Source organism: Neovison vison, chromosome 5 (assembly GCF_020171115.1).
Source record: "Neovison vison isolate M4711 chromosome 5, ASM_NN_V1, whole genome shotgun sequence".
Lineage (NCBI taxonomy): Eukaryota > Metazoa > Chordata > Mammalia > Carnivora > Mustelidae > Neogale > Neogale vison.
The window spans coordinates 4357511-4427400 of record NC_058095.1 but is presented as its reverse complement, the minus strand read 5'-3'; the positions used below and the strand labels follow the sequence as shown (position 1 = coordinate 4427400).

The 69890-nt window shown below is 50.9% G+C and overlaps 1 protein-coding gene across 2 annotated transcripts; it reads left to right on the top strand.

Annotated features, from left to right (window-relative positions):
* The first annotated feature begins 13402 nt into the window (after positions 1-13402).
* On the top strand, positions 13403-68450 carry SEC14L1 (SEC14 like lipid binding 1). Of its 2 annotated transcripts, none has more exons than XM_044247346.1 (17): positions 13403-13546; positions 14661-14761; positions 15764-15854; positions 48417-48566; positions 48681-48812; positions 50986-51114; positions 52158-52392; positions 53843-53952; positions 55555-55744; positions 57454-57542; positions 58516-58586; positions 59493-59664; positions 59976-60110; positions 62028-62162; positions 64176-64427; positions 65537-65715; positions 65880-68450. In XM_044247346.1, exons 3-17 carry the CDS (start codon positions 15792-15794, stop codon positions 65983-65985), a joined length of 2148 nt encoding a protein of 715 aa, XP_044103281.1. In that variant the 5' UTR covers positions 13403-13546; positions 14661-14761; positions 15764-15791; the 3' UTR covers positions 65986-68450. The 2 variants fall into 2 exon arrangements, with proteins under 2 accessions (XP_044103281.1, XP_044103280.1); XM_044247345.1 differs by having other exon boundaries at positions 14657-14761.
* Positions 68451-69890: the final 1440 nt, after the last annotated feature.

Here is a 69890-nt window from a genome sequence, read left to right as displayed (position 1 = left end):
CGATGAGGCTCACATCAGCGTCTTCACTGGAGAAGCTCTCGACTACGCCTGTGCCCTGCAGGACGGCGGGCAGCGGTGGTCAGGGACGCCAGCTCCCCGGCGCGACGCGGATCAGCCTCTCTTTTGTCCACCTGCGGAATGAAGGAGGGTTTGATGAAATCATTCACGCTGAGGGAGTGCAAAAATCTGCACGTGCGGGTCCTTAAGAACATCACCCATAAGAATGAGGGCCGGGGGGCACCTGGGTGGCTCAGTGGGTTAAGCCGCTGCCTTCGGCTCAGGTCATGATCTCAGGGTCCTGGGATCGAGTCCCGCATCGGGCTCTCTGCTCAGCAGGGAGCCTGCTTCCTCCTCTCTCTCTCTCTGCCTGCCTCTCTGCCTGCTTGTGATCTCTCTCTGTCAAATAAATAAATAAATAAATAATCTTATTTAAAAAAAAGAATCAGGGCCAGTCCGGCTGGTCCTGGAGGGGGGGCCCTTTCCACAGTAACGGTCCGTCCTTGTGCTGAGTGTGTGATCCCTGGATGACATCAGCCAACTGGGCTCATACCGGCCGGGCCCCTCGCCGTGGTGCAAAGGCAGGAGTATCAGACAAATTCACGCCTATACAGACACGCCGATCCCATGCCAGAGAAGAGGCCACCACTTAGAAAAACAGGAACAGTTTCAGGAACGTGACTGTGGGGACTTTTCCCAGGCCTCACTGACCCTCGGGCTCCATTTGCCCCTTACCGACAATATTTTCTTTTATTGCACTGAAAATGATGTTGGCTCATTTGTGACCCTGCCCCAGAGTTCATCAACTGGAGACTGGAATGGACAAACATAGGGAGGAGGAAGCTTTCCTGGACTCCCGGAGGGTCCCCGGCTACGTCTGAAAATGAAACTGACAAAGATAGTCACAGGAGAGAAACACGCACGGTTATTTAATAGTTTTGTGGGATGGGAAGTGAAGGCTTGAAGAAACAGTTAAATCTGAGTTTTATTTTTTTTAAAGATTTTATTTATTTATTTGACAGACAGAGATCACAAGTAGGCAGAGAGGCAGGCAGAGAGAGAGAGAGAGAGGAGGAAGCAGGCTCCCTGCTGAGAGAAAGCCTGATGCAGGGCTCGATCTCAGGACCCCGGAATCATGACCTGAGCCGAAGGCCACCTGAGCCACCCAGGTGCCCTGAGTAGTTTTATTTTTTTAAGATTTGATTTTTAAGACATCTCCACCCCCAACGTGGGGCTCGAACTCAGGACCCTGAGATCGGGAGTTGCACACTCCGATGACCAAGCCAGCTGGGTGCCCCAAACCTGAGCATTTTTGTGCGGGGTTTGATGCTGAGTGGACAGTCGTGGAGGGATGGGACAGGTCAAAGAATCTGAGGTAGGGGTGGTGATCTGGGGTAAGCTCAGCAAGGCCTGTTGGTTGGCATTTCTCCTGGCATCCCCCCGTCATCACAGTGAAGGATGCTCTGTGGCCCCGGGTGTAGGGAGGGCACCTCTCGTGGCAGGATTTTAGGACCTGAGTCAGGGGAGAAGCAGGGGAAGGTTGGGACGGACTTTCTGCTTCAGCTGTCTTCTCAAGTCCCTTCAGTATGCACTATTTAACGTGCCAAGGTGCCATTATTGGGGGTAGTATGTCCCGAACCCCGTCCTGAGCTGTTTTTAAAAGTGTGAATGTGAAGGACCCATCAAAACCTGTGCCGCTAGGCATGGCCTGATCGATCCATCTCCTGGCTTTGCCTCTCCTGTGGCCGAGCTCAGCAGGGGTCTAACTGGGTCACGTGCAAAGCCATTTCCAACAGACCAGGACACAGGTGCATGATCCCAAGCACGTGTCCTTCATCTACTCCCCACCATACTGAGAGGCTGCCCCAAGGGTTTTGAACCTTGTCTCCATGCCTTGATTGTACTCAGATTTCCAGATTGTAGGTATCCCCTTTCCAGTGTAGACACATAAACCCCGCTGGGGCTCAGAGGTGTGATTTCGATTCCACTAATTGCGTGCTCCTGCAGGAGACTTGGGTTTAGAACTGACTTATGTGGAGACAGGGGACAGGGCATCGTTTTGTTGGCATGGATCGTTGGCAGGGCCAGCCCGGTTCTGGAGGCGGGAGCCAAGGCAGCAACATCCTCACTTGGCAGCTTCCCGATCCTGGGGAGGTGATGCTGGGGGCTAGTTCTTCAGTGTGATCCAGGGAGTCGGTTGTTCCCGGAAGCCAGCCCAGGGCCTGCATCTCTGGCCATCTCAACAGTTCTGTGAGCTCTCTGCCCCTCCAGAAATCCCTTCGGCTTGAGCCAGCTGCAGCAGACTCTGTTGTCTGCAGCTAAGAACCCCTGGCCCATACAGATGGAGCAAGGACAGCAGAGGGTAGGGGAAAGCATGTTCAGCATATGGTAGAAGTGTCGAGAAAAAGATATAGGACATTGGCAAATATTTTGAATAATGGTTCTACCTTGTGCATTATCTCCAACCCTCACAAAAACTCTGTTAGGCATAATTGTTCCCGTTTTCCAGATGAGCACGTAGTCTTAGAATGGTGTAGGGACCCTGCTCAAGGCCACACAGCCTTCAACGGTGACTCATGAATTTGAACCCAGATTCTTTTGCTCAAAACCCAGGATCTCTCCACTCTACTACTCTGCTCAGTCCGGCCCTAGGTGCAGAAGGGAGTGGAAGCTCCCATCCCGTTCTCTTTTCTCCTCTTAACTTCTCCTTCTCCCGCCCCCATCTGAGGCACTCTACAGTTTATGTATGTGCGGGCCTTCATCAGTCAGGAGCAGAGTACCCTTCAGAAAACACACTGCAAAGGGTCTACCACTGCGGTGGTGGCAGGATGAGGGGGCAGAGGGTTCCCAGCAGCTTTTCTTCCTTTCTGCATAAGGCAATTGCACTGTTGGTATTTTTTATCGGAAGCAAGTGGATTCCTTACGTAATTAGACATCAGAATTAACACTGCCGAAGAGTGATGGAGAAGCACCAGGACATAAACTGTGGTCATTACGGTGTGGTGGGATTATAGGTGGTTTTTTTTTTTTTTTTTTAAGATTTTATTTATTTATTTGAGAGAGAGATAGTGAGAGAGAGCATGAGTGAGGAGAAGGTCAGAGAGAGAAGCAGACTCCCCATGGAGCTGGGAGCCTGATGTGGGACTCGATCCCGGGACTCCAGGATCACGCCCTGAGCCGAAGGCAGTCGTCCAACCAACTGAGCCACCCAGGCGTCCCTATAGGTGGTTTTTAATTTTAAATGTGTTTGTGCATTTAAACATGTTTTGAAAATGAGAATGGGCTCAGGTTGCTTTTAGCCACAAGGACCAGAAAACTCTTCGTCCAGCTGGATGGCCCAGTGCCAATGCTGATGTGTTTGTAGGACCTGATGTCTAGCACACAAGGGAGGGCCCCCGCACATGACCAGGGCTTGTCACCAAAGACTCCCTCTGCTTCTTCCTCCTCTCCTCCCTGTGGTCCCAGCATCCTCCCCAGCACATGCTGGCTCCCCTCGGGCACACAGCACCCGTGGAGCCAGCCCTGGACACAACAGTGTCCACACACAGAAATAGGGGACTTCTGTTTGGGCATCTCCTTTGTCACAGTGCAGGGACCTTTCCAGAACCTCCTGGCAGACTGTCCTGTGGGTCTCGTTGGTCAGGACTGGGTGACATGCTCACTCCTAAATCAGTCCCTGGCAGAAGGGATGCCTTCGCTGGGGCAGCACCCAGTTTCCCCTGGAAGCCTGAGAATGTGGACAAGGGCAAAAGCCTGAACAAAGTGGGCTTTAGGAGTGAAGACTTGGGGACATGGGTGCCGTGTGGAGAGTCTCCGAGGGCAGATATTATTTGATTATTTAAAACACTACATTAACTTTTATTTTATTATTTTTTTAAGATTTTATTTATTTGACAGAGAGAGATCACAAGCAGGCAGAGAGGCAGGTAGAGAAAGAGGAGGAAGCAGGCGCTCTGCTGAGCAGAGAGCCCAATGTGGGACTCGATCCCAGGACCTGAGATCAGGGCCTGAGCCGAAGGCAGAGGCTTAACCCACTGAGCCACCCAGGCGCCCACATTAACTTTTAAAAAATTTAAAATTACCCTTGTGGGGCGCCTGGGTGGCTCAGTGAGTTAAGCCTCTGATCTCAGGGTCCTGGGATCGAGTCCCACATCGGGCTCTCTGCTCAGCAGGGGGCCTGCTTCCCCCTCTCTCTGCCTGCTTCTCTGCCTGCTTGTGATCTCTCTCTGTCAAATAAATAAAATAAAATCTTTAAAAAATAATAAATATTAAAAAATAATAATAAAAAATAAAATAAAATAAAATAACCCTGTGTGGTTGGACCCGCTATGGAGAGCTTTGGTATCAACTGTGTTGCTGGGTCCACTGTGTTTAGGAAACCTGGCTGCTCCTAACAGGAGATAATCATGGCCTCAGCAGCAACAAAAAGCCCGTGCTGGGTCTGCTCCAGGGAATTGTTTGATCTCTGGGAACACCAGGCACTGAACGGGACCTACCTGGCAGTTGTGGGGCCCGAAATTCTGTAGGTACAACTTTCACTTGGGTCACGTGAGTCAGACCACTGATGGGGGCTCCCAGGCTTGGCTAAGAAGGTCCCAGTCTCAGGGTGTCAAGGCTCAACTTTAAGTTTTGTCCTTGACCGTGAAGAGTGCCAAGCTTTCAGCAGACATTACCTGACGCAGCCTCCTTCAATGTTGAAGGCTTGGCCAAGGTGAGTGAACGGGCCTTGGAAGGGCTCCAGGTCCCAGCGCTGCAAATCTGAGGATCGAGGTAGCAGAAACCACTTGGAGGCCCCTCGGGTTTTCCTGAGTTCATAAACTTCCTCAGGGTTGTGTTTTTGTTTTTGTTTTTGTTTTCAGCGGGGGCTGACTCAGCTGCTGGGAAGTCCTTGTTTCCTTTCAACTTGCCGAGTTGCTCAACTGTTGAAAGCAAGAGATGCAGAAGTTAAGCCAATGGTTTCAACGTCTTCTGTCAGAGAAGAAGCTTTACTTCTGCATTAAGATTAGAATTGTCCTTGCAGTCTTTGCTGCTAGAATGTAAAAAGAAGTGGATTTATTTTTTTTTTAAGTTTAAAAAAAGTTTTGTTTTTTTTTTTCCTGAGTAATCTCTATACCTATAATGAGGCTCAAACTCACAACCCTGAGATCAAGAGTTATACACTCTCCCGACTGAGCCATCTGGGAGCCCCACTTTTTCTTTAAATCCACTTATTCTTAGGATGCCCGGCTGACTCAGTCGGGAGAGGATACAACTCTTGATCCCAGGGTTATGAGTTCAAGCCTCACACTAGATAGAGATGACGAAAAAAAGGGAGGGGGAATGAAAGGAAAAGAAAGAAATTTCCCCATTTTTGGGGGCCGAGTTAAGTTTAACTTCACTCAGCATTCTTTTTTTTTTTTTTTTTTAAAGATCTTGTTTTTATTTATTTGACAGACAGAGATCACAAGCAGGCAGAGAGGCAGGCAGAGAGAGAGGAGGAAGCAGGCTCCCTGAGCAGGGAGCCCGATGCGGGACTCGATCTCAGGACCCTGGGATCATGACCCGAGCCGAAGGCGGAGGCTTTAACCCACCATGCCACCCAGGTGCCCCTTCACTCAGCATTCTAAAGCTTGAACGAAATCCCTTGCTTGCAAAGTTGGGAAGTTTCCCTTCCCTCCACTATGTCGTGTGTTAGGCACTCAAGGAGCTCCACGATTGTAAATTTCAGAACAGACGGTTGGAAGAATCAATGGACATTAAAAAGTCGTACAGGGTCTTGCCACTTGTTATTTAAAGAATTTATAAGTCAAGATAGTTCGAACTGCTACTGAGGGCCCATATGGAAAGACCTGAGGGCCAGAGACGTTCTTGGTTTGCTTGCTAGGCGGAATGTCCGAGAATGTCCACGCCCCCGCACTGGTCAGGTGTTTTCGAGTCCAGCGTTCCACAGCCTGATGTGCTGACGGCTGATGGACTTCTCACGTGGCACACCTGGGCAGACAAATCTCGAAGGTGGGGACCTGGAGGAAAGAACAAAGTGCAAAGAAACTGAGGGCGGCAGAGAGAAGTTAAGGCAGTGGGAACACCCCCATGAGCCTTGGAGTCAGGGCTGGGTTTAGGGTCTTCGCCCTGGAACTTACTTCTCCTGGGTGTACCTCGGTGTCCCCATCTGTAAAATGGGCTCTTTTGAGGATTGATGAGGAGGTATGCTGGCCCAGTATAGTTGGTCGGCGGCCGAGGAGCTGTATTTAGATGTTGCATGGGAGGAGACACACGATTGGCTGGCTCCGAAGTTCTCAGTTCTCTGCAGGGATTGAATAACCTGGCCTCCTTGTGCCTCGGTTTCCCTGAGTATGGAATAAACTCAGGTTGCCAACATCACAGGGATTCCTAGAAGACTCTCCTGAGCAGCCAAGAGGCTGGTCCCCAGAGAAGTCCTTTGCACACCTGCCTGTGACAGGTGCATGTGCCAAACCTTTGAACAAGGTCAGCCCGGACACAGAGGCCAGCCTTGGTTACCAAGGACAGTGACGTCCTCAGGCTGCAGGGGCTTCCTGAGCCTGGTGGTTAAAAAGTCGGCTCTCCCTGCTGAGTCAAGTTCAAAAGTGTAACTTGTGTCCCTGGGGGTATGGAGGAAGGTTGCACGGGGTCTTGGTTTTGCGTCAGCAGAACACTCCCCCCCCGCCCAGTGTCCCGGGGGCAGCTTCGGGTCGTGCCTTGAAAGGGCACCATACCTGACAGAGGCCACCATGTGAGGCAGGGTTGGGAGGCGAGGTCCCTTTTAGGAAAGGTTATGCATTCACACGTTAGTGTTTTGGAGTGGGGTGGGCTCTCTCTGAACTAGGCGGGTGGCCGGGGCTCTCGTGCCCTGCTAAGCAAGACAACTGTGTCTGCCTATGTTCCCGGACACCTTCAAGCGCTATGCAGGTTGCAGTGACAGAAGGTGGTTCACCAAGAAAGGGGTAAGTCTGCTTCGAGCTGTTCACATGAGGACTGGTCTTTTGATCAGCACTCTCTGTTTTACTCTTCTGTTTGGGGGACATTTCAGATGGGGAAGGACTAATCTAAATAAACAGAGGATGATGCTAGTAACCAACCGAAGGGGTAGGCAGGGTAAAAATAATCTTTGGTTACAGAATGTTCCGGAGGCAGAGCTGTGAGATGCCTGGCTACGGGAAGCATGTACACAGAGGCTAACTATTTACAAAGTGTTTTCACGAACACTGTCTTATCTGAGCCTTACAACCCTGGGAGATGCATTTTCTGACATCAAATCCCATGAACATCCAATCTAAAAAAAAAATTTTTTTTTTTTCTCCTTTGGAAGAGAAAGATCTCAAAAGGTGCTCTGGGCTACAGAGATGGTCCAGTCAGGCACTGCCAAGGTGGGAAGGGCTGAGAGATGGGTTTTTCAGCGTGGTGTGAAATGAGCAGATGTGTGGCTCTCGGCAGGAGGTCACAGAACATTCTGGAGGCAGAGCTGCGGGATGTCTGGCTGAGTGTTGCACTCCCAGTAAGGAATCAAACAGAAACGCACACCCCTTTCCCCCAGACTATGGCCAAAAGCCTTTGGGGTGTCAGGAGATTTCGGGGTCCGAGGTGGCTATCTTTCATCCATGTCAAAGAAAAAGTGGGAGAGATCTGGGCCCTCTCTGTCTCTTCTCTGTGAGGTCCACTCTCTGCCCACAGGACTGACAGTGGAGCAGGCCTTTCTCTTCCCTCTGTAGCCTCGGGGAAAATGCACTGTGGGTCTCATTTAGGATGCTCTGCTTCTGTCCCTAACTCGGTGTCATCTTGCTGTGTGACCTTCGGCCTGTCCCTTGCTGGCACTCTGTTGCACCTGCCAGGCCAACCCCCCCTCCATCTTGTACAACCAGCAAGGAGCAGCCTGGGAGCGATCGCTGACTGGCTAAGTCCCGATCTGGCCTGCCAGAGAAGTGCCACGCAGCTGCGTCGGGGTCGCAGAAGCGAGGACTCTATTTTGCAAAACAAACAAACTACAAAGAAGTATGATTGGGTTGGCTATTTGTGGGTCTCTGAGCTGGAAGCCGCAAGGCCTCAGGTCACATCCTCTGCCGCCCTAAATCTCATCAGATGAGCGCCAAGCTTCGCCACAGGGTAGCAATTCTCTCGCTCGGCTGCTTCCCCAGGCTCGGTGTCCTAGCTCGGTGACACAGAGGACAGAACGGGGTGGGGAGCACACCACCCCCAAGGATGCTTCCGCTCAGTCAATGGGACAGAGAGGAGTGTTTAATGCACTGAGAATGCAGATCTAATGTAAGGCTCGTGACTTCAGCCCATCCAGTATTTAATAGGGTTCTGGAAAATGGCAGGTACCATGACAAGGAGAAGAAAATGAGTGGATACAGTCCCAGGACCCAAGCAACTCACAATCTGATGAGATCCGATTCTTTTCCAGTCTCATTGAAGGCGGTATGCCTTAAGTGGAAGTGCCAAGTTCACAGGCATTATGGAAAAAGAACAGGTGACAGGAAAGGCTTCAGGGAGGGCTGCAGAACTTACCAGCTACATCGTCCCTGTTTCCAGGTCTGCCCCATGCAGCAGGCTGAGCACCTGGAAGGCAAATCTGCTTTTATATACTGTGTCTTCCCACACTCCTGTGCTTAATGTGGTGTCGGAATAAATTACAGAGCTGAATCAATGTTTGCCGAGTTAACAAAGGGATGAATAAATGAACAGACAGAGAGGAGATGGAAAGAAAACTCATTCTGGACAAAGGAAAGCTGGGGACAGGGTTTATAGACGATCTCAGATGGCAGCGTTTGATGCTTCATTTATTTCTGTCATCAGGGTGGTTTTAGAGCCAAAGTGTGAGTTTTGTGTTTGTGTTGTTTGGAAACGGAACTCTGCCAGCAGCACTAAGAGGGCCCTGGAAGAAGGAAGGCTTTTTTGGCAGCGAAACCAATTAAGGAAAGGGGAACGTTCCCTCTCCAGATTGAAATGAGGTATTTCAGAAATGTGTAAGGTCAGATGATAACTTTTGCAGTTCTGGCTTCTCGGCCTGAAGTTTTCCCAGGTTGCGAATGATGCAATGGTATTAGCTCAAGGCCGCGGGAAGACTGCCAGAGCTCCATCAGGAAATTGTGCCTGTAGGGTGAGCTACATTGTCCATACTTTTCCAGGCTGGAAACTTGGCCAGATGGCCCATGTCAGGAGAATCTGTCATGTTTCACGAGGCTGTCTTTTACCATCAAATGAGAAGGTGAACTCTTCCAGACGTAGAGGAGAGCCGACATGTCCCTGGGACAGATCGACCGACATTTAAGGGGCAAATGCCAGGGTGGGGCGAGCCACTGGGCCTCTCACACAGCCTTGATGTTTAATTGACCCTGACTCTTAGTTACATTCAAAGAGATCTTTCAGACCTTATTTCCCGTTGCTGTGTTTGTGGTGAGGAAGAGGTTGGGCTCTGCAGGCTGAAATTTGAGCTAGGACTGTCACCTGCCTCCCAGTGTCTCTCCTGCCATGACCCTCCCCTTAACCTACCCCCAATCCTCTCAGTGTCACCAACTTCCCAGGCTTTCCTTGGGCTGACTCCTGAGAGTGCACTAAGAGCAATGGAGAAGATGTGGCCGTAGGGAGCAGGGATAGTGTCCCCAACTCTGGTTAATCCTGTTGGCTCAGTGTCAGTGCCCAGGCAGATGTGAACAGGCCAGTGATACCATGTCCTGACCACATCAGCCAGGGGCGGCCCCGCGGTAACTCAGCGGAGAAACCAAAGGAACCAGAGGGTCACTCTGTGGATGCGAGAACTTGGGAATCTTCGGTCTCCATCCCAGGGCACCCGTCAAGGCTTCCAGCCACCAAATGAGAGGTGACAAGGGATAGGCGAGGATTTACTAATAAAAATGCCCATTGGGGCGCCTGGGTGGCTCAGTGGGTTAAGCCGCTGCCTTCGGCTCAGGTCATGATCTCAGGGTCCTGGGATCGAGTCCCACATCGGGCTCTCTGCTCAGTGGGGAGCCTGCTTCCTCCTCTCTCTCTCTCTGCCTGCCTCTCTGCCTACTTGTGATATCTCTCTCTGTCAAATAAATAAATAAAATCTTTAAAAAAAAAAAAAAATGCCCATTGACCTGGGGCCTCACTCAGGGTGTCTTAGAACACTCTCGTAGGACGACTTTCAAGAGAGCCTGAGGAAGAGAGCAGGGGTGCCGCTGCAGACAGGGGAGGCCACATCGTGTCACCCCCACTAGTGTCGTGCCAGCCCATCAGTCCTGCCCTTTGCTCTGTGTTCGCACACACACTGCATCGACGAAGTGTCTTTTGAGGAAGGGTGTCTGGTCCTCTTTGCCCTCTCCTCTTACCTGCTGGCTGGGGGCAGAGCTGACGTTGAGATAAGGGCAGGGCAGCAAGACAGAAGGGACCCATGGTCCTGATGATGAGGAATGAAACCATGGGACTCCACAGAGCTTAACTCAGGATGCCTGTGTCAACACGGACTGACTATTTATCTAGAGAATTCTTGCCTGGGCAGGTAAGTAACCAATAAAGAGCTTCACCATTTGCTTCAGGATACTCATGAAAAACAAGATCTTCTAACAAAAGGTGGCTCATCTTGGCAAAGGACCCCCTCTCAGGAGGATAGTTTGCTCAGGCTTGTTTATCAGACAACTGTTCCCTTATCGAGACTAGAATCTTTGAGACCTTCTGCTGGTTGTGTCCACCAGGCCTTAACAACTACATCACAAAATGGCCCGGTCCTTCTGAGGCCTCAGCTTTGAGAGGCCTGCCTTGAACAGTTAAGCCAAGACCCTTACACCCTGAAATGTACCCCTGACCTCCCCTAGCTGGTGGACCAAGAGTGTCTCCGGGCTGACTCTGGTCCAGTGGAGCTCTCCCCTGCTGTTGTTGCTTCAGTCACTTTTGCCTTGGGTTGGTTCATCAACCCGTTATGCTGATGGTCCTTTGGGGGAGCTGGCCATTGATATTGGTGATGGAGGCACCATAGCAGACTTGGGCTGAGTTCACAGGTGGGGGACATACGCTTCTATTTTGTCATGACACTTTTACTTTGGGGGTTCTGGTCACCGACCGCCGACCCTGGTCCCCTCACTTCTCTGCTTGCTCTTCCACACCGTACTCATCGTTATGCCTCACACAGGATTTGCCATACAGTAAGAGCTCCGCGTGCATGTGCTAACAAGACGGGGACTAGTTCTTTTCACTGAACTCTGTAGTATGTCCCTCAGTAGACTTACGGGTTTCGGACACTTGTGCAGTAAGACTGATTTAAAAACAAACATACCATAATTTATACATCTAAACAAGGGTTGTTTCCTTCAAATTAGATTCCTTGGGGGCGCCTGGGTGGCTAAGTGGGTTAAGCCTCTGCCTTCGGCTCAGGTCATGATCCCAGGGTCTTGGGATCGAGCCCCACATCAGGCTCTCTGCCCAGCAGGGAGTCTGCTTCTCCCTCTCTATCTGTCTGCCTCTCTGCCTACTTCTGCCTACTTGTGATTTCTCTCTCTGTCAAATAAATAAATAAATAAATAATCTTAAAAAAAACGAACTTTGTTCAAATTCGATTCCTTGGGAGTCTGTTCTTGTAGGATTGATACTACTCTTTCTTGAGACATCTTCAAATACCTCTTTTGTAATTATGTCTTGATTTGCCAGCCTCAGGGGTGACAGGCCATCTTTTTTGTGTGTGAAAACTGTTTTGTTATTGGTGATTACAAACATATACAGATGTGGACACAATCACACAATGATCAATTACCAACTTAGGACCAGTCTTATTTCATCTAAGCCTTTACTCCCTCTTCTCCCCACCTGGCTTATTTTGAAGGTAATCCTGGACAATACATCATTTTGCTCCAAAATATTTCAGCGTGTCCCTAAAAGACAGGGCTTCTTTGAAAAATGTTAGCCATAATATCATATCCCACCTTAAAAATTAGTAATTTTTTAGTATCACTGTATGTTCAAAGTGTTTAAGCTCTCTGGTTTCATAGCACTTCGTGAAAATCAGGATGGAAATCAAGTTCATATACTGCAATAGGTTGATGTCTCAGGTCTGTTTTTTTCTTTAAAAGTTTTAACTGAAGTGTACTATATACAGACAAAAGTGTAGGAGTCCTAAGTGTACAGCTTGGTGATCTCCCAGCCCCTTGTAGGCCCTTCCCCCTTTCCTTCCTCTGGAATTTATCTGATAAAGAATATGTTTGTCTTGCAGGGTTGACGCTCCGGCAGTTGTTTTCCCCATGGTATCATTTGGCCTGTTCCTCTGTCCTCTGTGTCCTGTACATTGCTGGTTACACCTATAGGCTTATCAGATCCGGTCAGTTTTCACCAAGACCATTTCCTAGGAGCTGCTGTTCACTCCCACCAGGAGGCTCGTCATTCCCGGGATGTCTCTTTTTGGAAAGCATCTTTCGAAGGTGGGTGTGATTTTCACAAACAGGCGAAAGCCGGTCGGGGCTGAGCGCCGTGAGCGGTGTGGGTGCTCCAGCTGGAGAAGGATGGTTTGCGAAAAACGAGGCGCGATCAAGTCATCAGCGACGTTCTCGATGTTCCCGTTTGGCGGCTCGACTGGCCCTGAAGGAAATTCCGCAGCCGCTCCGGAAATGGGCTGTGCATCCGGCGTGCGGCCGCCCAGGGTGACTCATGCGGAGGGCGCAGCGGGGACACCGCCGGGGAACTCGCCGTGGGCGGCAGAGCCAGCCTGGCTGTGCCGGCGGACGAGCGCGGCGGCTCTCCCTGGTCCTTCGCCCCTCAGGGACCGCGTCTCCGCGTGCATCACACTCGAGCTTCGGAGCCGCGGCTGGAACGGCGCTGTCCCGCCGGAACGCCGCCCCCCTGGTCTCGGCGGGCCGGCCTGGCCCCACGTCAGCTCCACCGCGGGGTCCAGACGTGTGGCCAGGACGACGCTCGGCTCCATCCAGCCCCTCCCGAGCCCGGGCACCCGCCTCGGCGGCCTTACTCGGCGAGAATGTGGTCAGGGCACCGCAGGGGGAGGCCTGCCGCTCCGGAGCAGTGCACAAAAAATGAGGAGGCGCCGGCCAGACCTCGGGGCAGCGCCCTGGCCCCGGCCCCCGGGAAGCCGCTAAACCAGAAGGCCGGGCGGGGACCCGGGCCCGTGGCCTCCTTTGGCATCTCGCTCCGCCCCTCGCTCTCGCCCCGCCCCGTGACGCAAACAGGGCGGAGCCAGCGCCCTCTAGTGAGACCAGCCGGTGCGTCAGGGCGGGTGCCCGCTCCGAGCTCCTCCCACGCCCGCCGGCCCCCGAGATGGCGCCTGCGCAACGCGGCTCAGCCCGGGTGGTGCCCTCCTTCCCCTCCCCTAGCAACGGTCGTCGCGCCCGCCTCCGTCCGTCGGCTGCGCTCGCGCACGCGCGCTCCTTCCGGCCGCCCGGCCCCGCCCTCCCCGTCACCCGTAACAACCACTCGAGCCTCGCCGCGCCCCTCCCGCTCCACCCCCACCCGGGTCCACTCCCCGGAACCGGCGGCGGAGCTGCGGCCGCCGGCAGTGGAACGGCGACGGCACTAAGGAGCCGCCGGCATGAGCGCCCCCCGCCGCCCCGCGTCCCGGGCCCGGCCTTTCTGACAAGAGGTAGGCGCGCGTCTCCGCGGCGGGCTCCGAGCGCGCCCCCGGCCCGGCCCCTCCCAGCGCCGCGAGGCTCTTCGCGGCCCCTTTGCTTCCTCGGCCGGGGCTGGAGCGGGCCCCACCGCCCCCGCTGCCCGCGTAGCCCCCACCCTCGCCCCCGCGGTCGCACTCCGGGAGCCCTTCCTGGGGGAAGCAGACTTTGGGGTCCACGCCCGCCCTCGGCTTCCCACCCCCGGGTTGGCCGGGGCTGGGGGCGCGCGGGAGCCGCGGCGCTGGACCCTCCGGACCGGCCCGAGGGCCCGGCCGCCCCTCCGCCTGCGCGCGGCGGACTCCCTGGTTCCGGGCATTGGCTAATTTTTAAGCACCGATTGTCATGCAATAGAGGCTGCCCTGGTCCGGGATGCCACCTGGCCGTTGTAACTCCGGAGTCCCACGTAGGACGTTTCTCCGGACCTGAGCATCCGAAGCCGGGCGCCGGCAGGAGTTGAGAAGCTCGTGAATTGGCAGGTCCCCCGGCGTAGTCACTCTGGGTCCTTCCGGGCGGTGGAATTCTGAATGGGTGTTAGAGCGTCTCCACCGAGCATTCTGCTTTTCAAGTCTCCCCCAACCCCCGCATCCCTTTTTATACCCTGTAACCAGCCTCCCCGTCTCCGGGAGATGCTCCAAAGTTAATTTTCCCCATTTCAGAATTGTGCACCAGCCTGGTCAGGTTTGCAGAACGGAATAGAACGTGGTCCCGGCGCATCGGGACCTGCCAGTCCCAGACCCCGTATTAGTGCCGGGCGGAGTGAGGCGCAGGACTCCGGAGTTTGGCTCTGAACGTTGTGATTTCAGAGTTGGACGTTCTTGGAGATTATCTCACCCGAAACCTCATTTTACAGAGGTGAAACCGAGTCCGAAGGAAGTCAAATGACTGCTTTGAGGTCACCGGGAGTAGCTGTGTAGCAGCTTTCAGACTGCCAGGGTTGTCCAACATAACCTGTTCTTGCCGGGAGAGATACGCTGAACAAACACACCAGAGAGTTCCAGACCTGGTGAAATGGATGATAGAGATAAGAATCTTCTGAAATAAAATAGATTTCTTTTCTTTTCTTTTCTTTTCTTTTTTTATTACAGCTAGACTTTGGACGCCTGGAGGATATTCCGTTTTGTAGGTTCGAATATTCTCTGACCGTATTCAGCATGAAGTGACATCCTTAATGATTATTCTCAGCAGGACAGGTAGGCTCTTTGGATTTATTTTTTCTTCCTCACTTTTTTTTTTTTTAAGAAGATTTTATTTTTTATTTTTGACAGGGAGGAGAGATCACAAGTAGGCAGAGAGGCAGGCAGAGAGAGAGAGAGGAGGAAGCAGGCTCCCCGCTGAGCAGAGAGCCCCACTCAGCCCCTGAGATCATGACCTGAGCTGAAGGCAGAGACTTAACCCACTGAGCCACCCAGGTGCCCCTTTTTCCTCACTTTTAAAAAGGAAAGTAAAGTCATACAGAGGACTCCAAAAAACGTGTGTTTTTCAGAAAAATACGTGTAGACTGGCACCAAAGTGGGAATAGGTTATCTTGTAGGAGGAGTCCTTTCTCTGGGAAGTAGGCAGCATTTAGTGATTATTGACAGTCATCAACGTCGGTCTGAGGCTGTGTACGCTCAGCCAGGAGTGCTTGGTGTTGCTGTCCGTTTGAAGACGGGCTTCTGAAATTGTAGTCTACGCAGTTAGAAAACAGGGATTGACAAGTTTACTTTGAAGCTAGCTTTTGAGGAGTATCCCATAATTTGAGATACTGTAGGATTTTTTTCCCATTTTTATTTTTGTGTGTCACCAGACTTAATATCTTGAAGTGCTATCACTTTTATTTAGCTTCTTGTAGAAGTTATGGCAGGGGAAAATGATTCAGGAACTAATTATTGGATCATAACGTTTCAGTGCTGGAAAGAACTGGGATCCTGCACCCAGCCCAGCCCCTGGAGAGGCCCCAGGGGTGGGGGACCGGTGGAGCTGAGCTGTTTCCCTCATGACACTTGGACTTCCTTCATCCTTTCTTACTGTTTTTTCACCTTCTCCTTCTTGTACAGTCCAAGCGTCCTCTTCGGGATTTTGTTTGTAGGGAATTATGTGACCTATTGAGGTCCCTTTCTACAGTTAGACTGTGGTATGATGAGTAAATGCACACGTAATTTTTTCCAGACTTAATCATGGCTTTTTTAATCATATATATTTGTGTTTTGCAGGTGTGAGGATTGCTATTGTGTTACAATCATGGTGCAGAAATACCAGTCACCGGTGAGGGTGTATAAACACCCCTTTGAATTAATTATGGCTGTAAGTACTTAACATTTTAATTTAGTCTTTGGCTTTTTTTTAAATATTCAAATGGGATGATCTGTAAACAGGTGTTAATTTTATAATTTGTTTCCATTGCTCTGCTGTTACTTACTCTGTTTTTATGCTTATGATCTGGATCTAGAGTTCTTGAAATGTTTTTAAACCCTTAATCTCTAAAAATGAAAACCCGCGTGTTTTGTTTTTTTTAAAATGCACCTCCGGTTAATATGTGAATTTGAGTTAATTCTCTCTGAAAACACAGAAGTGGGTTTCTGACTAAATACTTCTTCTTCTGGATTTTGCTCTTTTTGTTTGTTCGGTGAAGTAGAAAAGGGATGTGGAGATTGGCTTTTCTTCCCTCTGCTGCTCGTTCAGAAGCCTGTTCTGGTAGTCGGAATTCAGTTATATAACAATGAGCACTGTGGGATGGGGTTTAATTTGATGATTCTAACGACTCTGCTGAATGAGTTTTTCCCCCTGAAGTCAAGTTCATATGGGATAGCAGAACTCCACCGACGGGTTAACTCAAGTCTGAATTTTCTTTGTTATTCATCTGAAGAGTTTGGCTGAAAATAAGCATTTCACTAGACGCAAAACAAATCTTTTTCAATCACTTTTAGACTATTCTTGGGTATTCTTTCTTTTCTGTGTTACTGTTAAGGTGTAATATAGCCTAAGTAAAGGAAATGCTTTGGTCATGAACGTAAGGGTGGAAATGCCCAATTGGACCAAGATCAAGATCCAGAACATACCAGCCCAGAGAGGAGTCCCACTTGCCCCCTCCCTCCCACCTCAGAGTTAGCTGCTGCTCTGACCCGGAACGCCATTGATGAGTGTTGGCTGTTTCTGTTCTATATTTAACTAGAAACTCAGGTGTTTTTGCATCTGGCTGCTTCTGGGCAGCCTCGTTGGTCAGATCTATCCAGAGCAATATAGTTCTGAAAAATAACCCCCCAAACGCAAGCCCTCGCAAGGATTTAGATTTAGAGAATTTTTAAAAACTGAGACGTAATTTACATGCAGTGAAATGGTCACGTTAGGTGACCAGTTTGATCAGTTTTGATGGCAGAGTGACCCACACCTCTGTCAGGATACAGCACCTTTCCACCCATTACCTCCGAAAGTTCCCTGGTGCCTTTTCTCGGTCCGTGTGAGGTTTTTTGGGGGGGGTTCTTTTGGCATGGGAGTGGAGTTTTCAGTTCTGCATTTCCTTTCTTTTTTCCTTGAAGATTTCATTTTTACGTAATCTCTACACCCTGTGCGGGGCTCGAACTCACAACCCCGAGATCAAGCGTCCTGTGTTTGACTGATGGAGCCAGCCAGGCGCCTCCGCGTTTCCCTTAAATACTAGGACTGTTCAGTATTTTCTGTGAATGGTTTATCAGAAAGGCTTGTTTCCTGTTTGCATGTTGTGCGTGCTGCTTTGGCTTTTGGTCATATGCAGCAAAGACCCACTCCAGAGAGCCTGAGAAGGGGTATTGTTCGTGGGAACACATGGGGTGCGATGGGGTGATGGGAATCGCACAGAAATGCAGGAATGCAAACTGGCTGGGCTGAGCTCCAAGAACCCTGCCTTGGAAGGTGGTTCCTGGCAGCTCTGGGAACCTCGGCTGCACTTGTCCCTGCAACTTCACCCCGCGGGACTCGGCCTTGCTCCATAGTGGGGAGCCTCTCTTCTCCTTCTCCTGCCAGTCCGCTGCTTTGCCCACTCCTGGTTTTCCCTCCCCTGTGCTTCACCTCTTGTGTCCTTTTAGCTATTCAGAGCCCCTCTAGCCCTAGCTCGGCCTGGTCACAAGTTCTCGATCACTGCATTCTTTCAGTTTCTAAGTGACCAAGTCTTGTCTTGTTTCCCAGTTTAGATTCTAGAGACTTGATCTGGGCATCCCCACCCCCCGCACCCCTACCCCGGGGTGAGGCTGTAGGTTATTGGCCAGCCTGTGGGTTATTCGCCCGGGGTGGTGGCAGAGGCTGGTGGAGTTGGGGGAGAGGTGTGGGGAGCAGCGGGGCCCAGTGGCCCCCTGTGAGGCTGTGAACTGCTCCAGGGGCTGGGCTGGGCCAGGTCCACAGGGGGCGCAGGAGCCAGGAGTGGTGCATTCTGTTTTGTAAAACTTTCAGTAAATCTTAAAAGCTCAGTGTAACCCTGACTGTGGGAGGCAAAGGGTTTTTTTGTCTCTTTTGCAGACATTAGATTCATAAAGAGGAGTTTCGACTATCTAATGATCAACTTCCTTATTTTCCTTACTTGACTATTTTCAAAATGGTGACGTTTGTCCTGCCCATTTTATGCGTGGATTTACAGGAGAATTTGAAATTGAAGTTCTGAACCATCCCCATAGGCTTTTAAAATTACATTTTTTAATTGCTTTTGTTTTGAGGCAAGTCGTCATTTTCTTTTGGGTTGTGGAAAATATTTTATAATCTGAAAATGAAATATATTCTCCTTCCAGAATTAGACAGGAGCTAGAATGTTTTAAGTCCTTAGTGATTTTTGTATGGTGTCATTGGCCTCTTTTTGGACTGGAATTGTATGTCATAAAATTTTCTTTATTTACCTTGCTTTATTATTATTTTTTCCTTGAGGAGGAACAGTAGTATAATAGATTTAGTCTGGAAATACTCTGTGCAGTTCTTCAGGGTGAAGAGAGACATAGTTCAAGCAGGAACAAAACTAGCTTCAAGGGAATTTTTTTTTTTAAAGATTTTATTTTTAAGTAAGCTTAAATATACCCAGTGAGGGGCTCGTACCTTCAACCCAGAGATCCAAGAGTCCCATGGCCTTCCGACTGAGCCAGCCAGATGCCCCTCCAGGGAAAGGGATTTGAGAGAGCACCACAGTGAGGTCTGGGTAGTGGTGGGAGTGCTGGGCAGGTGGTGGGCCTGGGGAATGGATTTGAGCCTCCAAATCTTGCTTTGGGGGGCCCCTGGGGGGAGGAGACTGTTGGGGAAAATGCCAGTCAGTTGACACATGGCCTTGTCTGTCAGCGGGGAGAGTGACTGAGTTCAGTATTGCCAGAAAATGGCTTAGGTGGAAATTGCCCAGTGTAACTAGCGATAGGGGGGCCTCCTATTTGTTAATTGCATTTGATTGATTTAATGAAAAATTTATCTTTTGGGATCAGTGTACCCGTAGCATGAAGAAATCATGTTGATGTTTTCACTGACTCTTGAGTTAGATGGCAAACAAGCAAGATGGAGGGGAGTTTTCCCCCGGGCCCTTAGGGCATTTTAAGGGCTTGCTTTTGTGAGACGTTTGCCCAGAAACAACATGTTAGTGCTTCAGTGAGTGGAGAAATGGCCTGAGAGCCGCTGTCTCACCTTGGAGGGTGAGGAGCCCAAGGCGCACATAGTGGCCGAGATCTGCTCCCGAGTCTGTTGTCCGGCAGCCTGCGGGGGCTTCCGAAAGTTCGTCTTCCCCAGCCTGCCTCTGGCTCGTCCAGTCTCTTCCTGGACTGCCGGGAGGCATAGTGAATCCCTGAAGGACAATGAAGATTTGGGGTCTCACCTGGCAGAGTGAGGGGATCCCACAGAGCAGGAGCTTAGCATGGCAGGGAGGACTCTCATGCACTCACAGGTGAGTTTCCTGTTGACATTTCTGGGGGAAAACACAGTTTTTTTGTTTTTAGTGGGTTTTTTTTGTTTGTTTGTTTTTAAGATTTTATTTATTTATTTTACAGACAGATCACCAGTGGGCAGAGAGGCAGGGAGAGAGAGAGAGGAGGAAGCAGGCTCCCTGCTGAGTGGAGAGCCCGATACGGGGCTCAATCCCAGGACCCTGGGATCATGACCTGAGCCGAAGGCAGAGGCCTTAACCCACTGAGCCACCCAGGCACCCCTTTGTTTTGTTTTGTTTTTTAAAGATTTTATTTATTTATTTGACAGAGAGCCATCACAAGTAGGCAGAGAGGCAGGCAGAGAGAGAGAGAGGAGGAAGAAGGCCCCCTGCCGAGCAGAGAGCCCGATACAGGACTCGATCCTAGGACCCTGAGATCATGACCTGAGTTGAGGCAGAGGCTTAACCCACTGAGGCACCCAGGCGCCCCAGAAAACACAGTTTTGAAACAAAACATTTTCAAGCACAGCTTTCCCCCTCCGATGTTGCAGGCCTATTACTGCCAACCCGGGAGGGGTGAAGGAGCCGGGAGCAGGTGGAAGAGGGTGTGGGAGGGTGGTGGGGGAGGGCCCCGTACCTCTGGGTCGCTGGGAAAAGGCCTGCCCTCTGTCTTCCTTGGCCCAGGGTGCTCGGCGCCAGCGGGCACAAGTGGAGTGAGGACTGGCCCCTTAACCCTTTCGGCCCCAGGCCCCAGGACAGCTGTTGTTCTGCCCTGGTGGAGCCCGTCCCCCATGCCAGTCCGGTGTGCCAGGGGCTCGGCTTTCAGGAGCACCAGCTGCCTTCCAGGGTCCCCTGTCCCCTGCCATCTGTGGCCCAGCAGACACAGCCTCCGATTGTGTTCTCGGGTCCCGCATTTCTGTCCCTTTGTCTCCTGCTTGTTCCATCGTGTATGCCTTCAGGTCACCCCGTGTTCTCCTGCCAGACGCGGTGTCCACTTGGCAGCCCCGTTTGAGGGACCTCTTACTGTCTCACCTGCTGTAAACTCCTGTGCTCTTCCTCGAGGCCCTTCCTGTCCTCTTTCTCTGTTTAACCTTACTTCACAAACATGGAGTTTTAAAATACGTCCCGTGCTGTTCTGGGTGCCTCACGGTGTTTTTCCGGCCTGTGCACCCTTTTGACAGTTCCCTCCTCCCCTTCCCTGCTTGCTTCTCCCCATCTCGTGTGTGTGAATCCGGGTCCTGCTGACCTTGCCCACCTCCCCGGCCTCTGAGGAGTGGCCCGGGCCTGTCTCCTGTTCTTCCCACGTCTTGTCATCAGGCTCGTCAGGGTCAGCTGCTTCCCCTGCTCCCCGGGGTTTATGCTCCCGGTTCCGCGCGGCTATTTCATACGTTCCTCTCGGGGGCAGTGACTTGGCGGAGTTTTTCTCATTCCCTCACGTGTTGGCGCTGAGCATGTCGTAGGCCCCGGTGGCACCTGGTCAGCGGACGTCTGTGCGCAGAAGCTTTGGGAGGTGGGTCTGCTGGAAACTCAGCTCGCACGTGTAACTCTGTGGCCTGTTTTCAGACGAGAGAGTCTGTGTTTTCTCCATGGAAGAGAAGTAACGCACTGTGATTTTCAGTTAGCCAGCGCTGCCCTTAGGAGCAGAGCCCTTTGTGATGAATCGGACTTTTTTTTTTCTTTTACATCTTTATAAAGTATACGAAGCCCTGTTGACTGGCCCCTCACTGGTTGCTCGAGTGACGCACTTTTGTAGGTTGAACAAACAGAAAAGGCGTTTGCCGGTGAGCAGTCGCTCTCGTGTTTTTGTTTGTTTCATTCTTTGTGTTTTTAGCCCCTTTCCCCTTTCCCTAGGCGTCTCCTGGCTTCCCGCTGAGACTAGACGATGAGAGAGATTTGCTGTGAGTTGGTGCCCATCTAGTCCCTGCCACAGACCAGTTTGGGGCCCAGTAACTAGGCCAGTTACCTGGTGTCGGGCTGTGGTGCCGAGGAATTGGCCCACAGAAAGGAGAGTAGGGAAGACAGGGCCTAGCGATTCCCACGCCCTCCCCTCTTCCCTACCTCCAAATACGAAGTGAAATGAATCAGTAAGTAAATGACTTCTCTGAATGTGTATATTTATTTTTAAGATTTCTTTTAGGGGCGCCTGGGTGGCTCAGTGGGTTAAGCCGCTGCCTTCGGCTCAGGTCATGATCTCAGGGTCCTGGGATCGAGTCCCACATCGGGCTCTCTGCTCTGCAGGGAGCCTGCTTCCTCCTCTCCCTCTCTCTGCCTGCCTCTCTGTCTGCTTGTGATCTCTGTCTGTCAAATAAATAAATAAAATCTTTAAAAAAAAAAAAAGATTTCTTTTAGATTAAACAGGAATTTCTACTTATATTTAGACTTTATTCTGTCCATTCAAGTTTCCTGTATCAAAACAGCAGGGGATGCCTGGGGACCCCAGGTTAGACTTGTATGGGCGGCTGCAGTGAGAAGAGCCCCACATTGAGTTGAACCGAGGCTGGTCTTTTTGGGGTGAGAGCGAGGTGTGCAGAAATCCGAGAAATAGAGCGCTTCCTGGGGAGGTGGCCCGGCACACGAGCGACCCCACTTCCATCGTTGCTCAGGTTGGCTGGGGCGGAGGGGTACAAGTTCGCTGGAACCAGACTTGCTTTGTCCTTGCTCACTCTTCCTGGCAGCCGCCTGCCTCCTGAAGCCCCGTGCATCCTCCTGAAGAAATTTTGAGCCACCTGTCCCACTTTCACCATTTCTCCCTCTGACCTGAGTCAGGTCAGGGTCAGGTCAGGGCTTTGAGCAGCATTTTAGATTTAAGTGTCATCGTCCCTTCTCTCGTTGTTGTTGTTGTTTTAAAGATTTTATTTATTTATTTGACAGACAGAGATCACAAGTAGGCAGAGAGGCAGGCAGAGAGAGAGAAGAAAGCAGGCTCCCCGCTGAGCAGAGAGCCCGATGCGGGGCTTGATCCCAGGACCCTGGGATTATGACCTGAGCCGAAGGCAGCGGCTAACCCACTGAGCCACCCGGGCACCCCTCATTGTTCTTCTTGAAGCACATCTTCTTCCTCTCATCCTAGATTTCATCCCTGGGCCTTTCAGCATCCCTGACTCTGGTTTCCCATTTTCTCGTGGTGGTACTGAAATACGTCCTCTCATTGATCCAGGCGGGGTTGTATCTTCAGGCAGCCTGATGGGCAGTGGGCTTTGTTTTTACTCAGAGGTGAATAATCGGTGTCCTGTATTTTGGGTAGCCGACTTTCAGCAATTTATTCAAGTCCAGGAATGGAGGGAAATGATCCAGTTTCTTTGATGGCGTATTAAGGTCAGTTTCCAGGGGGGATATTGGAGTCTTCTCATTTATAGGCTGTTCGAGTGCCATAGTGTGAGTCCTGTTGCATTTAATACAAGCTGGGGTGTAATTAGTCAGGCTCACTTAGTTTTGGAAATGGACAATTATAGTACACTTTCATTGCATGCTACTTTGTATAGAACTAGGCATTTTCCCTTCTCTTACACCCACTTGCCAACACATTATGCATTCCAGATTATTTTTAATGTGCTAGGGTGAAGATAGTTGTGGTTCGGTAGGAAATATCCTAAGGAGAAATAAAGCAGGATCTGACTCAGCTCCTTGCTTCTTTGATTTACCTGTTTTCGGGAAAACACAAAATACCAGACAAAAACCCCCAAACCTATTATGGACAGTTTCAAGCATATATGAGTAGAGGGGATGGAGTGTCCAGTTAGTGCCGCGGGCCCATGACCCCGTGCCAGCGGGAGCAGCACTTTGCTCGGACTACTGTATCATCTGTGCCCCCGGTGTATTTCAAGTAGATTTCAGACATCTTGCGAACTCATCCCTAACTCTGAAGCATGTGTCTCTAACCAATAAGGACCTTTTCCTTTTGTAAACACGATTACCACGTCCTCATGATATTTAACGGAAACACTGTGTTCAGACTTACCTTGACCGTCTGGGACGGTGTCTTTTCAGAAATTGTTTGGCTCCTGCTCCAGATCAGCCATCGCTCTTGGTTTCTGTGTCTTCATTCTCCACGCTTCTCCCACATTCTCCCTTCCCTTTGTTTCCTTTCACTTTGTAAGAGAAACTGGGTCATCGTCCAGTCCCATCCCCCTGACCTTTGGCTGACTTAATTGTTCGCGGTAGCGGATAGGAGCAGATGGAGCCTCGAATCAGGTCAGCAACCCGGAGCAGCTCCAGCTGAAATGCTTGCTGATGGCCATTGGCCTTACTGATTCAGTGGCAAAAACCTGCTGCTCCTCTTTGGCCCCAGGGACCCTCTTCAAGAATGTGGAATTGCAAATAAGATGCAGAATATTCTTTCCCATTAAACTGGGTCTATCCATAGTTACTTTTTAACCTACTTCATTGGTTCTAATTTTTCACACAGAAAGCACTTGAAAGGAATTCATCTCCTGGCAGGTCTGACTGAGAGCAGAGGGTGCTGGTGGAGGCCTGGCTGGGGGCTCGTGAGGTCGGGGCGGAGGGGACGTGTCTGAGGGGTCTGGCTAATGGTGCTTCTTCCTTGGGAGCCCCGGGTAGGGATATCAGGCTGGTTGGAGAAGTGACTACAGAGAAGTTCACTGAAGAGAGGCCGTGGCTTGCCTTGTGTCGTAACTGAGTCTTCGTTCTTGATTTTAAGCTGTGTAAGAGGGAAGCAGTCTTGTGTAGTTCTCAGGGAGTGACTTACATGTTGAAACCGAGACCATGTGCCGCATTCAGATTCTTTTGCTGGGTCCAATCTGATGTTAGGTGAACTAGCCTTTTTTTAAAAAAAAAAGAAAAGTTTATGTATATGTCATTATTACTCTCTATAAGGTAACTGCTTTATGTGTCTTGATGCGTGCTGAATCCCTTTTCCATTCAGAAATCTTGCCATCTGTTGCACGGCCCTCCTGCGTGTTTCTACACCGGCAGTGTTCAGAGCACAGTTGGAGTTGCTGATAAGCACGCGGTGTGTCAGTGTCTTGAATATTTTTTTGGCAAAGATTTTATTTATTTATTTGATAGAAAGAGAGATCACAAGTAGGCAGAGAGACCGGCAAAGAGAGAGGGGAAGCAGGTTTCCTGCTGAGCAGAGAGCCTGATGCGGGCTCTATCCCAGGACGCTGAGATCATGACCTGAGCCGAAGGCAGAGGCTTAACCCACTGAGCCACCCAGGCACCCCAGTATCTTGGATATTTGATTAGAGACTGCGTGTGGGGCTCTCCGGCCTGCACCTCTGACCGATCTTGCCTCTCTCTCCCGATTTCCATGCCTTTCTGGGGGCAGACAGACGACTCCTCTGATGATACTTGTTTTGCTATTTGGGGACCACCAGTTATATATTTCGTGTTTTCTGGGCCTCATAAACATCATGGTGTTTTAATTGGTAGTTAATGCTGTCTTAGAACCATGCAGTTCCCTCTCACCTGAGCAGCCTCAGTTAAACCCATGGCTTCAGCTGTTACTTTATAAACAGAAGCTCTCAAAGTTTATCTTCAGCCTAGACTCCCACTCAGGAGCTTCCAGATTCCCAGCCAGCTGCCTGCTAGGACATCTCCATTTGACTATAGACAAATTTAGTGTCTCTGAAACAGAATCCACTCCCTCCTCCTGCCTGTGCAAAGAACACAGCCTAACAGAAAACAAATACACAAAAAAACAAACCAAAAAAACCCCAGTAAAATGCCACTCGGAAGCTCTGCCTTTTCCTGTGATCTGCTTCTGACGAGGGCCACTGCCAAGTGGCCTGCTCTGCCCTCCGACCGGAAACCTCAGGCGTCCCTGGCTGCCTTCCCTCTCACCCTTCAGGCTCAGTGATGACCAGACCCTCCCTGCTCAGAATGTCTCCTGAACCGTTTTTCTTTTTCTCCCTCCCTCCCACCCTTTGTTTTTTTTTTTTGTTTTAAAGATTTTATTTATTTATTTATTTGACAGACAGAGATCACAAGTAGGCAGAGAGGCAGGCAGAGAGAGAGGAGGAAGCAGGCTCCCTGCTGAGCAGAGAGCCCGATGCGGGGCTCGATCCCAGGACCCTGGGATCATGACCTGAGCCGAAAGCAGAGGCTTTAACCCACTGAGCCACCCAGGCGCCCCCCACCCTTTGTTTTTTTAAAGTTTTATTTATTTAAGTCATCTTTACACCCCAGGTGGGGCTTGAACTCACGACCCGGGGTCAGGAGTCACTTGCTGGCTCCTCTGACCCAGCCAGCCAGCCACCCCACCCGAACTGTTTCTGAATCTGCCCGTCTCCAGTCACGTGGGCTCCTCTCCGATGACAGTTCCTGGTGTCCTCGGGGCCTCTGGACTCGCACTCCTGACCCCATCTCGCCCACCTGCTCTCGGCCTGGGCTGCCACCAGGGGCTCTGAGTGTAAACCCGAGCGTGTTCCGTGCTGAGTTCTGAAGTGTCTGCCCCGCACCTTCGAAGTGAGGCTGCAGTTGGTACCCAGCCTGGTGCCCGGGGCCCTTCCCCGTCTCCTCCTGCCTCTCTCCCCAGCCTCACCTCCCCGCAGGAGCCCCCCACGGCTGCCGCATGGCCAGCTCTGTCGGATCAGTTGGAGTTCGGGCAGCATGCTGCATTTGCCCGTGGCCTCTGGGTCTTTCTGTGAACTGCCCGGGGGTGTCCCCCTCCCTCTTTCCCACCTGGTGGGCTCTAGCTGGTGGCACTCACTTCTTCCAGGTGGGATTCCTTCTCTTTGCTCTCATGGGCTGCTGTCCCCTCACCGGTCCCTCCACCTGCGGCTTGTAACGCGAGCGTGCAGTGAGCTCTCTGAAGCACACTTGTCTGAAGAATCAGGCTTGGATCCGCGCTTGTGTTCCTGTGATCCTTCTGCTTCTGGTAGTGAACATTTTGACGGATATTCTTTTGGTTGGACATATTTACTATTTATTCTCGAATTATGTTTTGAAGGAATCTGACTCAGATCACAATTTGTGGGTAAAACAGCGTCCATATTCGGTGAAGTTTACAATCGCTATAGTTGACTAAAAAATGTGTCCTGGTTTCTGTATCATTTGATGTTTTGAGTGACTTTTCTCCCATAATGATGAATACCAAATATAAAAGAATTTCATTTCTCTGGTTCTCCTATAGAACGTAAAATTCACTTAAAAATTATTGACTCTGGGGCACCTGGGTGGCTCTGGATTGAAGCCTCTGCCTTCGGCTCAGGTCATGATTTCAGGGTCTTGGGATCGAGCCCCGCATCGGGCTCTCTGCTCAGCGGGGAGCCTGCTTCTTCCTCTCTCTCTGCCTACTTGTGATCGCTGTCTATCAAATAAATAAATAAAATCTTTAAAAAAAATTACTGATTCTGGGGCACCTGGGTGGCTCAGTGGATTAAGCCTCTACCTTCGGCTTGGGTCATGATTTCAGGGTCCTGAGATCGAGCCCCGTATCGGGCTCTCTGCTCGGCAGGGAGCCTGCTTCCTTTCTCTCTGCCTCACTCTCTGCCTACTTGTGATCTTTCTCTGTGTCAAATAAATAAATACAATCCTTAAAAAAAGGAAAAAAAATTGTTGACTCTGGTAATATGGTAGTCTAATTTGTGTGTGTGTGGTTTTTTTTTCTTTTTTTTTTAGATATCTTCTGGTTTAAACCTGAAAGGTTGATTATTATATGACTCTCTCTCCTTTAGGAATAAGTTATTCAGTAATATTAGGTAGTCCTAATCATAAATGTGTGTGTTTCTCTTCTTTTTCATAGCTTTATCCCGGTGTATGTCTTAAAAACCAAGTCCAGCCTAAAAGTTGTAAGGTACAGATTTTTTTTTTTTTTTAAAGATTTTACTTATTTATTTGACAGACAGAGATCACAGGTAGGCAGAGAGGCAGGCAGAGAGAGAGAGGTGGGGGGAAAGCAGGCTCCCTGCTGAGCAGAGAGCTCAATGCCAGGCTTGATCCCAGGACCCTGAGACCATGCATGACCTGAGCTGAAGGCAGAGGGTTAACCCACTGAGCCACCCAGGCGCCCTGTAAGGTACAGATTTTAAGAAGTAAATTCATTTATTTCTTTAAGAAATCGTTGATTGTATTGCAGGATTTATGCTATTAATATTTAGAACTCTTCGCCAAACACCTGTTGTCTTCATTTTACTTTTAACACAAAGTTGGTGTAGAATGCAAATTCTGACATTTCTAAGTTCTGATTCTCTACGGAATCGGGATCTTCTGAGAGTCGGCTCAGCGGCGTGGCCAGTTCTGATACTGCCTCAGGTTGGAGAAGCACGGGCCTAGCTCTCCTTAATTAGAATTTGTAGCAAATGGAATAGGAGGAAGGGAAGTTGGTTTCAGTTATAACTTTTACATTTTTGGAAAGGACTAGATCCTGCGACAGGCTGTCTTTCATAGAGATCCTTGTTACATTCTGTTTTCTTCTGAAGGATTCGGTGTGCCAAGAAAAAGACTGTTGGTTTGCTTTTTGTGCTTCTCCAGGCTGCCATTCTTGAGTTTGTTCTGTGATCCCAGAGTTACAGCATGTGTCTCTTTGCACTCTTCTTAATCTAATTATTTGTGTGACTTCCCTAATTTTCAGGTGGAGGAAGTTTGGACTCTATTTTATTGTGGTAAATAGACAGTTGTATAAAGTTTGCCATGTTAGCCATTTCTGAGTGTGCGGTTCTCCTAAGTGTGTGCACGGTTCTCCTAAGTGTGTGCACGGTTCAGCTAAGTGTGTGCACGGTTCAGCTAAGCGTGTGCACGGCGTCCTGCAGCCGTCACGGCCATTCATCCGCGGGACTTTTTCAGCTTCCGCACGGAAACTTTGTTCCACACGGAAACTTTGTGCCCCTTACACACCAGCTCCCCATCCCCACCCCTGGCAGACACCCTGCCTCTCTTTGTACTTTCTGTTTCTGAATAGAACTAGGACTGTTCCTTATGTGAGCGGAATCCTACCTTTGTCCTTTAGTGATTTGCTTTTTACCCAACATCATTTCTTCGCGGCCATGTTGTAGCAGGTGTCAGAATTTCCTTTTTAAGGCTGGATAGTCTATTTTATGTAGATGCCACATTTTGTTTCTCTGTTCATCCATCAGCGGACACTTGGGTTGCTTCTACTTTTCGGCTGTTGTGTTTATTTTGCACTTTTAAGATCTTTATAAGTTTTTGACTATAACGTCAAGAAAAAAAAAGTGACTCTCTCTAGGTTTTTTTGTCCTTTGTATTTTTTTTAAAAAGGTTTTATTTATTTGACAGAGAGAGAGAGATCACAAGTAGGCAGAGAGGCAGGCAGAGAGAGAGAGGAGGAAGCAGGCTCCCTGCTAAGCAGAGAGCCCGAGGTGGGGCTGGATCCCAGGACCCTGAGATCGTGACCTGAGCTGAAGGCAGAGGCTTTAACCCACTGAGCCACCCAGGCACCCCTGTCCTTTGTATTAATAGATTCTAGATCCAAAAGACAACTTCCTTGAAGAATTCTACCCCTGATTTTGGTCCCGTCTATTCAAAGTATATCTGTAATTTATACATCTCGTGGCTGCTGTTGCTGTTGGGTTCTGAAGAAAGACCAGCACCTAACAGCAGGGGTCGAGCCCCCAAAGTACAGTGGTGGCTCCCATCGTCAGGGGTGAGAAGTGGCAGAGAGAACAGGGAAGCAGGCGCTGGAAGGCCTCGGCGGTGTGACTTGCACATCAGGCCTCCAGTAAAGAGCGCGCGACAGATATGTTCCTGTCGCGCTGATACAGCTCCTGCTTCCGGTCTCCTGATGATGGAGTTTTTATTCTGGTTCATGAAGCCGGATAATATTTCCGCAGCTCATTACATTCTTTTATGTGGGCAAACACATGGCATCTTTCAAACCTGACAGCTGCGATTCCCTGGAACACCAGATGCTTTTCTGAAGTCCATGGGTTTATTTTTTACACTCTGGAAAGTCAAACAGTACTCTGCCAAATCCAGCTTGATTTGAGGAGGAATATGCAAAATTGCTATTTTTGTTGCCACCTATAGACTCTTTTTGCCATTGATAAGACAGAACAGTTTATGGATTAGGAATGGTTTTGGTAAGTCGTGGTGTGTCGCGGAGGCCATTGGGTCTTGCGCGGCTCAGTCATGTGATTGCACATGAAACCTGAGAGAAGAGAAACCTTTCATAGCACTCCAGACACTCTTATTTGCCAGGGGCTTTAGTAATTGTGGCCTGTGAAACATTTGACCTTCAAGATTTATTGACGGTGGTTATCTTAAGTATAAAGATCTACTTAAAAGATGTGCCTACCCTGGTTTTTTTCTAACCACAGTTGACCCTTGAACACAGGGGTTAGGGGCCTGGACCCTCCTCTCCCACCAGTGCAGTTAAAAATCTGCTTATAAATTTTTTTTTAAGATTTTATTTATATATTTGATACACAGAGAGAGAGCACAAGTAGGCAGAGCAGCGGGCGGAAGGAGAGAGAGAAGCAGTCTCCTAGCTGAGCAGGGAGCCTGACATGGGGCTTGATCCCAGGACCCCGAGATCATGACCTGAGCTGAAGGCAGCTGTTTAACTGACTGAGCCACCCAGGCGCCCCAGAAATCTGCATATAACTTTAAAAAAAAAAAAAAAAGATTTTATTTATTTATTTATTTGACAGAGAGAGAGAGAGAGACAATGAGAGAGGAACACAAACAGGGGGAGTGGGAGAAGCACCCTTCCCGCCGAGCAGGGAGCCTGAGGCGGGGCTCCATCCTAGGACTCTGGGATCACGACCTGAGCCAAAGGCACACACTCAGCCACTGAGCCACCCAGGCGTACCTGCATATAACTTTTGCTAGTACAGAAACTTAACCAGTAATAGCCCGCTGTTGGCTGGAGCCTTATAGTCACATAAGCAATTGACTAATGTAGATTTTGTGTCTGTCATATACCATATTCTTACAATCAAATGAGGTAAAGAAAAAATGTTAAGAAAGTCATAAAAAATGCATTTACCATACTGTACCTTATTTATTGAGAAAAATCTGTGTATTTGTGGACCTGCATGGTTCAGACTTGTGTTCAAGGGTCCATTGTTGTGTCCTTTAATTCTCTAACAGGGATTGGCTAATATGCTTTTTATTTTGACAGTCAAAAAAAAGTCCAAGATCACCTGGGTGCCTGACATAGCTAAGTGCTATTGGACAGAATGTGGTTTCCTGCTAGGGTTATTTGGGGGTGCCCAATAATACTGCTTTTTTTTTTTTTTAAGATTTTATTTATTTATTTGACAGAGATCACAAGTAGGCAGAGAGAGAGGAGGAAGCAGGCTCCCCGCTGAGCAGAGAGCCGTATGTGGGGCTCGATCCCAGAACCCTGGGATCATGACCTGAGCCGAAGGCAGAGGCTCAACCCACTGAGCCACCCAGGTGCCCCCAGTAATACTGTTTTTTTTTTTTTTTTTTTAAAGATTTTATTTATTTATTTGACAGATAGAGATCAGAAGTAGGCAGAGAGGCAGACAGAGAAGGCGGGGAAAGCAGGGTCCCTGCGGGGCTTGATGCGGGGCTCGATCCCAGGACCCTGAGATCATGACCTGAGCCGAAGGCAGAGGCTTAACCCACTGAGCCACTCAGGCGCCCCCTTTTTTTTTTTTTTAAAGATTTTATTTATTTATTTGACAGAGACAGATCACAAGTAGGCAGAGAGGCAGGCAGAGAGAGAGAGAGGAGGAAGCAGGCTCCCTGCTGAGCAGAGAGCCTGATGCGGGACTTGATCCCAGGACCCTGAGATCATGACCTGAGCCGAAGACAGCAGCTTAACCCACTGAGCCACCCAGGCGCCCCCAAGTAATACTGTTTTAACAGTTGAAAGCAAATGGGAAAAGAATTGCGGTGGAATTAATACGTAGATGTGTTTGAGCCAAGTGTAGGTTAAGGTACCTCGCAGACAGGGAGCTGTACAAACAAAGATTTAACTAAAGAAAGCAGCGGGCATGGTGGGTGGACGTGCAGCCCCTCCCGGCCGGCCCGCGGGTCTGAGCGCGCCGTGCCCGGCCATCAGTTTGTGTCTGCGCTGAAGGAGACGTCGGCTCCAACAAGTTACCGTCCTTCCTAGTAAACGTATGTCGTGGGCGTTATAATTGTATGAGCTTTTACCTAGTTTGTACATGTTTACGTAACATAATAATAAAAATAACTGGTCAACACCAGAGGTCCAAAAACCTTTTCTCTCTCAAAAGGCGCCCATACGTTATTCAGGCTTGGTACGCACTTACCTGGAGTTCGATTTTGCTGCACTTGCGTGAATCCGTGGCAGCTCCTTAAGTTGGGTTTGTTCGAAACCCAGCCTGAGGCTGAAAATAGCCCGAGGCGGGGCGGGGGTTCAGCGGATGGCTTGTTGGCCCCTGCGTGCGGCCCTTCTGTGCGGTGGCCTGAGCCCGTAGTGGTAGCTCATGCATTTGACTGTCCGTTGGTTTGATCGGTGCGGCCAAGAGTGCAAAAGAGGGATGGCCGCGGCGACCTCCGTGTGACTTAGAGCCGTGGAAATTTACATCGGGTACACACTGTGACAGTGTCCCCTTACTGTGGAAAGGTGTGGGGGGGTCCTTTTATATGTTTGTGATTCTTAAAGTCATGTTTGTTTTTCATGAAAGGAATTTTTGATTGTTTTGTAAATGGTCCTCAAATACAACTGTATCATATTTTTAACTTTAAAAGTTTTAAACTTTTGGGGCATCTGACCGGTTCAGTTGGAATGGCATGTGATTCTTGATCTCAGGGTTGTAAGTTTAAGCCCCACACTGCGCTGCGTTCAGAGATTACTTAAAAATAAAATCTTAAAAAATAATGTATACACTGTGTTAATTCCACAGATCTAAGTTAGACCCAGAAGAAATGGAGGATGCTGCCACTATCTCATTTACTGCTTACACTTACTTTTTGGGTAGGGCCCCCACCAGCTTTCTTTGGATATAATTGACATTCAACATTGTATTAGTTTAAGGTGAACTACAGTGCTTTGATATATGTACATATTTGTGAAATGATCATTACAGTAAGTTAATTTAATATCCATCACCTCACATAGTTACACGTTTTTTTTCTGGTGATAACATTTAAGATGTACTCTTAGTAGCTTTCAAATATGCAGTACAGTATTATTAATTATAATCGCTGTGTTGTGCATTACATCCCCAGGAATTACCAGTTTTTTTTTTCTTTTTAAAGAGCTATTCAAGGGCGCCTGGGTGGCTCAGTGGGTTAAGCCACTGCCTTCGGCTCAGGTCATGATCCCAGGGTCCTGGGATCGAGCCCTGCATCGGGCTCTCTGCTCAGCAGGGAGCCTGCTTCCTCCCCTCTCTCTGCCTGCCTCTCTGCCTGCTTGTCATCTCTCTCTGTCAAATAAATAAATAAATAATCTTTAAAAAAAAAAAAAAGAGCTATTTATTTATCTATTTATTTTATAGAAAGAGAGACCAGGCGCTGGTGAATGGGGGTCGTGGGGTTGGTAGAGAGAAAGAGAGAGAGAGAAAATCCCAAGCAGACTCCCCACTGAACGCAGAGCCTAATTCAGGGCTTGATCTCATGGACCTGAGAACCTGACCTGGATGCTTAACCAAATGACTGACTGAGCCACCTGGGTGGCTTTTTAAGTAAGCTCTAGGTCCACCGTGGGACTCTAACTCCTGGCCCTGGGGTCAGCAGTCACACGCACCACCAACTGACTGACTTAGAACTGGAAGGGTGTATTTTTTGGAGTAGGTGTTCTCTGATTCCATTGTACAAAGGAGAAAACTGAGGTTGAATTTGTTCCTCCAGTGGTAGTCTTTGACTGGGCTGCCTCACCCAGTGACTGTGGGGCCACTCGCCAGCATGTAGGGGTGGCCCGGCTGCCGCTGGCTCACCTCCAAACCAACCTGGATCCCACCAGCCAGCGGCCCACGCCCCACGCCCCACGCCCCACCCTTGCCTTTCCTGCTTCTTGACAGGGCCAGGGGCCAGGGGCGTATGGCCTTTGCTTTAAAATTCCTCTTCCTTTCTCCTCTGGGTTCTCCCTTTGATCCGTGTCTGACCCAGTTCCCTGCTGGGCAGGAAAACTTCTTCCCCAGTGCCCTGTCTCCCCAGCTTTTCTCTTTAACAGAAGCCTCTTGCTCGTGGGTGGGCACCACTGGCGTTCAAATCAAGGTCTGTTGACTCCGGAGCCAAAGCTCTGCGTTGGTTCTTGCTGGGGCTCCCTGGTTTGTGCCGCAGTCCTGGGGGGACGTGCTGGCGGAGTGGAGGGAAAGGACCCTGGGGAGTCGCGGAGTCAGATGCTCGGTAATTGACGTGGCCGGGGTGCGGGGTGGGTCGGAAGTTGCTGGTGCTCTGAGTTTGAAGTAGACCATTTGAAAAATAAATAAAAAATAAATAAAACAGAACAGTCCATCTGAATCCATAAGTACAGGTGTGGCCTCCTGTCTTTGGTGAGCGGTTGTGCGAGATGCCCCAGGGAAGACTTCGTCTGGGGATAGTGGGGCGGGGGCACCCCGGGGAACAGCAGGGCAATGTTTACATTTATTCTGGCGGCAGGAGCTGGGCAATTGGTTTCCCAATATGCGTCCTTTCCCTTCCGGGTATATTGTATTTCCTCATTCTGTGGAAAACGTTAATACCGTTGACAGCAGGCCGGATTCAGGGCTGCCTGTAACTGAAACCTTTCCAGGGAACATTTTGTTACCTGGCCCCCCGCCAGCCCCCGTGCATTTTACAAAAGTCTCTTCCCGGCTCTAGTTATGTTTACCTTCAGCGCTGTATTTTCTGCTCCCAGTAACTGAATGTTGTATATTTAGCTAATTAATTGGTGGTTTAACTAGCTAAACCCATTTATGTCTTACATTTATTTCATATTACAGAGGGAGTATTTTATCTGCAATGTCTAAATGAAATAAAGATTATTTCTGTTTAGCTTCTGTTTGACTTTTCTTTTCCTTATAGAAAGTGGGAGACATGTATGATAGATGATAGTATCTATACCAAGAGTTTTTTTTTGTTTTTTTTAACGTTGGCTATTTATAAACTTGACACAGTTGGTTTCCACCAGAGCCTCATGAGATTTGCATCTTGTGTTTCTAGGGCCACTGGGGACATATTTATCATTTTAGTCTGGTGAACACGTGGATTTTTTTGAGGGGTGCATTTTCGAAGTATGATAGAAAAGGTAAATGTCAACAAATTTTGTGTTAGAAAGGTCCTTCCTCTCCGTGTGCATCGCCGAGTTTGCTGCTTGGGACCGTAGGGCGGCTGAGTCCTTCCCCGTGGTTTGTCTTCTCTGCCTCTTGGCGGGGCTCGCCGGCAGTGAGCAGCGGTAGCCACGTGTTTTGACGATTGTTCTTATTCTTCGTCAGGATCTATGAAACGTTTCCTTTTCTAATCTTCCACAATTCTGTCCAGTAGAGAAGATGAGGACATTTAGTAACCTCCCAAGGCCATCCTCCGGCTGAGGGCGGGGCTGGGATTTGAATCCAGTCTCTCTTCCAGGGTCTGTGCTCTGAGACAGAAAGGCCATCTGCGTCAGGAGTGGGGCGGACCTGGGTTCAAATTCGGGAACGTTTGCTCCTCTTGGCCTCCCGTTTCCTCATTTCGGAATAGAGAGAAACGTTTCACAGAAAGATCCTGTCTAGTGAACGCATCAATCTCGGTAACCTTTTATGGTGCATACGTAGGCCGGGGTTTGGGAGTCTGTTCTCAAGCTCGTTTCCCCCATGGTGTGTGGTCTTCGCGCACGGTCTCTGCCTTCTGTCCGTGCCCCCTCCGCACCTGCCCTCCAGCGCCTGTCCTCGGGAAGGGAGAGAGCCTTCCACGCTGCATCCCTTTCAGATGCCCTTGACCTGCGCCTGCTCGGTGCTGGCTGATGGACTCGGGTTCCTTTATCAGGAAATCCTGGGCACTGCTAGAAAATGCTTCCCTAAGTTGGCCTATCAATTAAACCTATATACACTTGTGTTTTTATTTTTATTTTTTTAGCTTTACTGAGGTAAAAATGATGAATACTGAACTGTGCATTTTAAAGATGTACAGTTGGATAAGTTTGTCATGTATATATACCTTTGAAACCATCACTTAATTAAGATAATTAACATGTCCATCACCCCAGAAGTTCTTTGTCCCTTTGTAATTTCTCCTTTTTCCTCCGGCCAGGCAACCACTGATTTACTTTCTGTTAGTATAAATTGCTTTGCATTTCCTAGAATTTTACAGAAATAGATTCACATGTACTTTTTTTGGTCTGTTTTCTTTGATTCACCATAATTATTTTGGATTCATTCATGCGTGCATAAATAAATAGTTCGTTACATTGTATTGCTGAAGAGTGTTTCATTGGGTGGGCATAGCACAATTTGTTTATTTTTATATATTGCAGCCGAAAACATTGGCATTAAAAAAAAAAGAACACTTTTTAATTCTGTAGGGCTTCTCTGAGCTTTTTGGATCTGTTAGAATCAAGAGTAAAACCTGTAATTTATTTATTTTTTATTTTTTCCTATAATTTATCTTAAAACTCTGGGTTAATGTTTATGAACTAGAAAATAAAAGGGATACTTTTTAGGGTGTCAGCAAAAGGAAAAAAGAGAAGCAGTTACTAAAGTCACGTTCTAGGCAGAAAACAAAACTAGGTCTAAGACTCTTGGGACCTAGAGAGAGAAGGAATACCAGGGATCAAGCTGGGGGGGAGTAGAGCAAGATTGGGGGGGCTGAGGGAGAGGGGAGCAGCCTCAGAGGGGTTGAAGAGAGCTTTGAGCCGCCCCAATAGGCTGTCCTTGAAGGAATTAACTGATGTTAAGTTACCTTTGTGATCAGTGTGTGGGTTCAGAGGTTGCCTGTTTTCTAAGAAATTCCCTCTGCTGCCAGAGGTTGTTAAATAGGGTTACAGCCTTCTAGTCTGCACCTGGACAAAAGGCTTTAAATAACAAAGCCTAATTAATAAAACCGATTTGGAACTCAGACTAATATAATTAGCTTATCAATGAGTATGAATGACTCTCTGGGTTTTGTGGAGAGAAGAAATTTATCATAAGACTTAGGATTTGGGGCATCTGCCGCACAGCCCTGCAGACTTCTCAGGACTTTTAACTAGGCCAAAGGGGTGGAATAGTCAGGTCAAAACGTTTGTTACAGGATTCAGTTATGCATTGAAAGTCAGCCAAGAATAGCAGAGCAACTTCTTAAACTTTAAATGTGGCTTTTGAGACTGAGGAACTGTGTGGTTTTTTTAAGATTTTATTTTATTTATCAGCACAAATTAGCAGTGGGGAGGGGCAGAGGCACCGGGAAAAGCAGATCCTCGCTGAGCAGGGAGCCCCATGTGGGACTGGATCCCAGGACGCTGAGATCATGACCTGAGCCCAAGGCAAGTACTTAACCGACTGAGCCACCCAGGTGTCCCGAGGAACATAGCCGCGTGTGGTTAGGGCTGCTGGTTCCCGGGACGGTTCTGGAGTCCTCTGTCCAGTGATTGGAATGGTGGGTGTTTTCCTTGCTATTCAGATTCATTCCCTCTTCTCCCCTGCTCCCCACTTGTTTTTTGGGTGAAATGTATGTAATCAAATTTGTGTATTTAAGTTAGATGAGTATTTGTTGGAATTCTGTCATCAAATGGAGAACGGTTTAGATGAATATAAATACAGATATGATAAGTGGTAATCTATTGGTTTTACAGTTCTTCCTGTTTTATTTTAAGTTTTTTTGTCCTTCACGGTTTTGACTGGCATTTTAAATAACTTGAATTTTTGTGAGAAAATAATTAACTGGGACCTGTTACAATCTCTGATCACGAGTGGGCAGACGGTGTCCTGCTGCCTGTTTTCTAAAATAGAAAGCTAAAAAATAGTTTTTACATTTTTTAATGGTTAGGAAAAATAGTTTTTTACATTTTTTAATGGTTAGGGAAAATCCCAAAGAATAACGTTTCCTCACATGTGAAAAGTGTATGAAGTTCATTTCTTGGTGTCTGTAAGTCAAGTCTCATCGGTGCACAGCTGTGCTCGTTGGTTCCCGTGTTGGTGGGGGCGCCGTGTTCTCGCCGAAGCCTGTCTGGCCTGTGAAGCTGGAAATATTTGTTATCTGGCCCTTCACTTACAGGAAAAGCTTTCTTGCCCCCTCTCCGATTTTTAAAGGTCTCTATGCAGACACTGGAAACTTACTAGAAACACTGGCCCTTTGTTTTTGATAGAAAGTTTGACAGTGGAGGATGATGAATCGGATGGAGCTCATTTGTTTAGATTTTGAATGCCGCCTCTTTACACAGGCAGAAGAACTTGTGAGGGAATGGGTACAGTTCAGAGCACTGGGAGCCATGGTTCTCTCACTGCTCTGAGGCCCCCAGAGCACCACAGGGCTGTAAGATATTTTTAATTTTGGAGGAAACACGGGGATAGTCATCATTTCTTGGACACTTTGCAAGCTTCCAGCCCACGGTGGCTCACATTTTAAGATTAGATCACACTGCATTTTTTTTCTTTTTTAAGATTTTATTTATTTGAGAGAGAGAGAGAGAGAGAGCACATGCACATTTGGAGGGGGGATCAAGAAGGAGAGGGAGAAACAGAGTCCCCGCTGAGCAGGGAGCCCAACGTGGGACTCGATCCCAGGGATCACGCTCTGAACTGAAGGCAGCTGCCCAACTGACTGAGGCTCCTGGGCACCTTTGAATTTTTTTTTTTTTTAAGATTTTTAAAAATTTATTTATTTGACACAGAGAGAGATCACAAGTAGGCAGAGAGGCAGGCAGAGAGAGAGGAGGAAGCAGGCTCCCTGCTGAGCAGAGAGCCCGATGCAGGGCACCTGATCCGAAGGCAGAGGCTTTAACCCACTGAGCCATGCAGGTGCCCCTTGAATTTCTTTTAATGGTGTGATGATCTTTGTGGAGCCGGGTTTTCGCTGGCTGCTGTGCTAAAAAGCCGTTGCCACCTGAGAACAGTGAGCAGCAGGAAATCTGAGAACGAGTGTCCACTGTGATTCCAAGCCTCCGTAGGACCCAAGTACACAGGCTCCCAGGTAATCTTGGGTATTTAGGAAGGAAACAAAAACACGTTTTCCCTCAACTTAAATGTGTTATTGTTTCAGATGGTTACTGAGTTACTAGGACGCAAATGCTTTTTAAGTTGTTTGGCCCTTATAATAAATGGTATTTTGTTTGGCTTTGGGGCACTGTGCAGAAGTTACTGCGATTTTAAGGATGCTGTGAAGGGAAGTTTGGGAAAACCTCTGACGTCGAGCTCCCTGTGACCAAGCCTAAGGACCAAGAGTCAGAAATGGCATCAGTGATGATCTTTAAGACAGCAAACAAACTGAAATCACCCCGGGCTATTGTGGGAGATGTCAGTCTTGAGCACTTTGCCGGAACCGGACACAGTTGAACGCGGGCAGGCCCCAGCTTTCTCATCCAGGCCAGAAAGCAGAAGGCGCAGTTAATCAAGCAGGCTGGACCGCTAGATCGGACTTGGAGTTTGGGTTTGAAAGCTCGAGAGCTCCGTGTCAGTCTGTGAAATTGCGTTATTACTTGGAAATTCTTAAAAGGAATACACTACGAATACTGTAAGATAGAGGATTCTAGAAGACCTTACTAAATCAAGACTTCCGCTGTATGATTGGCTGCGCACCTCATGGGGAGAAGAAATGGTTTGATGTTTGTCTTTAAGCAGGAGCACCTGAAACTACCCTGCTGTTATTGAGTTGATGACTTTGCTTTAGCCAAATGTAAACATGCTATTTTTTTTTTTTAAGATTTTATCTATTTCTCTGAGAGAGAGAGCACGTGCGCACATGTGTGCATGAGCTGGGGGAGGGACAGAGGCACAGGGAGAAGCAGACTGCCCACTGAGCAGGGAGCCCGATCCGGGGCTCGGTCCCAGGACCCTGAGATCATGACCCGAGCCGAAGGCAGACGCTTAACTGACTAAGCCACCCAGGTGCCCCTCTCATTTTTTTTTTTTTTTAAATTAAGTAAGCTCTACATTGAGCATGGAACTTGCACTCATGACCCTGAGATCAAGAGTCACATGCTCTACCGACTGAGCCAGCCAGGTGCCCCAAACGTGCTAAGTTTTTAATAGATTTACATGATTACTTTTCTTCTAAGGATAATTCTTTGTCTTCCTGCTTGTTTTGTTCTTAGAGCAATGGTTCAGATGCTGAGAAGTCCTGGGCCTTCTGCTGCCTGTTGTGTAGTAGTGACTTCTAGTCATTTCTCTGCTGTGAACCTGGAACAGCTGGTTAGTGGGATCCTTAGTGCTGTGTGTGCAGGATAAAATCCAGCCTGGGGCTCACTGGCCTTTGTGGGGCAGGGCAGGGGCACTTGGGGGTGCCCAGCTCTTGCTGGGGTTCCTGCTCCTTGGTCCTTTCCTCACTAAATTTTTTTTTGAGGGTGGGGGGAATCATGTGCTAGCGTTTATTTCTAGGACCCAAAGTGTTAGGAAAATTTATGGTAGAAAATCTTAAAATGGGCAGAACTTCCTGCAGTGCTAATTCGGGTTACTCCTCCTTTGCCAGGCACCTGGGGTGAGGGTCCTCCCATCCCACCTTTTGTTCAGGTCTGTGACACAGAGCACTGCTCTTGGAGTGGCGTTAAGCTCCAGTTGGGTCTCCCTGGCCCCAGTTACTTTAAGAGGACAGAAAATTCCCTACCATTGTGTGGTTTTTTGATGCTATTTAAAATGATCCTAGCATGGTTAAATAAGATTAATGACTTCCCCGGAATGAAACTTCCTACATGTGAAGTCTTTTTAATATTGTGGGTAATTTTTTTTTTAAAGATTTTATTTGTTTATTTGACAGAGATCACAAGTAGGCAGAGAGGCAGGCAGAGAGAGAGGAAGGGAAGCAGGCTCCCTGCTGAGCAGAGAGCCCAATGCGGGACTCGATCCCAGGACCCTGAGATCATGACCTGAGCCGAAGGCAGCGGCTTAACCCACTGAGCCACCCAGGCACCCTATTGTGGGTAATTTTTACCCCTCAGTTCTTGGCCGGCCCGCGGAGAACTGTGCCGCTGCTGTCACTGCTGGGTGTCTGAAGGCCAGAGAAAGGGCAGGTGTAGCGGAGCCCGGTGCGGGCTGTGGGCAGGGGACACGGATGGGCACTGCGCGGTGACTGCTCCCTGATGGAGGCCCGGCGCGCTCAGTGGCTCCATGCCCTGGTCCGCGTGCTGTTTTCTAACTGAAAATATGTGGATTTTAAAAGAAATTCTGAAATTCTTCTGTCCTTTCACAATACTGTTTCCTGCGGAGAACTCTTGGAGCCCAAGAGTGAGGGCACCAGTGACACGCACACACGCCCTCCCAGTATTTGCACACTTCTCCGGAGCGCCGCATGGCACGTGTGTTTTCACAGTAATATGGCTGGTTTCCGTCCCGGTGTGGTGGCGGTGAGGGCGCGTGTTGGAGAGAGGCATGGCAAAAAGAAGGTGCTTCTGGTGGAAACGGTCTCCACTGTTTGCACTTGGGAGCGTGTCGGCGCCTGGCGTGTCAGCGGCGCGCCTGCCGTCTGTTCCTTGCTGTAGCTGTGCCTTCCGCAGTGCAGCGCACTCCTACTCCAACGGGGAGGCCCTGGGAGAGAATCCAAGTGCTTTCGCCTGATTACTGGGGCTTTCATCTCCCTGCCCTCCTCTTAGAGCTCACAGCCCTGGTGGCTGAAGTCACGCCTTCTCCACACTAAATGGTCCCTGGAAAGAAGGTGTGATCAGAACCATGGGATCTGAGGTTTTCTCAGATGAAATCCATAATTTAAACTTCAAATGTGTTTGATCTCCGAGGGAGATGGCTTGGGACCAACCAGATTTTTACAGATTTCTTTTTAGCTTTAGTAGAGCCATGGTGTGTTCTTGTTTGAGCTTCCCGGTCGGTGTCCCAGTCTGCCGTGGCCGGACATGTGGGTCTCACTGAAAATGGTGGTTGAGGACAAGGGTTTGGTGTAAGCGCAGCCCCCCCCCCCCCCCCCCCGTCGCTGGGCCGCCCTCGTGCGCTTGCTCGTGCCCTTGGGCTCCTCACACCGAGCGTCACTTAACGAGTTGGGATGAATCAAGTATAACATAGCCAGCCAGGACCACAGCTTTTCTTTAAAAGGGCTCACCCTTTCGAAAATGTACGTTTGTGAATACCCTGTTAAGTATGAACACGGGCATTCCAAGTAGCCGGTAACGCGGAACCCCTTGTGCGGACGAAGCAGAAGCAGCCACGGGGGGAGCGGAGCCCAGCCCCTGAGCTCTGGCGTGCGAGGAGACAGGGTCAGCCCCGGTTCCCGGCAGCGGCCGCTTTCCGGATCTACAGTTCGCCGAGCTGATGGTATGCTTTTGAGTTTCAGCACCAGACCTCGGGCTTGGGGCGCTTCTCGGAGGCACGTCCTGGGCCTGGGCCCGGCCCGCTTCCGAGAAAGCTCCCTTCTGTAAGCAGGTCTGTAAGCCGCCCCCGGCTGTGCGCGCTGTGCTCCCCTCTGCAGGTGCGCGTGACGAAGGCCTTTCACCACCGGCCGGAGCGCTTCCCCCGGGCTCCCTCAGGCAGCGCAGCGGCAGTGCAGTTCCTGGACACTTGTCACCTCCTCCCTGTCTTCTCTCCCACTGCTGTCTACAGGATGTGTGTTCCTGTCTTGCCTCTCAAGCAGCCCCGTGCCCGTGTCCTGCGCTGCGGTGTTTGCTGGGGTCGTAGCGCGGTGCTTCGGTGGTGGGCCCCTGCCTGTCCCCGCCCCTCCCGCAGTCTGTGAGGTATGGAATCCCAGCTCTGAGGGACCTGGGTCACTTTGCTTTTATATTTGCTTCCTTGAGCCCCAGTGACTTCTGACACACACTCCAGCCATGTTTATTTAGGTTTTGTCCCTTATGGATTCTTCCCGGGGTAGAACCAGGTATGTGTCTAAGTGAGTTCGATGGCCGTGTCCAGTGCCGTAGAATATCCAAGTCGTTACCCGGACAGCAGCCGGCTTAGTTTGTTGGCTAGATTGTGTACGGACGTAGTTCAATTTAAGGCTACATTCTTTAAATGGAATTTCTTTTAAATGGGTTTTCCTGGCAGAATGTGCTGTTAAGCTCACTAATTCTCAAGTTGAAATGTCTTCACTAAAATACGGTTTTCTTCAGCACAGCACAAGCTTCTCACATCTCCAACTTGCATCCAAAGGTTGGTTAAAAACTGAAAGTACTGGGACGCCTGGGTGGCGCAGTTGGTTGGACGACTGCCTCCGGCTCAGGGCGTGATCCTGGAGTCCCGGGATCGAGTCCCACATCAGGCTCCCAGCTCCATGGGGAGTCTGCTTCGCTGTCTGACCTTCTCCTCGCTCATTCTCTCTCTCACTGTCTCTCTCTCTCTCAAATAAATAAAATTAAAAAAAAAAAAAAAAAAAAACTGAAAGTACTGTTGCCAGGCTCCCGAGTCACAGGCTCAGAAATCCCTTTTGCAAGAGGAAGAGTGGGTGTAGGAAGGTGGGAGGGAGCTGAGTTACCCAGAAGGCTGCGATCCTCCAGGGGCGAATGGGCCAGGCCCTGGTTTTGTTTTGTTAGTGAGACAATTGCTGTGTTAAACGAAAAGCCTGAGCGAATGATGGTAACAGTTAGTTCTCTGGCAAAAGCAGCTTTTCCTTTTTAAGAGATAGCGAAGATCGAGGAGTCGGCGGAAAAAAAAAGAGAGATAGCGAAGAACATTTCTCTCTCTCTCTGGAGAAGTTCCCTCTGCAAGAGTTAATCCTGTTCAGCCTTTCTTGATTTTTGTGTTTGATAAATGCGGAGTGCGCGGAAGTGACCTGGTGATACGGCGGCCGGTCGCGAGAGAAGACTTTTGGAGACCCCTGCGGCTCCCCTGGGGCGGTCATCTGAACCCAGGGCGAGCGGAAGCCTGGGTTCTCGCTCGGTTCTCCCGGGGAGACTTCTGAGCGCCGAGAGAAGACTTGCCGGCCTGCTTGTTTGGGCTCATTGGCCCAAACAAGGTTTTAAAAATAGGGAAGCTTCACACAGAAATTCCGACTGCTGTCTTCTCTTGAACAGCCGGAAGCTGGAGCTCTCTGGGCCTCAGAGCTCTGGTGGCAGGGCTGGGCAGGGGGCAGGGGGCCCCCGTACAGACCCTGGGCACAGGTCCCTGGTGGGCCGCACACCCAGCCGCTCTTGGGCCGGGGCCTGAGCAAACCTCAGGTTTGTGCAGGTCCACGTCTCAGGTGTGACGGTGTCGTCCTCAGTCAGTTATGTACAGAAGCATTGCTGGTTTCCACATGACCCCCTCCAAGGTGCCTTCTCCTGTTAACATTTTTCCCAACTTTTTCTTTCGAGAAATTTCCATTTTTAAAAAACTTGAGCAAGTATAGTGAATACCTGCATACATTTCCACTTAGATCAGTTAGCACATTTGCTTGCTTTCTTACACACACACACTCACATACAGACGCACACACACAAGGCATATGTTTGCAGAACCATCTGAAAGTCAGTTGTGTATATGGTAACACTGTTGTATTGCCTAAGAAGAGAACTTCTGCCTGACAGTCGCCATCATCACACGGAGAGGTTTAACAGCGACAGAATGATACTGTTTCGTGGTCACATTTCCTTAAGTCGTCTGTACAGCTCTTTTATTCTAGTCAAAGAGCCAGTGTGTTCAGTGGTCTTGTCTCTTTAGTTGTCTTTATTCTAGATCGTTCTCCGCTTTTTTTTGTTCATCTTTCAAACATTAGCATTTTACATTTAATTTTTTTTTTCCATTTATTTTTAAGAGTGCAGGCTGGTGGTTCTGCGCAGTGTTCTGTAGCCTGCCCCCGTCTGGTTGGTTCCTCGTGATGAGCTCCAGGCTCACCATTTCGTTGTGAGGACCGCGCCTGCTGTGTGTGCTCCCCGCCTGGCCCGTCAGCTTGTTGGTCCTGAGTTGAACTGTTTGGTCCAGGTGGCGTCTGCTAGATCTTTCTGCATAAAGGCCCCTTTGTCCCCTCGAACCTGGTATGATCGTGTGAGACTGCAGGACGATCGTGTGAGACTGTGATGCCCCATCCGACAGCCACCCCCAGCAGTGCCACTTGAGGGTCCTTGTCTGCACCCGTGACGAGGATTGGTGCTTGCACAGCCGGGATTCTCCAGTTGTGTCGTTCGCTCTGGTGGTTATTAGGTGACAATTTCCCACATGATTTCCTCCCCTGCCTGTTTTTCTTGAGTATTACTCTGAGGCTTATAAAGCTTCACTGTCTTTTCTCTTTCTGGTGCTCAAATGATCCCAGGGTTGGGGGAGGGGAACCCCTGCAGGTTGGTTTTGTGTCCTTTTCTCCTGTCTCCATCGGTCACCGAGCACATCCTTGATTTCTGATAAGTTCTTCAGATTCACCTTGACCTTCCCTTCCTCCAGACCTGTCATCGGCCACTTCACAGTATGTGCGTTCCTCCGTGGTAGAGATAGTCTTTAGAAACCGCCATCTAGACGCCATGTTTCTCGTGGCTGCTGAGATGTCATTGCTTCTAGGCCCTTCCTGTGGCTAAAACTAGAACATGTATTAATGTTTGTAATTAAATTGGAGCGCTGCTATTTTTCAGAGGTTGTAGCAGCCTAGTAGGTTTTAATTGGTACTGGAATCTGGGCTCTGTAAGCAATTTCAGAGACTTAAGGCTTTCTGCAGGCTTCTAGAAAGTTAGGGTTTTCTGTGCCAATGGTATGCAGGATTCCTTAATCTTATATATATCTCTTGAAAGATTGGTCCAGGTTAGGTGAGCACAGAGACAAAGAGCTGGATTCGTTGGTTTATTTAGTAAGGTTTTATTCCATAAGTCAAAGAATGTTTATCCAACAGTGATGTTGTTTTAGGCAATGCCAAGAGAAATGGCATTTGGTGTCTGCTCTGTGGCTGAGTAACGGGTCTGGAGCAGGGTGACCGGGTCTGGGGCAGGGTGACTGGGCCAGACAAGCGCGAGCACAAGTGCGTGGAGGGAGGGAGGCGGGTGCGTCCGGCCCGGTGCTTGCAGGGCTGCCACCGAAGGTGCGGTGAGCGTCTGTGCACAGGCATCTCCTCGGCCGGATGGCTTTACCTGGAACACAGCGTTTGTACTGTGTTTTGAATCATGGGCCAGGCTGCGTGGGAAATGCCCTGCGCCGGCCACTCTCTTTCAGGAGTTTAAAAGCTGTTGTGGGTATTTGGAAAGTGATCTAATAGGACTTTGGGTAGGAGAAACCCTAGCTTTTGCCGTTTCTTGACGAGTGCTTGCTTTTCCTTTATGTAACCTAAAGAGAATTGTTTTGGGGCTCCTGGGTGGCTCAGTGGGTTAAAGAGAATTGTTTTGTTTGAAGCCCTAGTGTTCTTGGGTTTTCAGTATGTCAGGGTGTTGCAGTGTACAAAGCCAGATTTGTTTGTTTGTTTGTTTGATGCATTACAGTTTGGAAGTCGGTTTAGATGGTTTTCAGTGGCTGTAGAACAAATGATAAATTTTTTTCTAGAATTCATGTCTGTAGTGCTTTAACAAATTTTAGGGCCTCCTTGAGACTTTTCTGTGGTGTTATCTGAGCACTTGGATAAACTTCTTAAATGTTGTTTATTTAAAACGCATTAAGAGACAAATACTGTGTGATTTATCAAGACTATAGTAGTAATGGGATTCAGAATGTATTTGAGTGGAGGAGGGAAGTAGATAAATACGAAGAATGTTTCTGACTCTCAAAGTAAAAACATTCAAAAAACCAAATACAACTGGTGGCCACATAAATTTGGCCTCCCTTTCAGACTGCCCTACGCAAGACTGTCATTAATTTTCTGAGAAGGCGACTCTCATCACATGGTCCAGTTCCTTCCTTCTCTATCCCGTGCAGAGGCGGTCAGCTCCAGGGCGACCAGCACTGCACCCCCAGGGCCTGGCCATGTGGTCAGTCCCAGTAGAGACCTGCCTTGTCACAGTGTCACTGCAGCCCACCGTCCCCTCCACCCCAGCTTTAGGTGCCTCTTTGCATCCCGACATTTCCCTTGAGGTGCGCTCCTGGGTTCTCTTTCCTGGAAATCTCTCCCCTCCTCGCTGATTATAAACAGACCAGTGTCAGCGCTTCCTCTTCTGTGCAGCCTTCCCAGACCACGAGCTCTCCAAAGCTTGAGGGTATTCTCTTTCTCCTGAAGCCTTTTATGCACTTGCTTATTCTTAGGACATGCTTTTATGTTACCCTGACTCCCTTTCCTGAACGGTCTGCTTCCATTTCTCCTCCCTCCCACATTTGCTAGCGTGGATCTGGTAACTACAGAGATGGCAGCAGCACAGCCCAAAGGTTTCGGATTTCTGTAACCCTGCGGTGTTACGGAGGGGGAGGAGAGGTGTACAGGGCTTGTGGGTCACCTGCAGCAGGACTAGTGAAAACCAGCTGGAGGGGGGTTAGTGGGTGGCTCTGGTGCTTTACGGGGTTTCAGCAAAGGTGTGATTGGAGTATTACTTCTGTTCACACATCAGGCCTCTTCATGGGGCGCATCAGGAAACTTCTGCAGAAACAGCGCTCTGGTTAGTTTGCTGATGCCCCAGACCACTCGCGCCTAGTCCAAGGGAGGATCAGAGCAGTCTGCGTTGCCTTCAGATTTTCATTCATTTTTTTAACACCGTACAGTTCTTAAGTCTGTGCTTGGTTGGGATTGAGGTGGGAAGTCAGCCTCTCCTCCCCCACATTTTTAGGCCACCTGCTGGAGGAGTGATGCCCCCACCCTGGTCTTCTTTTTTCTGCTCCTTCTTACAGCCCCGCCCTTGTCATCCCGAGTCCAGTGGTTTCCTGCTCACACACCCCTGTGAGACGCTGGGTGGCTTAGGTTTTAGTGTGAATGTAGCAAGGTCTTCAGCGAAGATATCTTCACAGATGAACACACACACACACACACACACACACACACACACACACGGCAAACTCAGGTGCCTGAGTGCATGTTCTGAAAGCTTGGGTGAATTATATAACAAGTAAAACTTTCTTTTCTTAATTAAGTTTTTTATTTTGTGATAATTGAAGATTCACGGTATATTGATAATACATTATTCATAAGGAATAAGACGGAGAGATGCTGTGTGCTCTTTAACCATTTTCCCCCACCGGTAGCATTTTAGGAAACTCTGGTACATCGTGGGAACCAGGGCTTGATGTTGATGCGGGGAAGATCCAGAGCAGTTTCCAAGCAGCTTGCTTTGTTATCCGGTTCTGGTCACACCCACCCACCCCTGCCCTTACCCCACAGCAGCCGCTCATCTGTTCTCCACTTCTACAGTGGCGCCATTTCTTTCTTTTTTTCTTTTAAGAGTTTATTTAATTTATTTTATGGGAGGAGAGGCAGAGGGGGAGAGAGAGAGAATCTCAAGCAGACTCAGTGCTAAGTGTGGAACCCAACATGGGGCTCAGTCCCATGACCCTGAGATCAGGAGCTGAACTGAAACTAAGAGCCGGACACTCAACTGACTGAGCTCCCCAGGTGCCCCTATAGTGGTGTCATTTCAAGAAGGTTACAACAATGGTTAAGTCCTTGATCCATTTTGAGTTAATTTTTATGTAAGGCATGTGGCTTAGGTCCATTTTTAGTCCCGAGGTCCATTTTTTTTTCTTTCCTATCGGTGTGCAATTTTTCCAGTAATATTTGTTGGGAAAAAAGGCTATACTTCTTCCATTGAATTGCTTTTGCACCTTTGTCAAAAATCAGTTGGGCATAAGTGTGTGTTAGTTTACAGCTCTCTGCTCTGTCCATTGATCTCTGTGTCTATCCCTCTGCCAGTACCAAGAGCCTGGATCACTGTAGCTGTGTAGTTGGCGCTAATACCGTATCATGTAAAGTGACTCCTCCCAGTACAGTCTTCTATCGTTATAGCTATTTCAGTTTTTCTGCTTTTCCTTATCAGTTTTAAAATAATCTTGTCTGTAGCTTAAAAAATAATAAGCCTTTCCGGAATTTTGTAGGAATGTTAAACCTCTATATCCATATGGGGAGTGTTGACATCTTTACTGTGTTGAGTCTCCCAATCCATGAACATAGAATGTCTTTTTCTTTTTGAACAGAAGTTTATAATGTACAAAGGAAGATGGCTCTGATGTAACATGTTGACATGTATTAAGAGATGCTTTTTTCCCCAGGGAGAATATCAGTGTTGCGTCTCTGTTCAATTTCTTTTTTAAAAAATTCTTTTACAGGCCTATGAAAGGAGGTTTCCTACATGTCCTTTGATCCCGATGTTTGTGGACAGTGACACTGTGAGTGAGTTCAAGAGTGAAGATGGGGCTATTCACGTTATAGAACGGCGCTGTAAGCTGGACATAGACGCACCGAGGCTGCTTAAAAAGGTACCTGTGGGGACACCTTAGGCCATCCCTAAACTAGAGGAACTTATATTCAAAGCCCGTGTTGCATTTGGTGTTATTAATAAGCCCTTTTTCTCTTCATTTTGTTTTCTAAAGATTGCAGGAGTTGATTATGTTTATTTTGTCCAGAAAAACTCACTGAATTCTCGGGAACGTACTTTGCACATTGAGGCCCACAACGAAACCTTTTCTAATCGGGTCATCATCAATGAGCACTGCTGCTACACCGTGAGTAACTGGCCTTCGGGGATAGACGTGCGTGCGGCCGCCGCACTCTGGGTGGAGGGCTGCTCGGCCCCCACTTGTCACCGCCATCGGCTGCCTCGTCTCAGCAGCTGTGGTCCCTCATTTTTCATTGCTGGGATCAGCAAGGTGGCGGGTGTGGTTTACTGCAGAATGGACTACGTTATCGTAGCAGTTAAGGGAGACTGGTGATGCCTTGATTTGTCTTTAAATGTTACCTTAATGTGTCCCTTCCTCTCGGGCGCCACTCTGACACTCTAGAAGTATATGTGGAAGGGCCCGAGCTAGTTTTCCTCCACTTTCTGAAAGTAGAGTGTTCCTGTGAACGTACGCCAAAATGGGGCAGAGCGAAACAGCAAATTACCATGAGTTTGTATGGAAAAATTTGTTAGCGTTCCTAGACTCAAAAAAAATAACCTCTTTAAGGTTTTCTGAGACCTTAGGACACATCTTGCTAACAAATGCACTAAGTAAAGCAGATAAAGCCCAGATGCTCAGAGACTCTGCTCTAGGCTCCGGAGTCTTGAGGCTGGGATGCCGAGTGTGGCTCTCCAGGAGCGACCTTGGCGACCGTCTCACGGCTTGGGCTTGGGGTGTGAGCTGCTCTCTAATAGCTTTTGCGGAGCAAACAGTGAATGCTGTTTTTGCTTTTTGCCCTTTTTCCTAAAAGCGTAAATCCTCTTTGGATTTCTTTTGGTTATCAAAACTAGGTAAATACGTAGATCTTTCAGAAAAGCAAAGTGGTGGAATGCAGACTCTGGGGAGGGGGGTACCTGTAATGCATTCCTCTAGGATGAGGCTGAGGGCTTTTGTCTGCCGCCCCGTCTTCAATAACTTCTGTTACCAGATTATTAGAAGATCTAATAGGGTCTCTCTGTTTCTCTCATACCTTCCTACAGCATATCCGTAGCTCTGAATGATCCTTTTAAAATGTTCCTTTTGGGTGCCTGGGTGGCTCAGTGGGTTAAGCCGCTGCCTTCGGCTCAGGTCATGATCTCAGGGTCCTGGGATCAAGGCCTGCAGGCTCTCTGCTCAGCGGGGAGCCTGCTTCCTCCTCTCTCTCTGCCTGCCTCTCTGCCTGCTTGTGATCTCTCTCTGTCAAATAAATAAATAAAATCTTTAAAAATAAAATAAAATAAAATGTTCCTTTTAACGTATATCAGATCATGGCATACTTTGTACAGTGTTACTGAATTTCCCTCAGAGGAGGAGCCCAGGGGCCTTCCAGTGGCTTATAAGGCCTTGCATTTTCTCTTAATCACACATCTGCCATCTTGCCTGCCTTGTGCACAAGCCTACCCACAGTCTTGGGGCTCCCATCTCCTAGGCCTGCTTCCCTAAGGACCTTTGCTGCAAGCGCGCCCTCTGCTGGGAGCACTCTGCCCCCGGTCTCTGCTTGACCCGCGCCCCCCCTTCAGTCTGTGCTCCGTCTGCCCTTCTGGATGAAGCCAGTCTGAACACCCTGTTTAATTCTGCTGCCTCCCTGCGCACCCCCCAACCCAACACACACCCCGGTCCGTTTAGCCTGCTCCACCACTGTTCCTTTCTCCCTTGGCACTTGTCTTCCAACAATGACAGAATTTCTTACCTCTTACGTTTACTGCTAATTGCCGTTCTCCCCCTCCAGACCGTCAGCTTCATAAGGCCGGGATCTTTGATTTGTTTATGATGGAGAACACTGCTCAGTAAATACGGTGACGGGTGAACCAAGAATGAAAAGGAAGCTCTCCTTTTTTTTTTTTTTTTAAGATTTTATTTATTTATTTGACAGATCACAAGGAGGCAGGGGGGCGGGAAGCAGGCTCCCTGCCGAGCAGAGAGCTCAATGTGGGGCTCGATCCCAGGATCCTGGGATCATGACCTGCGCCAAAGGCAGAGGCTTTAACCCACTGAGCCACCCAGGCGCCCCTGAAGCTTTCCTTTGAACAGTCATTTTAAGAAATCTTTTAGAGTATTTTAGAAATATTATTTAAGTCTTTTCATGATTTTGAACCTTTCTGTACATTTTTCCATCTAGTGCTTTCATGATAATAACATTATTGGTCAAATAAAATGTTTTCTTTTGTTCACCAGTTGATTGAAGAGCAAATGACCTTGTCAGTTGTCAGCATAGTTAATGGGACTGTCTCTCACGGGACTGTCTCTCATTTATCTACAGGTTCACCCGGAAAATGAAGATTGGACTTGTTTTGAACAGTCTGCAAGTTTAGATATTAAATCTTTCTTTGGTTTTGAAAGTACAGTGGAAAAAATTGCAATGAAACAGTACACCAGCAACATTAAAAAAGTGAGTCCACATTGGGATTTTATGGAAAGCGGAGGCAAGAGCCTCTGAGGTGCTCCGAGCTGGCAGTGCTTTCAGAAGGCTGGAAATGGACGTTCAGGGATCCTCGCCGGTTCAAGAGAAGGAAGTACTTGGCTTTTCCCCGAGCCTTGTGTTCCAGGGCAGTGTAGGGTAGGGTGGGGGCTCGGATGATGCTGGTGGGGTCAGTGGAGTCAAGGAGGAGCCTGTGGCCACTGGCCGTGGCGCCCTGCTTAGGATCACCGGCAGGCTGGGCCGGGCTGGGTGAGGCGGAGCCGCCGGCGTGCAGCACCCCCAGCTGCCACCTTCGGGTCTGTGGGCAGGAGACGATTGCCGAGGGGATGCTTGCCGGGGATCTCCTGAGGGTCCCCCAGCCGTCGGATGATTATTATCTGTGGTAAAACTTTGCTTCTCATTTTTTTTTTAAAGATTTATTTATTTGATTGGGTTGGGGGAGTGTATGAGCGCAGTGGGAAGGTGCAGAGGGAGAAGGAAAGAGAATCTCAAGCAGGCTCCCCGCTGAGCCCAAAGCCTGATGTGGGGCTTGAACTCACAACCTGAGACCATGACCTGAGCTAAAATCAAGAGTTGGACACTTAACCGACTGGGCCACCCAGGCGCCCCCATTTCCTTCTCATTTTTATCCCGCTGCTCAGTGTTGGTGTGGAATATGGTTGTGAAGTGTATCCATGTGGGGTTCTGAGAGCTTCTGGAAGGCCTGCTTTCTTCTCAAGGTGTTCGAATTTGGGTGGAGACACAAAGCATACACTGAGTATGAGTGTGATAAATCAGTGCTTCTAACTCGTCCTGAAAAGAAATTCTGTATCTTTAGATATGATTTCCTAGACCTTTGGAGAAGAGGAAGTAAAACAATTATGAAAAACAAAAAACACAAAGGCATTTCACTTTTCTTTTTATAGATTTATTCTGTAGCAATTCAGTTTTTATTAGTGTTTTAAAAACCTGAGGGAGATGGAAAGATTTGAATGTTGAATATACGCTAACCTTAAAATTGGTTTTGTTTAAAGGGAAAAGAAATCATTGAATACTATCTTCGTCAGCTGGAGGAAGAAGGCATAACGTTTGTGCCCCGCTGGACTCCCCCTTCCAGTGCCCCGTCCTTGGAGGCCTCCTTGTCGTGCAAGAAGCAGGCAGCGTCCTTAGCTGTTGTGGTTCCAGACGCTGCCCAGGCAGAGGGGCCGGGTAGCGAGGCCCTCAGCAGCCCCAGCGGGCCGCCCGAGCCCGCGGCGGGGACCCCGGACGGTGCGTTGGAGAGAGGGTTGTCCCTCGAGTCAGGCCAGGGGACTCCGCGGAGTCCTTTCCCCTCTGCTTCCTCCAGCCATGCTTGTTTCCTGAGGATGCGTGGAGATAATTACTGTCCCTTTGCCACCTTTTATTTTTTTCCTAGAATGAAGAAACATTTAATGTTTTTTAATGGGCAGGAAGGGTTATATCAAGTTATTCTTTTCTTGATACCAGGAAATGTGTTTCTTTTGAGGGCATCTTTAGTGAATGAAAGGTAGCAACTAATTCTTTTCACAGCTGTGTCACCATCGAACACCTTATACTCTGTGCTAGGCCCTGTTGTCCGCACTGAATGAAAATTTACTCACTTGACCGTGGTTCCGTCTTACTACAAAGGGCTTATTACCCTCATTTTCTGCATGAGTGAACTGAGGCCCAGAGATGCTGAGTAACTTGCACGGAGTCACACAGCCGGCGGGTGGTGGCCCTGGGACTGAGCTGAGGTGGCTGGCCCTGGGGTCTGCACGTAGCCGGTGTGCTGTGCTGAACACCTGCGCACACACACAACACGTGCACGCGCACACACCTGTTTATTTCTCAGAGTGACGCCCACTGTGAAACCACCCAAGAAAATTCTACCACTCCTAAGTTTTGTTGAAGTATCGGTTTCTCTTTCCACGCTTTCTTCTTTATAGCGAAACTGTGCGATTTGTTTGCCATTCAGTAGGTCGCAGGTGGCGGAGACTTAAATTGGTTTGGAGACACATTTTATTTTTCCACCTCGTGAGCGTTTGCTGTATTTTAGGTACAGCAGTCATGAAGAAGAATTTCTTATATTCTTCGATCATGAAGAAGATTTCTTGTATTTTTTTTTTTTTAAAGATTTTATTTATTTGACAGGCAGAGATCACAAGTAGGCAAGCAGAGAGAGGGGGAAGCAGGCTCCTGCTGAGCAGAGCCTGACGCGGGCCTCGATCCCAGGACCCTGAGATCATGACCCGAGCTGAAGGCAGAAGCTTTAGCCCACTGAGCCACCCAGGCGCCCCTTGTATTCTTGAGCGCAGTAACTCTTTTCAGAATAGGTTTAAGTCTACATGCTTGGTTTATTTCATAGTTTTATGTCACGTAGGTCTTCTTTATATAAGATTGAATTAAAATAGTTACTCATCATCTGTTACAGATTTTCTCCTGTCATGAGTAGCGTTGTAATTTTGCAAAGAGAGTTGACCACGCAGTGATCAGGGAATGTAACTGAATCACTAGCTGGACCCGGGGCTCGGTCAGTGATTTGATCTTACAGACTCTCCCCGAGGGTCTCCAGGGTGCCAGCTTGGCTCTGTGGTCCCTGGGGTGGTGTTGGGTTCTGCGACTCAAGGAACCACACTTAACTTTGCTGAGCAGGACCAGTTTGGAAGCCTCCGTGCTCCAGTGTTCTCTGTGTAAGCGTTGTCCGTAACTTCTGTTGCAGACAAACTAGACGCGGACTACATCAAGAGGTACCTGGGTGATTTGACCCCGCTACAGGAGAGCTGCCTGATCCGGCTTCGCCAGTGGCTCCAGGAGACCCATAAGGGCAAAGTGAGAACCCACACCCCCTGTGCACAGTGCTGTCTTTGTTGCTCTGGACCGGGTCCTGCTCATAGTTTCGTAGAGTACATGTTCCCAGTTGCCGTAGCTGGGGATGTCCCTCTCAGTCTCAGTGTCGGGGGATCTGTATTTCCGGGTGTGGCATCCGAGTCCCTCCTGGCGAGTGGAGAAGCCCTGCTGTGTACGATCAGCTGTGCTTTTCGAGGTTTACCAGAGGAAGGTCTCCCTTAAAAACAATTACAAGGTCAAGTTACAAGGCAATATTATATTCCAAATATTCAGGTTTTTAAACGATTATTTATTTATTTATTTTAAATAGAGTTGGGGGAGGGATAGAGGGAGAAGAAGAGGGAGAGAATATTCAGCAGACTCCCCGCTGAGCGAGGAGCGCAACCTGGGACTCGATCCCGCAACCCTGAGATCACAACCTGAGCTGAAACCAAGAGCCAGACACTCACCGGCCGAGCCATCCAGGCGCCCCCAAGGATTCAGATGGTTTAATTTTCAGAAGCTTTGGAAGGATTTCACAGATGGTTCCAAGACCAGAAGTGTTTGAGCTTTCATTTTGAGGTTTTTGATAGAATTTTAGCCTTGTTAAGAAATCCGGTTTTTCTAACAAGCTTCATACCGATAGGGGGCTGGTGGCAGCACAGGCAGACTGGCGTGTCCGGCTGGGGCTGGCGTCCCGTAGTGAAGGGAAGCTGGGGTTGCACGGAGCGGGCCCGCGCTCGGGTTCTGTCAGCCGTCAGCCCGGGTTACAAGAGCCGTTCTGAGTTCTCAGAACAAGACGTTTTGAGGACTGTTCAGTGTCACTTGTCGAGACCACAGCAACCGTCATCACGGCTGTCACACTCAGCCTGCCCCAGGCGCTCACGATCTCGATGAGGTCCTCCCTGAGGTCCTCCCTGAGGTGGTGGCGTTTCTGTTGTAGGAGGGACCTGAGGCACGGAGCAGGGAAGTCACTTGCCTGAGGCGAGTGAGCACTGGGTGAGGCTTTGAAGCCAGGCCTGGGGGGCAGCGACGCCACCTCCGTGCCTCGTGCTCTCCTGGCAGTGCGGGCGGCAGGCTCCCCTCCCGCCGCCCTCCTGTCCCCTGTGGACCAGCGGCGAGCGCGTGGCCGCAGAGGAAGACGGCCAGGCCAGAGGAGACTCCGACGTGGTTTGGGCCACCTTACCCGGTAGCAGACTTCAGAGGAGGGGGGGTTACAAATGTCACCAGCCCAACCGCAGTCAGCACTTGTGTATGGTCACGCTTGTTCTAATGGCCTGAAAGTGCGGAGGAGTGCGGCCGGCTCGGAACCCTCAGTCCGTCCTGTGCATTGAAGCATCTGATGTTTAACGAGTTATTTATGCCTTTGCTCTACTTGGCCAAAACTGAAATGGGCCACGATAAAGATTATCCCGATTAACGATACCGATTTTCTAAAGCATTGCAGGTTTTCTCTAGTGACGGTCAATTTTAAGTAGTGCGATAATGCAGCTCCCTGGGGTGAAACGTGACAGTTCTAGAGTGTTATTCCCTTAGTAACTTGGTTTCTTTTTTTCCCCTTAGCAACTTTTAACATTGCTTAGAAACATCTTTTCCTCTCACTAGATCCCGAAAGACGAGCATATTCTCCGGTTCCTACGTGCCCGGGACTTCAATATTGACAAAGCCAGGGAGATCCTGTGTCAGTCCTTGACTTGGCGAAAGCAGCACCAGGTGGACTACATTCTGGAGACCTGGAGCCCCCCGCAGGTCCTGCAGGACTACTACGCGGGGGGCTGGCACCACCACGACAAAGGTGGGCTGGGCGTCCTGGACGCGCTTCGAGGCCACACTGCGTGCGGTCGAAGGGGCCCGTCTCAGGAACAGAGTGGGGTCCATCCGTATGTCTAGCCCCTCTCCACCCCGCCCCCTCAGAAGCCCCCCGAAGCCCCCCATAGAGCAGCAGGGGCGGGCGGTCTGCTCCTTCCCTCGGCTTGTGGCCCCTTGGCCACCAAGTTTCTTCACCTCCTCTTCTGACTTTGTTTTGACTCATTTAAAAGACTGGCATGTTGGAGGTCAGCGCTTTCAGGAGCACGTGCTAGTAAAGGAACGGTCACTAACTGCAGTCCCTACAAGACCTAGGACAGTATGTAGCCAGATTTTCTATATCAAAACAGTGAGGCACTTCAGCTGTGTTTTGGGCAGGAAGCAAAACACAAGCCAAGGAAGCGATGCCCCTAAAACGAAGGGTGGGTTAAGCCGAGCGCAGTTCTCTGGGATCGCGTTCCATGGCGCGCCTTGCAGGAAAGCCGGCGTTTGCCAGGGTCATGCTCGCTCTTCGCTGGTTCGGAGCTGGACCATGGACAGAACGGAACCGGGGTGTAGAGCGGGCTGGCGGACGGCCCTGGAACTGCCGCCCCCTTCCAGCAGATTCTTCCAAAACAGAGCAGCTCGGATTTGTCTGTTTTCCGGACCTCATCTTCTATACTTTCCCAGATTAATTGTAGCTCTTTGTTTTTCCTAGCAACGTATGTTTATTCTACTTGCCCACCCTTCAAAGATTAAAGTTTGGTAGTGAAACGTTAACAAATGTATTTTATAAATATGGGAGACACCTTTTATAAATCTTCCTTTCAACAAGATTTAGGAGCACAAAGACCTTTTTGTTTTGAGTAGAACAGATCTAGACCCAGGCCGGGTGATAAATACAAGGAAAATTTGGACTTCTTTGTCAAGATGACAGGGCTGACCCTCCAGTATCAGAAGACAAGTCTCAGTGGCTTGTCAGTAGCAGATGCCGTTCCTGGCCTTTCTGCCGCTCCCCTGTGGCACCGAGTGTCGGGAGTCCAGGCTCTAGAGACTCTGTGGACTCCGGGGGACACTGTGGCCACCGAGATCTTTCTCCCTCTGTGTCACTAGCCCGTGAAGACAGAGCGTTTGTATAGTGAGGGGGTTCCTCTCGGGTTCCATCTGCTACACCTCTGGGCTGTAAACACGTAGAGCCAACGCGGGCTGCTTGGGGCGGATTTAAAAATGTCCTGGAAGTCCTCATTGATCCTGATCCTGTGGGTGGGAATCAGGGGACGCTGCCTTTTAAAAAAGATCTAGACGTTAACGTTTTGTTAACTCCTGAAATGCAAAAAAAAAAAAAGTGTTTTCTCTAAGAAACACAATTTTAAAATACTCCATTATCACAGAAAAAAGTTTCTGTGGATATTCGGAGGTGTACCCCCGCCGCCACCCCGCCGCACCGAAAGTCAGCTCTGCTCCGCCATCTGGTGGTTGAAGTGAGGAGGCCTAGCGGCCACCCTGTCACTACCTGTCGTTAGAGCCGGATGAGAGGCTGAGATGGGACTGGTGTGTCTTCTCCTGGGCACAGGGGCAGCGGCGGGGGGAGCTCATGGCCACACACAGCCAGCCGCGGCTTCTGAGTGGGAAGGCGGGCTCCTTGGTAAGGCTCCTAGGGCGGCACCGTCCGCTTCTCTTCGGCAACGCAGCTGATGCTCCCTTGCCCTCCCCCTGCAGACGGGCGGCCGCTGTACGTGCTCCGGCTGGGCCAGATGGACACCAAGGGCCTGGTGCGAGCCCTCGGGGAGGAGGCTCTGCTGCGATACGTAAGTGCCTCCTGGGGACGTCGCCGCCCCTCCCTTTGCCGGCCGCGCGCTGACCTCACCGTGTTAGCGAGCGTGGAGGACGCTCGCCATTAGGCCAGGCGCGTATCTGTGGAGCATGAGGAATAGCGTGGAGGACATTAGGAGATGAGGGGGGAGTCACAGGGGGAGTGAACCACGAGAGACTGTAGACTCCGGGGAAAAAACGGGGTTTCAGAGGTGGGGGGCAGTGGGGATGGGTGAGGCCGGTGATGGGTATTAAGGAGGGCGCGGGCTGCGCGGGGCACCGGGCGTTAGGCGCAGGCCGTGAGCCCTGGAACAGCACAGCAAAAACGAATCAAGTACTGTGCGGTGACTAATGTAATAAAAATTGTAAAAACTGTATGTTTTCAAAGCAATGATAATTAAAACATAAAGTTGCCATTTAAAAACAGGCCAATCTGTTAATATATTTTTAAAATTTCAAAAGAGGGCATGGAAGTTATAAAAATGTTTTTCATAGGGAAGCATCAACACAAAATCTGTAGAGCCACTCAAGATGACTCGAGTTTGGGGTCCTCTTGGTCCCTCCCCTCCCCTTCCCCTCCTGAGCTGTCTCTCAGGTTAAGCCTCTTGTAGTGTTTGCCCGGCACTGCCTTACCCGCAGGTCCTCACATCTCTTACCTGGACGATTATAAATGCTTCCTTCCTGCCCCCCGAACTCCAGGCTCCCCCCCCCCATTTCAGCCTCCACAGTGTGGGCAGTTATGAAGAGAAGGAGGTGCTTAAATTAAAAACGAAACAAACAAGGGCGCCTGGGTGGCTCAGTGGGCTAAGCGTCTGCCGTCGGCTCAGCCCATGGTCCCAGGGTCCTAGGATCAAGCCCCGCATCGGGCTCTCTGCTCAGCGGGTGGTGTGATTGTCACTTTGTTTCATAGCTTGATGTAGTGCTGTTACTTAGACTAATCGTGGGCTTTTGTGGCCATTTCACACACAGGTTCTCTCCATAAACGAAGAAGGGCTGAGACGGTGTGAAGAAAATACAAAAGTCTTCGGTCGACCCATCAGGTAGATACTAATTTTGTTTTCCCTTCCAGCTTATTGAGAATGTGGGGTAAATATCTCTACTTGACTTTGGGGCCAAAATCTGGTTTGATTTTTAGGCTTTTAGATTTCTAGAACCAAATCTAAATGGTTTCCCGTTGTCTGCAGTATTCCAGAAGGCGGGAGACCGAAAGCCATACATGCAGTTGGGTCGGTTGGGAGGGGTGGGTGCTGGATTTTGGTATCTGTCACCCTGAGTGAGGCACTGCTGTGCCCTCAGTCTGAGTGGGTCGGCCTGTCCTGTTAGTCCGCGGGTCCTCAGGAGCCCCGGGCCGCAGGTCGGCTCTGTCTTAGCTGCAGGCTGCGAGGAGGTTATTCTGCATTTCTGAGCCGCACTTGCTACGGTGAACTGTTTGGGAAATGTGTGGTGGCGCAGGGGTGGACATAGGAAGGCCCAGCGGGGGACCTGGGAGGGCGGTGCCGCCTGGCAGGAGGGAGTCTCGAGGGTCCTGTCCCGGCTGCAACGTCGGCTCCAGTATGTCGTGTCTGCCGGGGCAGAGCTGCTGGCGCTTCAGGCACGCTGGGCGTCAGACGCCAGACGCGTGGCCCGCTCGGTCTGTCGCGGCCCGGCAAGTTGGGCCCAGCGCATCGGGTGCCTTGTCTGCGGGGTCGTGCGTGGGTCCGGGTGGGTCCTCGCTGTGAGCGAGCCGCGGAGCTGCTGCTGCTCCGGGACGGGGCTCCCCCACGGGTCCGTGTGCTGCGGGCCTCGGGCTGGAAGCGCAGTTCCTGGCGCTTGATGTTTTAGAAACTGGTCTGGTTTTGGCAACGGCTCTAAACGGCGGTTTCGTACTGTCAAGAAGAAGTTCGCTTAGGATGTGTCTTGCACGCGTGCGTGTCTAGTGCGTGGCTCACACATCTGCACCCCCGCAGCTCGTGGACCTGCCTGGTGGACCTGGAGGGGCTCAACATGCGCCACCTGTGGAGACCCGGCGTCAAGGCCCTGCTGCGCATCATAGAGGTGGTGGAGGCCAACTACCCCGAGACGCTCGGCCGCCTCCTCATCCTGCGCGCTCCCCGCGTCTTCCCGGTCCTCTGGACGCTGGTGGGTGTGGCTGCGCCGCTGCCCAAGCCCGGAGCCACTTACGAGGCGCCTGGGCTGGCTTTCCTGTCCCTGTATCTGTTCGTCTTAACTAGTCAGGAAATAGCAAATGTGGAAACATACAGGCCCTCTCAAACCGCTGAAGGGGGGGAAAAAGCTCCTGAGAGTCCTTTTGTCACGCAAATAGACGTTACGGAAAAAGTGTGTCGGGCTCCCTGCCCGCCCCCCACTCATACTGTCGCAGGGTAATTTTAATCTTTGGAAATCACACAGCAGAGCGAAATGACTGCACGGTCTTTTCTCATTACCTGCAGGTTAGTCCATTCATTGATGACAACACCAGAAGGAAATTCCTGATTTATGCAGGAAATGACTACCAGGGTCCCGGAGGCCTGCTGGACTACATCGATAAAGAGATCATTCCAGATTTCCTGAGCGGGGAGTGCATGGTATGTATCGAGGCAAGCCGCTCTGCGTTTGGCGGCTTTACGGGGGTGGGAAAGGTGGCTGTTGGTTGGTATAAACGATTTTCAGACTTTCAGTTTGGATTATTGTTTTTTGTTCTGTGTTGTTTTTCTTTGTTTGGCTGACATTTCTCTGACCCAGGGCTAAACCACATACACCCGTTTTGGTAATTGTTGGCAACATGTATATTTCTTCGTTGTTAAATATAATGAGAATTTGTTTTAGAGCCTAATGTAATTGCACCTTTATTCGCTCAGTTCTGTGCAGCTCAGACTCTTATAACTGTTCTGAGGAGCTGTGCGTTTTATAAAAACTCTTTGAAAAGCTCCACGTGGTTCTGCCAGATCACCCCCTTGACATTAAATAAGGGGGACATTTTGAAGGGGACACGTTAAGAGAACGACTTCTGTCATCTGGGGGCTTTGATTCGCGGCGTGGCTAGGCTATCGGGTGGCTACATCCGCCTCTCTGCCCTGGACTGTGATGAGGGTCCTTGAGCACCACAGCCCCCGGGGCGTGCCCGGCTCCCGTGAGGGTGAGGGAGACCGAAGGCTGCAGGGGCCCAGGCGGCTTCCTCTGTTGACCGCTAAAGCCAGGGGGGAGTCTGGTTGTCCTTACAGAAAGGATCTCTCTCAGCCTATGGAAAATAAAGTTGTCCTTTTGAGAGGTGTATACTACATAGGTGTATACACTATGCTTGGATACGCGTAGTTAGCTAACAGACCGGGTTTTCAGGGGAGTCTTCGGGTTGGTTAGAGGAGTTTGGATTCAGCTTTCAGGGCCTCGGTCCCGCGTCAGGAATGGCAGACATCTGCACAGTGCGGTGCGAGGGGCAGGGGAGCCTCAGGACCCTCCCTGACCAAGGGCCGGGAGGTTAACCTAGGAGGTCAGCTGTGGAGAGGCCCCCAGACGACTCACATTAGGAACAGTCCAGAAGTGGTTGGTTCTTCTGACTGTGAGCTGGAGCAGAGGGAGACCTCGCTCACGGCACCCCCGACCGACTGTGACGTGCTCCCCGCGGTGAGAGTCGTCCTCGTCCATCCACGGGGCCCGGCTCTCCTGCGCTCCTGCTGGGTCCGTCTGACAGAGGCTGCCTCGGGCTCACCGCCTCCCAGGCCGTGTAGGAGGAGCTGGGAGTCTCTGAACCTCAGTGTTGAGTCACTAGATCAAGGTCAGCTAGGAAATATGTGAAGTATAGAGATTCTAATTAACCTAGCCCATTGTAAGCCGACTCAGAAGAGGCTCTGCTGAATTACTTTCTGTTTCGTGTTGTGCATGGATCTGACTTGGGTTACACAACAAAGCTTGCATCGTTGATTATATATTAGTGGTCAGAGTTTATAATAAACACCTGCCTGTAGTTGCTGAGAGTAAAACTTTTTTTTAAAAGATTTTCTTTATTTGACAGAGATCACAAGTAGACAGAGAGGCAGACAGAGAGAGAGGGGGAAGCAGGCTCCCCGCTGAGCAGAGAGCCCGATGCGGGGCTCCATCCCATGACCCTGAGATCATGACCTGAGCCGAAGGCAGAGGCTTTAACCCACTGAGCCACCCAGGCTCCCCGAGAACAAAACATTTCTTAGCATCGTGTTTTCTCTTTGCGATGCTGTGTAACTGCTGTCATTCTTCCACGGAGCAGCGTTAGTAAATTAGTCCCGTACCTCTTACGTAGTAGAGTAAATTCTCTGGGAAATTAGCGTCAACCTGTACACATAGATCTAAGAGGTTTTAAAACGTCACGTTGCTCAGCCCTGCAGCTGGCATTGGGACGGTGCCGGCGTGTTCCGTTCCCAAGCGGCCAGGGTCATTGCGCCCGCCGGGACGTGGCCCACCACGGAGCGTTGGTTCTCAGAGGGCCCCTTCCGTGTGCACAGCGTTCACTGCTGTGTTTGTGTTTGCAGTGTGAGGTGCCCGAGGGCGGACTGGTCCCCAAGTCTCTGTACAGGACTGCGGAGGAGCTGGAGAACGAGGACCTCCGGCTCTGGACCGAGACCATCTACCAGTCTGCAAGCGTCTTCAAAGGATCCCCGCACGAGGTGCGCCATCCGCGCCGCGGGCCCCGGGGGGCAGGGACCCACCCTGTCTCCCCAGGGACCTTCCTCAGCACGTCTTCCAGCAGGAGCGCCTTCAGAAGCATCAAATGCTTTTTCTGGTCTTGGCCTTTAGGGTTTATTATTTTTTTCCCCAAACCTTTAGTTGGGGTGAAAGTCTGCATTGAGGGACAGGCGTCTCTCGAGGGACCTGCGCCCAGAAGGCGGCGAGGCCTCCTGACCTCTGCTCTGCCAGGGACGCGCGGGGCGGGTGGCTGGTGGGAGGCTTCCCTGTGGGTCGCGGACTCTGCGCCTGAGGCCATCTAACGACTCTGCAGGGCTGGTTTCCGTGTCCGTCTCTTCATGACCGGGCTTCAGTTATTTCTGTTTGTGGAAGAATTTGCCCGTTTTTTGTAAGTTGGGCAGGGTCCGGAGAAGTAGCACTTCTCTGTTTTCCCTTCTTACGGCCACGTTCGGGGCGGAAGCGAGAGGACTGCCGTGTCCTGCGGATGCTGCGTGTCCTGTGACGTGGCGGGCGGTCTGGGCTCCCAGGGCTCCCGACCGAGTGCCTTTCCCGAGCTCTGGGCGGCGCCGTTTGTGCCTCGGGGGTGGTTGCTCCGGACGGCGGCGCCCGGGCCCTGCGCTCAGGCCGACCCCTTACTGCCACCTGCCACCCGTCCTCGCTGGCGTGTGTCCCGGCGCGGCCGCTTGTGGCGCAGGCAGCTGCTGTTGCCGTGTTCGAACAGGCGGGGGCAGATCCGGTCTGCCGCACGCGTGGGTTCGGTGGAGAAATCTCAGATTTTTCATGGCTGTGTCTTGAGGATTATTTCTGGTAATTCCGTATTCAGAGGCCTGGCGCGGGGGGAGTTCTTCTTTGTCTTAGGTAATTCGCTCTCGTCTGTGCTCTGTGCTCTGTGCTCTGTGGTCTGTGCTCTGTGGTAGGGAGCTCCCTGGCGGGGACAATTCTCCTGCGTCGCGGGGCATGTGGCAGGTGGAAGTTTTCTACATGGGAATGTTAGGCCCTGCTCTGGGGGTTAAGTAAGACACAAGTGAAGGCCATAAGAGCCCGGAAATGAGGGCTGAACTCTGTGTCCCCGCGGTGAAGGTCGGGGGGGTCCGCAGAGGGGGCCGCGTCTGGGGAAAGCTTGGCCCCAGGGGAGCCACTGTACTGCAGAAGGACCGTCACGGCGCCCAGACAGGACTGTCGTGCCCCGTGGAATCTGCTGTTTAGGGAGATCCCGAGGGGGTGGCTTTGTGCTGAGGAGCCGCAGTGGTGGAATCGCGGGGTGTGCCTGATGGGCAGAGCGGCAGCCGGGTCGCGCCGGGCGGAGGGGCGCCGCCGCCCGAGTTCTCACCACTGCGCGCGGTCCTGCCATTGCACCCCCAGTAACGCGCTCAGGTCTGACTCTGATCAGTCCCTGCTGGGAACCTTGCCTGGGGCGCCGTGAGGAGGTTCGGTTTGAGGTGGGCCCTCAGTCCCCACGGCCCTCCCCTGCCCCAGGCCACCTGGCGGGCCCTGGCTGCCACTGTTCCTTGTGAGTCTGTCCCCTGCCTCTGCCTGGAGCGCTTCCTTCTATTCCTCCACGTGCCCTTTACTCAGCTCCCACCTTCTCTGGGATGTCCTCGTGCTCGCCAGCCTAGAACAGTCCGTGGAACCACTTCCGAACCACCTTGAGTCACTTCCGCTCTGTGTTGTTACAGCATTTCTACGGCCGGGAGCCGGCATGTCGGATGCTAAGGGCCGTGCGGTGGGGAGTCTGGGCTGCGGGTGCAGCTGGGGGGGGGGCGCGGAGCTCGGCCTGTGCCGTGGAGCAGGAGGCCTGGGAGGAGGGAGAGCAGGGGAAGCTGTGGGCAGCACGGTGGGTGCGGGTGAAGAGACGGCCGATGGGCTGACGGGACAGGCCTCCCTCCCTCCTACGACGCGCACGGCTGGGCCCAGAAGCTCCCCGCAGAGACGAGGCTGCCACCGTGTCGGCCCGGGGCTCGGGGGCTCGCGCTGAACGCACTCTCTGCTTCCAGATTCTCATTCAGATCGTGGACGCCTCTTCAGTGATCACTTGGGATTTTGACGTGTGCAAAGGAGACATTGTCTTCAACATCTACCACTCCAAGAGGTCGCCCCAGCCCCCCAAGAAGGACTCCCTGGGGGCGCACAGCATCACTTCCCCAGGAGGGAACAACGTGCAGCTGATAGACCGAGTCTGGCAGCTGGGCCGCGACTACAGCATGGTGGAGTCGCCTCTGATCTGCAGAGAAGGGGAGAGCGTGCAGGTAGGCCGTCCGAGGCCCTCCACAGCTCGGGGCTTTTGTCTTCTAAAGGTGGGGTCTGCTGCCGCCCTGCCGTCCTGCGTGGCTGGCGCTGTCCGTCTGCGGGAGCGCCCGTGGCTGTGGGCAGTGCTGGTTGTGGTCACAATGACCCGGGAAGCCCAGGAGGCTCCGAAGACAGGGAGCTCAGACCTGAGCAAGGGTTCTGGGATGAATTTGTGACTTTTAGCTCAAGTGCCTGAGTTTTCTTGAGAAGTTAGTTTCACAGAAGTGACGTGGAAGGCAGGGAAAGGCATTCTGTGCCCGTGGACAGCTGGGATCCAGCCTTCCCCGAGAGGACAGTCACCCTAAACAGCAGGGAGCCCAGCATGTGCTGGGGGAGGGGGAGCTGTCATCACTGAGCTCGCGTTCGTTTGGAAATGCTCTGTCAGCTCATTCTTCACGTCATGGCCGGTCATGTTGAGTCCTTATGCGAAGAGCGGTGGTTCTCAGGTGCTCTGGCCTGCGTGACAGATGCATAATTCTGCCGCCTTTCCAGTTCTCAGGGAGGAGCCTGTCAGTGGGGGGGGGCCGAGAAGTAGAGGAAAGGAGAAGATTTTATTGGGTTTTAAAAATAATAAACAGTTTAAGCTCCAGAATTAGTGAAGAAGATAATTTTCAGAGGTTGACATTCTGCCCCGGATTGCATTCTATTAGCCAGAATGCTCTAGTACGATCATCGGAAGCCCGTCCGAGAGAGCACTGCCGGGTCAGATGATCTGTTTGGAGCCCCTGAAGGCTGGATGAGGGGTCCCCGCCCACACTTCCTCGTCCATCCCACCAGCCACCTGCTTCTGCGGTGGCTTTCCTTCCCCCGAAGCTGCAAGTCCGGGGGGTGGACAGACGCCCACCGACAGTCCCTCCCCGAGGCCACGCGGCACCTGGGGGGGGCCTGGCTGTAGGGCCCACGGACCCCAAGTGGAACCAGCCGAGGAGCACGTGGTCGACTCTCCAGCCACTGGGCCGGCCAGCCGGCTGCGTCCAGCGTGCTCGTGCTCGGGGAGGGCTGCGGGCCGTATGCGCTGGGGTTGGGGCCGGCAGGGAGTTCTCAGCCGGCGCCACCCGACTCGTTCCAGGGCTCGCACGTGACCAGGTGGCCGGGCTTCTACATCCTGCAGTGGAGGTTCCACAGCATGCCCGCGTGCGCCGCCACCAACCTGCCGCGGGTGGACGACGTGCTGGCCTCCCTGCAGGTGTCGTCGCACAAGTGCAAAGTGATGTACTACACCGAGGTGATCGGCTCCGAGGACTTCCGGTACGGGCTCCCCACCCGCGGCCCGCAGCAGCACAGGGGGCGGGGGGTGGGGGCTCGGGGGAGCCGCGGTTCCGGGAGGGCCTGCCGCGTGAGTGCTGGGGGTGCCGCGCGGGGCAGCCTGCCATGGGGTCCTCACGCCTCTCCCCTCCCCGTGCCGTCCGCAGAGGCTCTATGACCAGCCTGGAGTCCAGCCACAGCGGCTTCTCCCAGCTGAGCGCCGCCACCACCTCCTCCAGCCAGTCTCAGTCCGGCTCCATGATTTCCAGGTAGTGCCGCGGCGCCTGTGCCCAGGGCGCGGAGGGGACAGCGCGCCTCCTCGGACGGCCCGCCGCGCCCCGCCACCCGCCCGGCGGCCACACTGTGCAGACTCCTCACCCTCTAGGTAGCAGATAGTCTCCAGATGGCAGGCGTAGGCCTTGAGCCCAGACCGTCTCGACGCGCCATTTTAACTCGCACTGTTTAGCCATAGATTTTGTACACAGTGTGCGCAAAAGCAAGCCAGAGCACGAGGGCTCTTTCGAAAGAAAAGTAGTTTGTATACAATTAAGAGATTGACTTCATCTCAAATGCTGATGCAAAAAATGTTTCCAGCCACCTCCACACCCTGTCCATTAGCGGATGAATTGCTGCACCATCCGTCCGTCCTCCGGCGGTGGCCTTCCTTCCTACGCGGAGCAGGAACTGCTGGCCTGTCCCTGCACCGCGTCACGGTGTTGCCCTCCGCTGTCCCTGGCACGGCCCGCGGCTCGGGGGACCCACCAAGCCCCTGTCCTCTGAGTGGCGCTGCTCCCATAGGGAGCGCTCGGGGACAGCCTGTGGGAGCAGCCCACTCAGGTCGCCTGGGCAGGTGACCCGCCGTCCTGTGGTGGGTGCGGGTGGGGCCCGGGGCTCTCGGGGGCCCCCACGGCAGCAGGAGAACACCGCCACCATGAAACAGCTTCTCTTTCCTCCTTTCCACTTCTTTTTTGTACTTTCAGAGCAGGATTTTTCTGTGTGTGAACTTGCGCAGGAGGGATCCTTTCCCTTTTCCTTCTGGTGTCGTTCTTACCTGCAAATGCTGATTCTAAGCTCACTCGAGACTTGCGTGCCCTCTGCCTCCTCTTGGCTTGATAGCATCAGGGCCCACGTGGTTTTCCTAGTCACTAGAAGGCTGTTTTGGAGACTCAGTCGCGTTTGCCGTTTGAAGTTGTCCAGTGTCCGTCCGAGCTGATGAGTGTTCTCGCTGCGCGGCCGCCTCAGGAGAGCGAGGGGCTGGCGGGGACCCCCTCCCGCATAGACGGAAACCGCCGGCGTGCAGGGCCGTGTCCGCACGTGCAGGCGTGGGGGGTGGGTGTGGCAGTGGTGGGGGATGCATGTGTGAGTGTACCGGGGTTTGTGTGTGAGTGTGGCAGTGTGGGGGGGGCATGTGGGTGCGAGTGTGGCAGTGGGTGTCAGTGCGTGGGGGGCACATGCGTGTGTGGCTGGGGTGGAGGTGGGGTGTGGGGTGGACGTCGGGGGGGTGTTGGTGAGAAATGGGGCAGGTGGAGAGTGGGGTCGAGTTACAAGGGAGTCTTCGTAGAAGCAGATCAGCATATGAGCTGGTTTGCCTTTTGCGTTCTGTTTTGGATTCCCCGTTCCCAAGCACGGTGTTCTCGTGTCGGTCCATGTTTTTTTCAGCTTTTTATGGGAAAAGCAGGTCATTTGCGAATCTGTCTGGATGTTGCGTTGGGTTAGTGTTTGTGATAAGGATGTGATGTGTGGTGGTGGGTGTTACCGGAAGAGTTGGTGTTTTTAAAAGATACGAGCCCAAAGCCGCGTGGCTGTTAGCAACAGGTGAGGCACGGAAGCCTGGGCCGGGTTGCTTCCCATCTGCTCCCGGGGCCTGTGGCGCATGGCCACGGTGTGGACAAGTGTGTGGAGGGCGTGGGTGCCCCGTGGGTGAGCCCCAGCGGGCTCTGGAGGAGCGCCCGGGCAGTGAGGCCCGTGAGGCGGCCCGCGTACGGAAGACTGGGCTTCTCCGTTGTTGCTGGCCTTCCCGGAGTTGTTCCCTTTGTTTGAAAAGATAGGCTCAGCACGGTGCCTAAAGCCTTGTTTCCAGAAAGCACATTAGGGTTAGGTAGCGCCCCTGTGCTGCTTCTGATCAGTGCTTCCTGCTTCTAAATTATAAGGACCTGAAGGTGGTCCCTTCCCTCTCTCTCTCTCTCTCTCTCTCTCTCTCTCTGTGTGTGTCTCAGATGGCGGTTTTGCTGACAGCTGCCAAGAACACGCTTCCCTCCACAGGCCACCTCAGCCCAGGGATGTTTGTAGAACTGAGTTGCAGCCATCCCTCCCTCCCCCAGTCCGAAGACATGTTCGTTTTAAGTTGACTCAGAAGTGGCCCTCTCTTGTCCCCAGAGAGTCGAACGCGTCTCTAAGAGTTCAAAGCACATCACTGCGCAGACGCCGGCAGGGTTGCTCACGAGTGACGGGCACCTGCTTCTCCTCGGAGGGGGCCGCGGCTCGTGGACCCGGCCATGCCCCTCCTTCCACGTCCTGCATTTCTTACTTTCCGCCTTTCTTCTGCACTAAGGGTTCTTTTGGTTTCCCCAATGTTACTAGTGTCTTAACTCACTTTTCTTCCTCAATCCATTATTTGCATATCAAATTCTGTAAATGTTTTGTAAACATATTACCTCACCTTTGGTAATACAATACTGATAGTCTTTAAAAGATTTTTTTACTGTTATGGATAATAAATGTGAACTGTTTAAAGACGAGCATGTCTCTTTCTTCCTTGGGACGTGACGAGGTAGCGTCCTTTGGAGAGTGGGACCTTAGGAGATGGGAGAGGTCGAGGACAGATCTGGATCCGGGGTGCTGGGTTCTAGAAGTTCCAGAGTGGAGCCCCACGTGTGGGGGACCATTTGCAGCTGCGTGGGCGGTCCTGCAGACCGATGGCGGCTGTGAGTGGCCGACCCGCAGATGCCACCCGGAGCCGACGGTTCGCTCGCTCCTGTGACAAGTGTTTCTTGGACTCTGTGAGCCCACACATGGCTGGCGGCAGGCTGCCGGAGACACTGTTTCTTCAGTAACGACACGGATCCTCGAATCACGTGGCTTCAGAAAAAAGAAAATGGACAGGTGTGGACCTTCGGAACCTGGGCCCCCTTGTCGCCGGCTGCTTGCCGGTTGTGTCTAGGGGTGGCAAGGCCAGAGCAGCCTGGGACAGACGCCGTGCTGGCCTGCCCCGTCGTCGTCTTCTGTTTTCCTGGTCAGGGTGTGTGGGAGCCGGCCGAGGGGACGGAGCAGGGGCTGACGTGGCCGCACGTCCGTGGCCGCACGTGAGCTGTGCATTTGCCGCAGCCCAGGGAGGCGACCCGTGTCCTTCGCACCGCAGCGGCCCCCGCGGGCCTCCCACCGCAGCGTGCTGCTGGGGGGAGGGCAGGGCGCACAGCAGCCCCTCTCGGGCGCGGAGGCCTCTGCCGGCCCTCGGGTCGGGCCTGCGCCTGCCGGGCAGAGGGTGTCGTTCGGGCTCTGACCGGGACGGCATGAGAAACGGGTGAGCCTGGGTGGCCTGCTGCTGTCTCTTGGCTGTCTCAGAGCGAAGCAACAAGTGGGGCGTCCTGAACAACGGTCACAGTGTTCCGGGTCGCCGAACCTCCAATATGTAGTTATGCTTAAACGCGTCACGTCCTTTCCTACCCGAGCACAAGCATCGGGAGCCTCTCAGGTCTCCGGTCAAGGCGGAGGTGATCTCAGTAAAATGTCATGACACGCCAATGAATCCGTTTTATTTTATTTTAAAGATTTTATTTATGTGAGGGACAGCTAGTGAGAGAGCACAAGTAGGGACAGTGGCAGAGGGAGACAGAGAGAGAAGCAGACCCCTGGCCAAGTAGGGAGCCTGACGCAGGACTCGATCCCAGAACTCTGGGATTGTGACCTGAGCCAAAAGCAGACGTTCAGCCTACTGAGCTGCCCAGGTGCCCCCCCACCCCCACCCCCACAGTGAATCGGGTTGGTTTGATGAAAGGGCTTCGGAAAGCAGGGTTTCTGGGAACAGGACCGCCGCATGCTGTGTAAAGCAGCAGCCATCTGAACTGCAGGCTTAGAAAGGGTTAAAATGGCAACGTTTGTTATTTATTTTCTACCACAACCCTCCCGCCCTGTATGGGCAGCATTCACTGCCCGACCAGTGCTGAGACACCTGCGCAAAC

Bases quoted from the DNA above. Each gene is read 5' to 3' on its own strand.
- SEC14L1 (XM_044247346.1), top strand. From the start codon at position 15,792: ATGGTGCAGAAATACCAGTCACCGGTGAGGGTGTATAAACACCCCTTT. The intron at 51,115-52,157 runs GTGAGTCCACAT...TTTTGTTTAAAG, and splicing joins ACACCAGCAACATTAAAAAA to GGAAAAGAAATCATTGAATA. The intron at 58,587-59,492 runs GTAGATACTAAT...GCACCCCCGCAG, and splicing joins GTCTTCGGTCGACCCATCAG to CTCGTGGACCTGCCTGGTGG.